The sequence below is a fragment of the Cavia porcellus genome, unplaced genomic scaffold (genome assembly GCF_034190915.1).
Source record: "Cavia porcellus strain 051 isolate PalLab524CR breed Dunkin Hartley unplaced genomic scaffold, mCavPor4.1 scaffold_7, whole genome shotgun sequence".
NCBI lineage: Eukaryota > Metazoa > Chordata > Mammalia > Rodentia > Caviidae > Cavia > Cavia porcellus.
This window is the reverse complement of record NW_026947490.1, coordinates 83,472,939-83,545,027: the sequence shown is the minus strand read 5'-3', so window position 1 is coordinate 83,545,027 and position 72,089 is coordinate 83,472,939. Positions and strand designations below refer to the sequence as shown.

General features: G+C 36.2%; 1 long non-coding RNA gene across 1 annotated transcript; it reads right to left on the bottom strand.

Moving 5' to 3' along the window:
• Window positions 1-28,690: 28,690 nt before the first annotated feature.
• Window positions 28,691-45,953, bottom strand: LOC134476749 (uncharacterized). Its single transcript, XR_010048554.1, has 3 exons — window positions 45,821-45,953; window positions 29,740-29,866; window positions 28,691-29,547 (listed from the first exon to the last, which is right to left on the bottom strand). It is a non-coding gene; the product is annotated as an uncharacterized LOC134476749 (long non-coding RNA).
• Between the last annotated feature and the right edge of the window lie 26,136 nt (window positions 45,954-72,089).

The following is a 72,089-nucleotide window of genomic DNA, read 5'->3' as shown; positions in this document are numbered from 1 at the left end:
TTACTTAAGAGACAGTGACTTTTGAGGATGTAGCTGTGATTTTCACCCAGAAGAGTGAGATTTGCTGAATGCATCATAAAAGAAGCTCTACAGAGATGTGATGTGGGAAATATCTATGAATATTAATGCTGCAGGTAAGGATGATATATTTTATTTATACAAACAGCATTAATTATTTCTCAGTGATATAGTGTAACATAATTGATAATTATAACATTTGCTTCTATATCTCAGGACCAATTATATTATACCATGAGTATGATTTGAATCAGTGATGTTTTATCATAAAGTTACAGTGAGTATTTTAAATTTCTATGTCTGTAGTACAGGAAGAATATTGCATAACCAACAAAGGAGAGAAGAGGACAAAAATGGCTCAAAAAGTCTAAGGTGATTAACATAAGAGAAACGGAACACCCCTTAAGTATCAGTGTGTGAGCATAAATATTACAATAAATGAACTTGAAGAAATGAGATCATGTTACACTTAATCCTCAGGAAAATATCAAGAGATGCATATTATTTTATTTTTGTTATCTCAGAATCCATAGAAAAATATTTGAATGTAGAAATCAGAGGTGGTACTGATACTATGTAACAAATAATAGTATCTAATTTATCAGTTTGAAAGTTGCCTTCAAGATCAACATCATGGAAATGTATGAGTAAACTGAAATATTGTTTATATTGTTATTGTTCTGATATGCAGGAAGTGAACAAATAGTGAATTTTGATTGAAACTCATCTTCAAACTATCCATATATATATATAAATCATCTTCAAACTATATATATATATATATATATATATATATATATATATATATTGAGACTTTCCACAGATGAGAACGTGATGAGGCTAAATAGATAAGGGGGAGAATGAAGACCTAAAGTGTTAAAAAATTAATCAATATTTGATAGCCATTTGTACCAATCCCCTAAAATGAGATGATGTATTAGGATTGTATACCAATTTAAAATTCCCAAATGAAAACCATCCTCTTTAGAATGAACAGTACTTTGAAAGAAGTCCTGCAGGACAATGAGTCAGTTAACAATCAGAATTACTTAGCAGGCATCAAACAAAATTTCTCATCATAAATCCCAAGTGTTAATGTGAAGCACTTTCCATTGTGATTGATGTCCTTCTTTGTTTCTTTACAGATATGATGAAGACAAATATTTGGGAATTGAAGAGCAGCAATATGAATGTAATAAAGATGAAGACACTTGCAGTGATTTTCAGTCCTTTCAGAAGCACGAAGTAAGAAAGACTGGAGAGAGACCTTGTCAATATGGGCAATATGGGGAGAACAGTTCTGACTTTAGTGAACGAAGTCCCCATGGGCAGAAAATTTTGTAGGTAAGAAAAGTGTGAAAGCCTACCCAACAACTAACAATGTTCAAATGCATGAGAAAAATCACACATTGGGCAACTCCTATGTACAATAGCACAATGAGAATAGTTCTATTTCTTCATACCATATTGAAAAAAGATGTGAGGAATGATTGTGGAGAGAAACACTATGTAACTGAGAAATGTGCAAAAGCATCATGTCATGGGAATTCCTTTTAAAAACATAAAAACCTTCACACTGGAAAGCAACCATATAAATGCAAGCAATGTGGGAAAGCATTCAGTATACACAGTAGCTGTCAAAGACATAAAAGTTTCACACTGGGGAGAAACCCTATTTATGCAACAAATGTGGGACACCATTCAGTACAGCCTCTGGATGTAAAGTACATGATGGAATTCACACTGGAGAGAAACCATATCTATGTAAGCATTGTGGGAAATCTTTCAGTCAAAATCGTACCCTCATTAGACATCAAAGAATCCATATTAGAGAGAAACACTATGTGTGAAACAAATGTAAGAAAGCATTCAGTACAGCCTCTAGTTGTAAAGCACATGATGAAATTAACTCTGGGGAGAAAACTTACATATGTAAGCAACATGAGAAATCTTTCAGTCAAAATGGTAACCTTATTATACATAAAACAATTCATACTGGGAGAAACCCTGTGTATGTATGCAATGTGGGAAATCTTACAGTCAAAATGGTAACCTTATTATAATGAAAGAGCTCACACTGGGTAGAACCACTATGGGTACAGCCAGTATGACAAAGCATTCAGTATGCAGAAGTGCTGAAAATAAACTTTATCTATATATGTAAGCAATGTGCAATCATTTTCAGCTATAGTAGAACATTTTGTGTATATAAGAGAATTTACACTGCAGAAAAACCCTCCATATATGCGAAATGAATAAGTGGATTTGTTGCTAAATTCTTACTTTCTAAACATAAAATATCCACCCCAGGATAAAAAAAGCCATGAACATGAGGAATGTAGAAAAACTTCCCACAATCAGAGAGATTGTCACTACATGAATGAACTCCCTGTGTGTAGTAATTCTATGCATTTGAACAATGGTTCTTTGAAAGAATAAATAAAATCGATAAGCCCCTAGCCAACCTTATTAAAAAAAGGAAAGAAAAAGCTCAAATTCATGCAATAAGAAATGAAAAAGGAGAAATCACTACAGACCCAATAGAAATACAGAGGATCATCAACACCTATTTTGAAAACCTCTACTCTCAAAAGTTTGATAACACAGAAGAAATAGATAGATTCTTAGAAGCATATGAAGTACCAAAGCTAGATCAAGAGGATATAAAACTGTTGAATAACCCAATCTCTGCTAATGAAATTGAGAATGAAATTGGGTCCTTGCCCACCAAGAAGAGCCCAGGCCCAGATGGATTCACTGCAGAATTCTACAAGAAATATAAAGAAGACCTAATGCCGACACTCCTCAAACTATTCAATGAAATTGAAAGGGAAGCAATCCTTCCTAAGTCATTCCTGGAAGCAAATATTACTCTAGTACCAAAACCTGAGAAAGACCCAACTATAAAAGAGAACTATAGACCGATCTCCCTAATGAACACAGATGCAAAAATCCTCAATAAAATATTGGCAAATAGGATCCAGCAAATCATCAAGAAGATTATACACCATGACCAGGTGGGATTCATCCCAGGAATGCAAGGATGGTTCAACATACGCAAATCAATAAATGTAATCCACCATATCAATAAAGCCAAAAATAAGAATCACATGATCATCTCTATAGATGCAGAAAAAGCCTTCGATAAGGTCCAACACTTATTCATGATAAGAACTTTACAGAAAATTGGAATAAATGGTCTTTACCTCAATATAATAAAGGCCATTTATGACAAACCAACAGCCAGCATCATACTAAATGGCCAAAAATTGAAAGCCTTTACTTTAAAATCGGGTACAAGACAAGGATGTCCTTTATCACCACTCCTATTTAATATAGTACTGGAAGTACTAGCCAGAGCAATTAGGCAAAAAAGAGAAATAAAAGGGGTAAAGATAGGAAAAGAAGAAGTTAAATTATCATTGTTTGCAGATGACATGATACTCTACATAGAAGACCCCCTAAACTCCATTGAAATACTCTTAGATACAATAAATAAATTCAGTAATGTGGCTGGATACAAAATCAATACTCAGAAATCAATAGCATTCCTATACACGAACAACAAAATTACACAGAGGGAAATAAGAGAAACTGGACTATTCACATTAGCAAGCAAAAAAATGAAATATTTAGGAATTACTCTTACGAAAGAAGTGAAAGACTTATACAGTGAAAATTATAATACACTGAAAAAGGAAATTGAAGATGATCTCAGAAAATGGAAAGACATCCCTTGCTCATGGATAGGAAGAACAAACATTGTGAAAATGGCCATTCTCCCAAAACTGTTATACAGATTCAATGCAATCCCAATAGAAATACCATCAACATACCTTATAGATCTAGAGAAATCACTCCTAAATTTCATCTGGAACCAGAAGAGACCTAGAATCGCAAAGGCAATTCTAAGCAGCAAAGACAAAGCAGGAGGCATCACAATCTCTGACTTGAAGTTATACTACAAAGCAACAGTAGTAAAATCAACATGGTATTGGAATCAAAACACAGCTGAAGATCAGTGGAATAGATTAGAAGATACAACCACAACTACGAACACACTCAACCACCTTATTTTTGATAAAGGAGCCAAGCAGGTTCACTGGAAGAACGACAGTCTCTTTAATAAATGGTGCTGGAAAAACTGGCTCTCCATTTGCCGAAAACTAAAGCTAGACCCATGTCTATCACCATGTATTAAATTAAAATCTAAATGGGTCAAAGATCTGAATATTAAAACAGAAACACTAAATCTATTGGAAGACAAAATAGGTAGAAACCTTGGAGACATAGGAGTAGGTAAAGAATTCATGAACAGGACTCAAACCGCACGGGAAATACTTCCCAGAATCAATAACTGGGACCACTTCTTATTAAAAAGTTACTGCATGTCAAAAGAAATCTCCAGCATAGTGAAAAGAAAACCCACAAACTGGGAAAAGATTTTAGTGAACTCTCTCTCAGACAAGGGCCTCTTGTCTAAAACATACAAAGAATTAAAGAAACTCAGACCTCCGAAATTCAAAGATCCAATCCAAAAATGGGCATCTGAGATGAATATGCAATTCTCAGATGAAGAAATGCAAATGGCAAATAAATACATGAAAAAATGCTCATCATCATTGGTCATTAGAGAAATGCAAATTAAAACCACACTGAGATACCATCTCACCCCTGAAAGAATGGCCAGGATCAAGAAAACCGACAACAAATGCTGGAGAGGCTGTGGGGAAAAAGGAACTCTCCTGCACTGCTGGTGGGAGTGTAGACTGGTACAGCCTTTGTGGAGATCTGTCTGGAGATTTCTCAAAAAGTTGGGACTGGAAATCCCATTTATTCCAGCTATTCCACTTCTAGGCATATTCCCAGAAGAACTGAAAGCATCATACCACAGTGATATATGTGCACCTATGTTTATAGCAGCACAATTTGTAATCGCCAGATCTTGGAAACAACCCAAGTGCCCATCAACTGAGGAATGGATAAAAAAGTTGTGGTATTTCTATACAATGGAGTATTATTCAGCTATAAAGAAGGATCACATTGAGATATTTATCAATAAATGGGCACAGCTTGAGACCATACTCATAAGTGAAATAAATCAATCTCGCATGTGTGAATACCGAATAGTTTCCCTAATGTAAGTAATGATTCAAATATATAAAAATATGTGGTAATCATGATTCCCCATTAGGTGGCCTTGAAGCCTTATAAAGTTTTCACTCATTAATTAGAAAGGCTTTATTCTTGGCTTCTTGATATGAAAATATTTGAAGCTAGAGTATATGAAGTTTTACCCAAATATTTCAAGGAAAAAGACACTATGGTAACTACTATTAAGTCAGGTTATAAGGTGGTGAAGTACTAGGTTGTTGAAACAGTCATGCTGTGACCTCTATTGTTATATTGTTATGTCCTGTTTTATCTCAATCTCCCCCTTATTGTTTCAAAAAAAATTATTTAGTCATTTCTTATGTTTGTCTTAATTAAAGAAAAAAATCTAAAAATTAGGATATATAAATAGTAACTCTTTTCGATTTCCTATTAACTTGTTTTGAAGTCCTGTAGTACTCCCACAATCTTGTTTTGACTGATTAGACTCTGTTCCATTCTATATGATAGTATCAAGTTTGAAGACATAGGCAACTACTTTGAAGATAATAAGATTCACTAAGATACCCATTCTGGTTTGACTATTGTCTTCTTTGGAAGTCCTGTAATGTTTACAATGCCTAAGTTTTATTGGTCTTGTTCTCTACTGTTTTGTCCAACTTTATAATATCTAATAAGATAGACAATTGTTTTTAAGGAAACAAGGGACAACGTTGATAACCATTGTTGATAAACTTGTACTCTGTTCTACACCATGTGCTACGTCTATCCTTGGTATTGACTGACAGCTTTGTTTTGCCATATTTGACTGTATTCTCCCCCCCCCCAAAGAAAGTAATAAGCACTAAGGAGTAATAAAATCCAAGATGTGTAAATTTTGTTGTAAAAAAGAGAGGGAAAAAAAAAAAAGAAAAGGAGCTCTAACGGATATAACAGCAAGTGTGTTTGGGGGTGTTAAATAGCTGACTTTATCAATGTTTTTGGAACATTGAACACAGCTGTTTGCAGTCTCCCTGTTTGAATGTCCACCTTGTGTTCTTTGATACTGTGATTTGAGGAACTATTTTCAAGAAAATAGTGTGTAATCTACTAGCAGGTAATTTCTTACTGTTATGGTTTTTTGTTTTGTTTTGTTTTGTTTTGTTTTGTAGTTCTGTATTGCGTGTACCCTTACGCCGCTTTGGTTTGTTTTGTGTTTTTCTCTTTTTCCTCTTAAATAAAAAAAAAAAAAACAATGGTGGATAGCATTTAGGGCACAAAAATCCATTCAAATAGTGGAAACATGCACAGAAAGAAGAAACCCCATGTGTGCAGACTGTGTGTAAAATATTTTCTGTAGTGTTTCCCTTTTGCAACCTAAGATTCCCCTCACACCTGGGAGTAAATGCACATAAGAAATATTTGGCAAATTGGACCCGACAGAGGTGCTAACCTGAGTGATGTTATATTGTTTCACAAGCCTATACATGCTATGTGGGAAAGCATTTGGTATTCATGGTTGTTGTCCAATGTGTGAAAATAATCGTAATTTAGTAAAATCATACATATAAAAGTGACTTTTGGTAATACTTTGAAAATTACTCATGCCGAGGGGACTTATAAAAATAATATAAAATTATTGCTCTAAATATATGTTCATAGATATTTTTTGTAAACTCCCTCAAACATAGTTATCCTAAAACGTTTTTGTTCCTTTTTTAATAAATCACACATAAATGTCTGATCTCTTTTTGTTGTCTTAACAAAAAATACGGTGTTTAAAGAAATTTTAAGTATGCTGAATCCTTTTTTCCTATGTTTTTGATCCACCAATATCTCGCCTTGATGGATGACACCCAATTATCTCATGACCATTTTTCCCACCATAATCTGTAACTCTTGTGTCAGTTTAGAGAAGGATCTATACATTTATAAAAAAAGTGTTCTTGTATTGATGGCCTGTGTCTATTTATGTAGTCATGCTTATGGTAATATAAACCATCACAAAAGCAAAGGCAGATCTAGTCACTTAAATCTTATGTATGCAACAAATGTGGAAATATGTTCAGTACACAAACAGATTCTAAAATACCTGATAGAACTACACTAGGGAAAAACCCTACGTGCATAAACTGGAAAATCTTTCAGTCAAGACTGAAACATTGTCCATAAAATTTACACTTGGGAGAAATCTTTTGTAAGAAATATTAAGAAGGCTCTGCTGATAATCCATATTTCCTAGACTTAGAAGATCCCACACAGAGAGAAACCATAGTATGTAAGCAATATGGAAATCTAGCAGCCAAACTCATAGCTTGTAGATGCATAAAAGAATTCACAAAGAGAAGAAGCTGTGTGGATAAGCAATTTGGGAAAGGATTCAGTTCACATAGTCACTGAAAAACACATGAAAGAACCCACAATAGCTAAAATTTGTATGCATGTAAGCAATGCAGCAAATGTTTCCACCAACAGTGATTGTAATGACATGAAAGAATTCACACAGGGAAGTAACCCTATGCTTTGCAACAATGGAGAAAAGCATTCAGTGCAAAATAATGCCATCAATTAAGGAAATAATGCATGCAAGGGAAAAACCCATGTACGTAGTCAATGTGAGGATTTCTTGCAAACTTTTCATTTTATAAATGCTAAATTTTCCACAAATTGGGGAATAACTATGTCAAAAATATGTATTGAAGAAAAGTTTCCATTGACAGAGATGCTAACCTTCAAAATAATGTCACATTGTGGCCAAAGCCTCTGTATGCGATGTGAGGAAGCTCTCAGTGTACATGAGTATGGTCAAATATGTGTAAGTCAGCACTATGAATTGAGATTTTACATATGTAAGTGATAATTTGGAAAATACTTTGCAAATTACTCCTGTGGTTGAGGCCTGTAAAAATACGATAAAAACTGAGGTCAATATATATTCATAGATTTTCCAGAGATCATCCTTAAAGATGGAGATATCCCAAATATATTCATTTTGTGTTTCAGTATCACACATAACTACTGGTTTCTCCATAGTCTTACTATTAAAAAATCATAATCTTTAAAGGTAATTCAAGGGTTCTGAAGAATTTTCACCTTGTTTTTCATTCACCAATATCGTCTTTATAAAAGACACCTATTTTCCTCACAAACATTATTTTCCACTTCAGGTTATTTTTCCAATTATTCTGAATTATTTTTCTAGAAACATATACACAAATGTATTCAAAGGTGTCCTTCACCATGTTTTTTATCATGTATCTATGTATGTATGCTTATGATAAGACATTCACAAAAGCGAAAGCAAATTTATAATATGTATAATTGCATTAGTGCCTATTTCTAGTACATAATGGAAGTGTTCATCTTTGGAAGGCATCAATGTGTGTAGTAGGTCTGAGTTCTTTATTGCCTTAACATCCTCTATTTATGTTTTTCCTCTGTTTCTTGCTACTCTCCATTTTGAAACACATATGCTCCTGCAGTTAATAAAACAGAATTATACATACTTAAACTACTTCCCTCTTATATTAAGTCCATTTTCCATAAATAGCAGAATCCTGAATATGCAAGTGAATTTTGATTTCACACTAGTGAAAATCCTGCTGTTCAAAGGAAAAATGCATGGAGTATAATTCCCAGAATAGAAATGGTGAGTGATGGAAATGATGTCATATTGTGACACAAGAAAGACGGAATCACCAGTGTGCAATAAGTAAGGTGATAAACACAAGTGTGTGAATCAAGCATGAGAATTATAGAATTAGATATTTTTTGTCTGAAATGGTCTTTTTCTGAAGTTATGCTGGTTTTGGGCTCATTTTTTGATCTATATTGACCTTGGGTTCACTTTGTAGTCCATGCTCTTCTTGGGTTCATTGTGTAGTCTAGGGTGATCTTATGCTCACTTTGTGGTTCAGGCCGATTTTGAACATGCATCAATGCTCCTGCTTTAGTCTTCTGAGTTCTGGGTTTACAGTCATGCCCCACCATGCCTAGGTTGTAGCATTATGTTTACCTAAAATTTCATGTAGAGATGTTAGTATACCACTTTTGCCCCTTGCATTCCAGTCTTTGGGGAATGGCACTTCTAAAATCTCATAGTCTCATTATAGGCATATGTTCCACAGTGGTATTTTAGCAGCATTCTATGATATTAAAATAAAATTCAGAAATGAAAGGTGAAAATGTCTGAATCTTGTTCCATTCTCCAGTAGGATAAATAGATCTTATGTCACTCTTAACTTTCATGGATCTCAGTTTCCCTCATCAGAGAGCTATCACATGATGTCACAACCTGACAAGAAGGTTAAGTGCCAGGCAGGACAAGATCTGGAGAGAAAGACAACACATTAACTGGATGATGATTACACCATGGTTATACCAACTTCTGTATTTATTAACATTTGTTTATTCATATATTTTTTCAATATATTCCAAAATTATAAATATATAAAAAGTATTCATTTCTATAATATATTGCTCTCCAATATTGGCAATACATTTTGAGGCAGCTGGCATTTCTGCACACTATTTTGAGGTTGAATATTGCTGACAAGTTAGTACAATGTAGTTCCTATGTTTATTCCCTTATTTTAGTGTTTTATTTTTTAAAAATGCAATGTTTCAGACATAGATAAAGTGGGGATTTCATAAGATTTAACCAAACTGGGAACCTGAGGCAAGAGGATTTCAACTTTGCAATTAAGCCCAAGTTTGGCAACATAGAGACATAATGAAAACTTGTCTGCAAATAAAAAATAGTTCTGGGGAGATAGACCTGTATAAATGTCCTGGATTCCAATATCAGCCCTGAAATGTTAAAATAAATCTTGTTTCCTGATAAAGAAGTAAAGCCACTGGCATCATCTCACACTCTGAGTAGACTGGCCTGTTCTCACCATCTCCCTCTGAGTTTAGGAGTCATTTCCGGAACACATAGTCTCAAATCACTGGAGTACAGTTTCCATCCTACTTACTACATGTAGGAATAAACTTGCAAAAAATATAGTTATTCAATTTCTGCTCTGAAAGACAAGAGCAACCTCATTTTAAGGGCAGTGATGCTCTTGTAGAGCATTTCATTAGCCCATCTCAATTCCAGGAATGGTAATTGTCACTTTGCTTATCTGTTCACATTTTGGTTCACTTTCCCTGTCCCTTAAGTCTCAAATATTTGGTCTTTCATCACTAGCTATTTGGTGATGCAGGAAGGCTGTGTGCTTTGTGAACTGGAAAGAGGCACAGGAAAATCAGGACAATTGATTATGTGGAATCTTCTTTTATATTTTTTCCACCATGTTTTGAATGCAGGGTCACCTGCTAATGAAGGGTCCTAGAATTTGAGCCTGGTTGGTGGATGACTTCCTCAGATATCAGGAATCAAATTCAGAAGGAAATATCCTAAAGGCTGTAAATGTAACTGGCTGTAAAAGGAGAGCCAGTTTTTCCAGTACCATTTATTAAAGAGACTGTCGTTATTCTAGTGAGCCTGCTTGGCTCCTTTATCAAAGATAAGATGGTTGAGAGTGTTTGTAGTTATAGTAGTATCTTCTAATCTATTCCATTCACCTTCGTCTCTGTTTTGATTCCAGTACATTGTTGATCTTACTATTGTTGCTTTATAGTATAACTTCAAGTCAGGGATTGTGATGCCTCCTGCCTTGCCTTTGCTGCTTAGAATTGCCTTTGTTATTCTAGGTCTCTTCTGGTTCCAGATGAATATTAGGAGTGATCTCTCTAGATTTATAAGGTATGTTGATGGTATTTTTATTGGGATTGCATTGAATCTGTATAACAATTTTGGGAGAATGGCCATTTTCATAATGTGTATTCTTCCTATCCATGAGCAAGGGATGTCTTTCCATTTTCTGAGATCATCTTCAATTTCTTTTTACAGTGTATTATAAATTTTCCTGTATAGGGCTTTCACTTCTTTCATAAGAGTAATTCCAAAATATTTCATTTTTTTGCTTGCTAGTGTGAAGAGTGTGGTTTCTCTTACTTACCTCCTTGTGACTTTTTTGTTAGTGTATATGAATGCTATTTATTTCTGAGTATTGATTTTGTATCCACCTATATTACTGAGTTTATTTATTATATATAACAGTCTTTCAATGGAGTTTAGGGGGTCTTCTATGTAGAGCATCATGTCATTTGCAAACAATGATAATTTAAATTCTTCTTTTCCTATCTTTACCCCTTTTATTTCTCTCTCTTGTCTAATTGCTCTGGCAAGTACTTCCAGTACTATATTAAATAGGAGTGGTGATAAAGAACATCCTTGTCTTGTGCCTGATTTTAAAGTAAAGGCTTTCAATTTTTGGCCATTTAGTACGATATTGGTTGTTGGTTTGTCATAAATGGCCTTTATTATATTGAGGTAAAGACCATCTATTCCAATTTTCTGTAAAGTTCTTATCATGAATGAATGTTGGACTTTATTGAAGGCTTTTACTGCATCTATAGAAATGATAATGTAATTCTTACTTTTGGCTTTATTGGTATGGTGGGTTACATTTATTGATTTACATATGTTGAAACATCCCTGCATGCCTGGAGTGAATCACACTTGGTCATGGTTTATAATCTTGACAATTTGCTGCATCCTATTTGACAATATTTTATTGAGGATTTTTGCATCTGTGTTCATTAGGAATATCGGTCTACAGTTCTGTTTTTTAGTTGGGTCTTTCTCAGGTTTTGGTACTACAGTAATATTTGCTTCCAGGAATGACTTAGGAAGGATTGCTTCCCTTTCAATTTCATTGAATAGTTTTAGGAGTGTCAGCATTAGGTCTTTTTGTATTTCTTGTAGAATTCTTCAGTGAATCCATCTGGGCCTGAGGTCTTCTTTGTAGGTAAGGATTTTTAATTTCATTAACAGAGATTGGGTTATTGAGCAGTTTTACATCCTCTTGATCTAACTTTGGTACTTCATATGTTTATAAGAATCTGTCTATTTCTTCTCTGTTATCAAACCTTTGAGAGTAGAGGTTTTCAAATTAGTTGTTGATGATCTTCTGTATTTCTATTGGGTCTGTAGTGATTTTACCTTTTTCATTACTTGTTGCATGAATTTGAGCTTTTTCTTCCCTTTTTTCAATAAGGTTGACTAGCAGCTTATTGATTTCATTTATTCTTTCAAAGAACCAACTTTTTGATTCGTTGATTCTTTGGATTGTTTTCTTAGTCTCTATTGCATTGATTTCTGCTCTGATGTTTATAATTTCCTCTCTTCTTTTGGATTTGGGCTTGACTTGCTCTTCTTTTTCTATCTGTTTGAGGTGTAGCATCAGGTTATTTATTTGTGTTTGTTCTGTTTTCCTGATGTAGGAACTCAGTGCAATAAATTTTCCTCTGAGGATGGTTTTCCTTGCCTCCCACAGATTCTGGTAAGTTGTTTCTGCATTTTCATTTTCTTGTAGGTATTGATTAATTACTTCTTTAATTTCTTCTGTGATCCACTGATTACTCAAGTGTGTGTTATTCAGTTTCCATGTGTTTGTGGGATTTTTGCAGTATCTTTTATCATTAATTTCTAATTTCAGAGCGCTATGATCCATTAAAATGCAAGGGATGATTTCAACTATTTTGCAGTTGTTTAAATATGTTCAGTAAGCTAATATATGGTCTATTTTAGAGAATGATCTATGTACTGCTGAGAAGAACGTGCATTCTGATGTTGTTGGGTGGAACATTCTGTATATGTCTATCAAATCCATTTGTTCGCAGGTGTGATTCAGTTCTGTTATTTCTATGCTTATTTTCTGTCTGGTTGATCTGTCCCTTGGTGTCAATGGCATATTAAGGTCTCCTGTTACAATTGTGTTACTGATAATTTGAGTTTTCATTTCTGTTTATAATTATTTTATATAACTTGGTGCTCTGGAGTTTGGTTCATACATGTTGAAGATAATTATCTCTTCCTCTTGGAGTTTTTCCCTAATGAATATGTAGTGACTTTCTTTGTCCTTTATGGTCATTGTTTGTTTAAAGTTCACGTTGTCTGCAAACAGAATGGCTACTCCTGCTTTTTTTTTTTTTTTTTTTTTTTTTTTGGATTCCTGCTTCATGAAGTATTGTTTTCCATCCTTTGACTTTCAGTCTGTGTGTATCTTTCCAGGTTAGATGGGTTTGCTGTAAACAGCATATGGTTGGATTTTGTTTCTTGATCCATTCTGCTAGTCTATTTCTTTTGATTGGTGCATTGAGACCATGTACTTTAAAGGCTATAACTGTGAAATGCTGGTTTATTGTTCACATGTTATCTCTCTGCTGTTGCATCTTTATCTTTCTGTTCTGTTTAATTATCTGCTTTGTTTAGTGGTTTTTTCCTTTGTGTATCTAAACTGTCTTTCAATATTTTTTGCAGGGTTGGCTTGGTTTTCATGAAATTCTTCTGCTGTCCTTTGTAGTGGAAGTATCGTGTTTCACCATCAATTTTGAATGATAATTTTTCAGGTTACATCAGTCTAGGTTGGAAATCATTTTGCTTTAGGATCTGGAGTACTTCACTCCATGATCTTCTTGACTTTATAGTTTGTAATGAGAAGTCTGCTGTGATTCTGATAGGTTTTCCTTTCTAAGTGATCTGTCTTTTCTCTCTGACAGCTTTTAATAATCTATTCTTGTGTTGGATTTCTGGGATGGTGATTATTATATGTCTCGGTGTAGTTTTATTTTGGTTTTGACTATATGGGGTTCTATATGCTTCACTGATCCTGATGTGGGTTTCTGACCTCATGCTTGCTAAATTTTCAGCTAATACTTCTCTAAATGTCCTCTTGACATCTTTTATGTTGTCTCCTTCTATTTCATTAATCCCTGTCAATCTTATGTTATTGCTCTTTGCATCATCATTCAGTTGTTGAATTGTTATTTGCTGATTCCTTGTTATTTTCAAAAGATCTTTCCTTTCCTGTTCACTAGCTGGTCTCCTGTCTTCAATGTCTGAAATTCTATCTTCACTTTCATTGAAGCGATTTTTACATCTTTCAGTGGAGATTTTTATTTCCTGTATCTCTCTGTGCATCTTCATTATGTATTCTGTTTGTTTCTTGTGTTGCTCATCTCGGGATTCTACCTTTTTGTTTAGTGCCTGCAATTTTTTAACTGTGTTTTCTTTAGATATATTCAGAATCTCTTTCATTTCTTTTATCATTTCTTTTTTTACCTGGAAGATTATTTCGAGTTTGAATTCCTTTAAAGCTTCGTGGAGTTGCTTGTTGATTTCAGTAGCTATTATGTCCAATATTTGAGGTGAATGGCATATATTTTCTTCTATATACATCCATCCTAGGGTTTATTGAGATGGGCTGGAGGTTTGAGGTTGCAATTTGGTCTTTTGCTTTGTCATTTTCCTATATTTCTGTGTTTCAAGTGTTATTTGAAAGCTTCCTCAGGGTCTGTTGGAAATCCACTTCTATGTTTGCAGCTCCTCGGACTCTGGCACCCAGTTCCCCCAAGCCACTGGGCTTTTAGAACCAATGGCCCTCTTCTGCCTGTTAAGAACTCAGTAGTTCCAGATAAGCTGGGCTCCATGGATAGTACACCCACCTGCTTGCTGGAAGCTCCACAATTCTACAAGCGCAGCCAGAATGAGGAGGCAGATGTAGGTGCCTCAAACCCACTTATGCACTTCAGTGCACCTGGAAGCCTGGAGGGTCCCGAACAATCTGGGCTTGGGGCAGAGTGCACTTAGCACTTACCGCAGGCTGTGGGTCCTCTGGAACTGGTGATGCTCACCTGCTTGCTTTGGTATTCACAGTCCTCCAGACACATGGGAGGTGGATTCAGGTGCCCCATGTCTGCCCAGCCCTTCCTCTGCACCCATAAGGTGCAGGAGTCCCAAATATGCTGGGCTCCAGGGATAGTATGCACCTGCCTGTTTGCTGGAAATTCCACAGTTCTCCAAGTGCAGCCGGAATGGGGATGCGGATGTAGATGCCTCAAACCCACTTATCTACTTCCCTGGGTGAGATTTTTGATCACTTGCTAGGGCAAATAAGTCACTGTCCTCACACTGAAGCAGTTACAGAAGATGGACCATGTAGCCTTTTCAGAATTTAATGAGAAGAAACATTTGATAGATGAGATATAATGCAACAAATAAAATATATAAAAAGAGACAAGTAGCCAGGAGAACATGGCAGACAAATAACAGCAGCCACGGAGGCTCTCTGATATTACCAGTTTAGAATACAGGAGCGGCACCATGTGAGGAGTCCTATGTGAGGGGAGATGTACCCTGCTGACCCAGGAACAAACTAAGCTGAGAGAAACCAACTGGAAATGCAATCCTGATGCTACAACAGGAACAGATAAAATCTCAGTGTGGAAGCTGGACCCCGCACCATTGGAAGCCACGATTTGAATTTCCTGCTGCCAATACTGTGTCCCAAACCACACAGCAGGGAGAGAGACATGCAAAAGCTCTGAAGGCTGGAATCAGTGAACCAAATGGCATTGAGAGCAGGACTGGCAGGGAGCCTTGCATTGACCTGCAGTGAGTGAGAGAAATGGGGATCGTTTCATAGACTGGGAGGCTCCAACAGAGGACATTCAGGGAATGAGCAGACTAGCCAGAACAATCCCTGCAGTGACTTTAGTCACATATTCCCCTCTCAAGCAGGATTGGTGGGGAGCACTTGGCATGGTGATGCTGCGGACTAAGATCCAGTAGGCAAGACAAAATCAGGTCCCTGCACCTAGCAGTACACCCTAACAGTGAAGCATTCAGTAAGTTGACCTGGATTGGCGGTCCCAGCAGAGGCTGCCCAGGTCTGTGTCTCCATATTACACTTCAGTGGGTGGGAACACCTAGCCAGAGCAATTCAAACAAACTGTAACTGACAAAGAAAGAAACTGGGCCTCCTACAAATGCTTTTATGGAAGGAACAAAAGTATGGGAAAGGGAGCAACAAGAAAGGGTCCTCAGCCCTCAATCCTGAGAATACTGATCCAGGAAAGGTAAATGCAAAAGAGAATGAAGACAGAAAACATGCAATGTCAGACACAGCACCTATACACATACAGCAGTATTTCCGGAGCCTCATAGACGAGTGCAAAAATGAAGTATTTAATGAAATAAAGCAAGAAATAAGCAGAATAGTTAGAGAAATTCTGAGCACTGCCCAAGAAAAAACAGATGGTGGAATGGAAGAACAGAAAAGAAGAGGAGAATTGTTTGATGGAGAAAATAGAGAAAACATAGAATATGTGAAGCAGGTTCAAAGAGATTACCAGGAAACTAAAAACTCTATTGAAAGCTGTCATAACAGCTTGAAAGAAACTAAGGATAGATTATCAGAACTGGAGGACAGATTTGTAAGGTGGGAGTATGAAATGAAAAACTTCTTAAAAATAACAAGAAAACAAACAGCAATAATACAAAGACTAGAAGATGATAAGAGGATCTATAACTTAAGAATTAAGAACATAAATGAAGAAGTACAGACTCAAACAAATGAACTACAAAAGCTTTTCACAGAAATAATCCAGGAGAATTTCCCTAATTTAGCAAAAGCTAAAGATACTCAGATTTATGAGGCATACAGGACCCCAGCCACCTACAACCCAAACAGAGCTACACCCAAGCATATAATAGTCAAAATTCCAGAAATCCAATAATAAGAACAGAATATTAAAAGCCATCAAAGACAAGAAACAGATCACTTACAAGGGAACACCCATCAGAATTACAGCAGACTTCTGTGAACAAACCATCAAATCACGAAGAGCATGGGAGGAAATAACTCAAGCTTTGAAAGATAATAACCTGCAGCCAAGATTGATATATCCTGCACAAATTTCCCTAGAAATTGATGGAAAAACAAGGTACTTTCAAGATAAAGAGGAACTAGAGGAATTTGCAACCACCAGTTCAATTCTACAGAGATCACTGGAGGATATTCTAAAAATGAAAAATACCAAGATTCCAGAAAGAGTGGAAGAGTGGCCACAATGAATGGAGCAGAAAGCAAAATGAAGAGGACAAACTGACAACTAATGACAGAAAAAGAGCTCAACAGAAATGAGGCAGAGAAATTTAAATGGTAGGAACAGCAATTTTAGAGATAACAAGACATCTTAATAGGTAGTGCTGATGTAATATCCTCTTGTTTTTAAGTCCCATCAAGCTTTTGTTCTTCTGTCTCCATTGGTTTTAATGTGTTGTATCTTATTGGATTTTATTATATGTGATAATATAAACAAAAACTTTTATAGACAAGGAGATAATACAGAAACCATTGTTTATTTTCTGTTAGTTGATTCTAAATACCCTGTAATACTGTCATTCTCTTGAATGGTTTTTCATTGTCTTGATATGTTTGATGCTACAGTATACGAAGTTATACCCAAAAATTTTAAGGGAAGAGACACTATGGTAATTACTATTATGTCAAGATTATCTTGTGGTGAAACACTATTTTGCTTAAATGGCTATGTTTTGACATGCACAGTTTTATAGTTATGCCCTCTTTTTTTATCTCAATATCCTTTTTATTATCTACTTTTTCATTTTTATCCTTTTAATTAAGGGAAAAGTAAATAAAAATAGCAGGACATATTATAGTAACCCACTTTGCTTTGCTATTAACTTGATTTGAAACTCTGTATTGCTCTCACCATCTTGTTTTGACTGATTTTCCTCTATTCTGTTATGCTTGATAGTACCAAGTCTGAAAGTATAGGTAACAACTATGAAGACAATAAGATGTATTGTGACACCCATTCTTGTTGACTATTATCTTCTTTTGAAGACCTCTAATGTCTCCAATGTTTTGGTTTTATTGGTGTTATTCTTTACTGTTTTGTTCAATTTTATTATAACTGATGATATAAGCAATTCTTTTTAAGATAACAAGAGGCATTATGGTAACCATTGTTGATCACCTTGTAATTTGTTTTTACATTGTGTATTATGTCCATCTTTTTGATTTGACTGACTCGGTCCTGATATGTCACAATTGGTTTTACTTTCTTCAAAAAACAAAGTTATAAGAACGGTGGGTGCAATAAAACCCAAAATGTGTACTTGTCATTGTACAAAAAAAAAGAAAAGAAAGTTCTCTAAAAGATATAACTGCATATATATTTAAGAGTATACGATAGATAACCATATTACTGAGTTTTGTTGGGTCATTGAACAAAATTGTTTGCAGTCTCACTGTTTGAAAGCCCCCTCTAGATGAGTTAATTTTGTAACTTCAACAACTATTTCTAAGATGACAATATGTAATTAACTAGTGATTTCCTACTGTTTATTTTTTCTGAAATTCTGTGTAACTTGTAACCTTTTTCTGTTTTTTTCTTTTTTCTCCTTAAATAAAATTAAAAAAAAAGAGACAAGCAAAATTATTCTTTTGTAAATTAAAATTATACTTTCAAAACACGATCCCATTTTAATGTTTTTTTTTCTATTCACAGAACAGCATAAACAGGGAAAATACCCATTTACATAGACAATTGTTTAGCGTTCCATTTCTTAGCAGCAAACGTACTTTTCATGTGTAGAGAGATCACTGCTTACATATGGAATAGGTTTTATTCATTGAATCCTTCATTATGATACTATACATGGGCAATTCTACTCACCTACCCAAATGAAGAAGACTGTAAACAGTCAAATTTCAGATTCACATTACCTAAAACACATAATGTTCTCCAGATCCTAACTACAGTGCAGCTCACACTCTTGATGATCCACCATCAACTCTTCAATATGTAAATAAAATTACTCTGATTAACACTTTCTGTACCTTCTTTTTTTATATTCTCAAAATTCTCCTTCTGTGAAAAGACTCAGTGAACCTCCATCCGTCTGGGTGTATTGCATGTGAAGTTCTTCTAAGACCAAGTTCAGCAAAAAGACAATTGGAGATGAAAATGAACACCAGGGAAGAAGAGAGTGTAAATGAGGGGCAATAGCAGAATCAAAATAATCACAGTATATTTTATGTAATATATATCAATGGAAAGTTAGAAAAAGATCACACATTCATCTCAAAAGATGCACAAAAATTATTTCACAAAGAATACACATTTATAATAATTTTCTTACAAAATTTAAAGATAGTTTTCAATCTTAATCTGATAATCCAACTGTGACACCAACAGCAAACATCAGTCTAAGTGGCCCAAAACTGAAAATTTACTCGGAATTCTGAAATGAGCATGAGTTGAATGCACTCTGCTCAGATGATGAAGTACAAATGGCAAATTCATATATGGAGAAAACTTAAACATACTTGTCTTTTTAAAGATGCAAGTGAAAACAACTCAGATTTCATCTTACTACAGAAAATGGGAAATATTCAAGAAAACAAGCAATAAAAATTGCTAAGAATAATTTGGGAAATAAACTCTTCTTCACTGTTTATAGAAGTGTAAACCGATCCACACCTCTGGAAATCAATGCAGACATTCCTAAAATATCTAGTATTACAGGGCTCCTGTGTCACAACTGTTCTCCAACATAATATCTTCCCAAATTAATTTAATACATTTTACAAGAATGATGTATGTGTACCCATATTTATAAGAAAATATTTGGTAATGCTAAAATCTTGGGAACACCTCAAAATGTCCATCAACAGATGAAAATATAAAGAAGGCATGATGTTTTACACAGAGATGAAATACCCAGCCATTAATGATATACTTTACGATTAGTAGGTACACTGATGCACTTTCACAATCTTCTTCAGTGACATAAATTTTTAAAACTTGTGTAAATACTGCATGATCTCACTGGTGTGAAGATTTGAAAGTGGAAATAGAAAGCCAATGTAAAATAGATATAATGAAATAGTAAGCAGTTGTTCAAAAACAAAGGAGAAGTAGTGAAGGGGAGTATAAAAGGAAAGAAGGAGAAAAATGGAAAAACAAAAAATAGTTGAAAATGAGGAAAGGAGGGATTGTAGAGAGCAAAACAGAATTACAAAAAGAAGAATCAGAATATATAATGTACAGGTACCATTTACCTGTGATGAATGCGAATATTAGGAATATCATAATTGTAAAAATAAATAATAATAATAATAATAATAATATAATAACTAAGTGACTCCCATAAAAATCAATGTATATTATATGCAAGTTGCAATACACCAAAATGTAATCCACTATTCTGTGCAATATACATGAATTTTAAAATTATTTTCAGATTCTATATATGTGGAAAGATTTATTAACTACCTTAATGTTTTCATTCAGGTATCTATCTAGCAAAGATTAAAAACTCCAGTTGTTTTTGGTTACAAGAAACAGGCTAGTGAAAAAGAAATCTTTCTCCATCAGAATTAGATGAACACACAAACACACACACACACACACACACACACACACACACACACACACAGACTCACTCACACATATGTCCAGATTCACTACAGCCAGTTATTTCTTGCCAAAATTCCACTATTTGAATTCAGCATTTAAAATAATATATTTGGATGATTAATGTCAACAGATTGCTCCCTAAGTTTCCATTGATCTTCAGTTCTATGGATTTGATCTCCTCTCATCCTGGGTCAGATGAAGACACAGGTTTTATTTCCACCCTGAGACAAGCTGACCTCAGGAAGACCTTCCTTGGTCCAGGAGTTGATATTGCCATGCTCCATCATCCATTATGCCCTACACAATTGTGTTTCAATTTTCTACTTATTTTTGCCTATGACTGAGATGCTGGTACAGAACATATTCAATGTATCTCTAAATTTTGGTATTACGTTTACTGAATCATGTTCTACCTCAGTCAGTATTCATGTTTGTTAAACAAGGTTAAAAGGACTCTGTGGCACAGGCTATGTTAGAGATGGAAACAGCCTCCTTATTCTCTCAAAACACAGTCATGGGTATTATGTATGTCCATCTGCAGATGTTCTGGAAACTTGAAGTTTAATTGCTACCTTATAAATGCTTCTTTCTGTACTCAAATCATGAACTTCACACTTTGCTTCCAAAACATTCAGTAAATGTAGAGTAATCATGACTGTCTGAGTCAAAAGTAGAATGAAGATTCAGGAAAAAAATACCTTTCTATATAGAAACAGCAGATGGGCCTGTAGACTACACATGCACCAATGAAGTCACCATAAAGAGTGTCAAGACATGGAACTGTAGAATATTTGCTAAATGCGTGCCACTTTCCATGGAAATGATATTGCAGCTGGAACAGGACAGGGTACTGAGGCCTCAACTGCCAGTAAAGCCTCATGGCACACATCTGAAGGAATCAGGTGGAAGCCAGTACACAGATCAGGTCACAAACTTAACATATTTATAAGGAGACTCCAACTTCATCAGATAACATCTAGTCTGTCTGTCTCCATCTCAGAGCACCTTATCCCACACTTGCATTTCTAGCCTCTAGGTTGTTTCCTTGTGTATTTGATTCCTGCTCTCTGAGGAAATCATCCAGCAACCAGGCTCCAATTCTAGGGTCTTTTGTCAACAGGTGACCATGGGTCCAAAACATGGTAGCAAAAATATAAAGGAAGACTCCGTAAAATGAATTGTCCTCATCTCCCTGGCCCTCTTTCCAGTTGACAATGCACACAGCCTTCCTGCATCACCCAATAGCTGGGGATAAAAGACCAAATATTTGAGATTAAAGGGACAGATAAAGTGATCCAAAACCTACACTGATGAGCAATTTGACAGGTGCCATTCCTCGATTACATATGGGCTACTGCAGTGCTCCACAAGGGCATTAGTACACTTAAAATGAGGTTTCTCTGTTCTTTACAGAGCAGGTATTGACTAACTGTATTTTTTGCAAGTTTACCCCTACTTGCAGTAAATAGAATGGAAACTATACTCCAGTAAATTCAGATTATGTAGTATGGAAATGATTCCTAAACCGGGGGGGAGGAGGTGAGAACAGGCCGGATATACTCAGTGTGTGAGATGAGGCCCATCGTTTTACTGCCTTATGAGAAAACAACGCCTATTTCAACTTTTCAGGACAGATGTTGGAATCCAGGACATATATACAGACCTATCTCCTCAGCATTATTTTTCATTTGCAGACATGTTTTCACTATGATTCCAAGTTACCAAGCCTGGGTTAAAATTGCAAACTTGAAAACCACTTGCCTCAGGTTCCCAGATTGCTTAAATCAAATGAAATCACCTACTTTCCTATATCTGAAACATTTTATTAAAAAATAATAAAACATTAAAATTAGAGAATATAAATATGAACTACATTGTAGTAATTCATCAGCAATATTCTATATCAAGATCAAGTGTGCAGAAATGCCAACTGCCTCAATGTATATTACAATATAGGAGAGTAATATATTTCACACATGGAAACTTACACAAATAACATTTTATACATGTTTACAATTTTAGAGTATATTGAAAAATGTACACAAGTGAATAATTAAATAGTACTAAATACAGAAATTAGCATAATAACCACAATATAATCAGAATCTTGTGAATGTTTTATCTTTCTCTTCATATCTGATCCTGTCTTGCACTGAACCTTCTTGTCAGGTTGTGAAATCACGTGATGGCTCTCAAATGAAGCAACAACGTGATGGCATCTCAAATGAAGTCAAATAATGACTCCATGTGACATCAGATGTATTTACGCTACTGAGAATGAAACATGACTTAGACTTTCTCAACATTTATTTCTGAGTTTTATTTTAATATCATAAGATGCTGCTGAAATGCCACTGTGGAACATGTGCCTAAGTGGATATTATGAGGGTTTAGCAGTGCCAAGCCCCAAAGACTGTACAGAGAGCAGCAAAAACGGTGTACTATTATCCTGCATGAAATTTATTGCTAGAAATATAATGCTACAGCCTGGGCATGAAGGTGTATGCTTGTAATCTCAGGACTTGTAAGGCTAACACAAGAGGATTGCTGGAAGTTCAAGATCAGCCTGGACTACAAATGGAGCCCAAGGTTAGCCTGAACTACAAAGGGAGCTCATGACAAGCCTGGCCTACAAAGTGAGCCCAAAATCAGCCTGAACTTCATAGCAAGTTTGTTTGAGACAAAACAAAACTAATGGTACGACTCTCATGCATTGAATTCATGCACTTGTAGTTGTTACCTTATTTATTGCACACTGGTGATTCTTTCTTTCTGGTGTCATGATATAATATCATTTCAATCACTCACTGGTACTATTCTGGCAATCATATTCCATGCATTTTCTTTGAACCCTAGGAACTTATGTGAAATCATGATTCACTTGCATACTCAGGATATTACTATTTATAAATGACTGCCTTAATCTTAGAAGGATGGTGCTTACATTTGTAGAAAAGTACATGATGTGTAATAGGCAGTAGGAGCATACTTCTTTCAAAATAGAGATGATCAAAAAAGAGAAAAAACATAAATTGGGCATGTTAATGCAACAATAATGAACTCACACCTATTATACACACTGATGCCTTCCAAGGATGAACACTTACATTGTGAACTAAAAACAGGCACTAATGCATTTATACATATTTTAAATTTTCTTTTGCGATTATCTTATCATAAGCATACATGCATAGTTGCATTTCATGAGCTGTTGTGAAGGACACTGATGCTGTGTTTGTGAAGATCCTTTTACATGAAATAATTTATACACATCCAACTGGAAAAGAGTGTGAAAAAATAGGTGTCTTCTATGCAGATGTTGGTGGATCAAAAATGAGGGGGAAATTCTTCAGAATCCTTGAATTATCTTTAAAAACTATATTTTTAATAGTAAGCCTACAAATAGTTCAGCTAGTTATGTGTGATACTGAAGCATAAAGTGAATGGGACATCTCCATCTTCAACTGTGATCACTGGACATTCTATGAAAATATATTCACATGTTTTTTTTGGTATTTCTACAGATCTTGACTACAAGAGTAATTTGCAAAGTATTTTCAAAATAGTCACTTACATATGTCCAATTTGTTTTCATAGTGCTGACTTTCATGTATTTGACCATACGCAGGAATACTGAGCGCTTTCTCAGACAGCATACAGAGGCATAATTTTGGAGGTTAGCATCTCTGTCAATGGAAAATTTTGCTCAACACATTTTTTCACAACTGTAACCCAGTGTGTGAGAAATTTAGCATTTATACAATGCAAAAATTTGCAAGAAATCCTTCTCACATTAACTACTTACATGAAATGTTTCCCTGTTTGCATTATTTCCTTATTTGGTGGCATTATTTTGCACTGAATGCTTTTTTCCATTGTTGGAATGCATAGGGTTACTTCCTTATATGAACTCTTTCATGTCATTATAATCACTGGTGGTGGACAAATTTGCTGCATTGCTTACATGCATACAGATTCTCCCCATTGTGGTTTCTTTCATGTGTTCATCAAGTACAAAAGGAACTGAATGTTTTCCCAAGTTGCTTACCTACATAGGGTTTCTTCCCATTGTGAAATCTTTAATGCATTTACAAGGTATGGGCTTGGCTGGTAGATTTCCCACACAGCTTACATACTCAAGTTTTTTCTCTATGTGGGATCTTCTAGGTCTAGAAAATGTGGATTATCAGCAGAGATTTTAAGTTATGACTTATATAAGTTTTCTCCCATGTGAATTATTTTATGGACAACATTACAATATTGATTGAAAGATTTTCCACATTATGCACCTATATAGGTGTTCTCCCTACTGAGAGTTCTATCATGTTTTTATAACATGTTTGTGTACTGAACATGTTTCTAAATGTCTTGCATGATAAGATTTCTCCCTAATTTAATTTCATTCTTGTTTCTGACAGTGAATGTGTCTGCCTTTGCATTTGTGATGGTATATCTTAACATTAGGATGGCTACATGGATACAGGCCATGAATACAAGCTGAATACAAGCATAATTTGAATATGAATGTATAGACACTTCTTGGTAAACTGATATGAGTTACAGATTCTGATGGGAAAAATTGTCATGAGATAATTTGATGTCATCCATCAAAACAAGACATGGGCGGTTCAAAACATGGAAAAAATGATATAGCATACTTAAATTTTCATTAAAAAGTGCAATATCTTTATTAAGACTACAGACAGATAAAATATTTATGTGTAATTTGTAAAACAAGACAAAAATATTTTAGGATGATTCTGTTTCAGGTTGTCTTAAAAAATGTATGAATATATATTGACAGAAATTATTTTATAATATTTTGGCAGATCTCCTCTACATGACTAATTTTGAAATTATTTTCAGAATAGTCCCCTAAATATGTATGATTTCACTTAACTAGGATTACTTTCACACTTTTGACAATAGCCATGTATACTGAGTGCTTTCCCACATTGCATACATAACCTCGGGACATAGTATGACATCACTCAGAAGGTTAGCAGCTGTCAGCTGAACGTCTACCAAATCTTTCTTACATACAGTTACTCCCCAATGTGAGAGGAATCTTATGTTTGCCAAAGGGAAACACTGCAGCAAATCTTTGCCATACTGCCTACATATATAGGATATCTTCCTTGTGTGCAAAATTTCCCTATGGCATTTTTGTGTGCTACATATGATCTACCATTGTTCAAATGCATAGAATTACTACACCGAGGTAGTTCTTAAATGTAGTGGCAATCTCAATGGTATGGAAAGTCTTCCTATATTCCTTATGTTCATGGGATTTTTTTCCCAGTGTGGGATATTTGGTTTTGTATAGTGAGAATGTATAAACAAATCCATTTACTCATTTCTCATATAGATAGGGAATTTTTATAGAGAGAATTATTTTCTATACAAGAAAGCTACTATTATAGCTAAAATACATCACAAGTTGCTTACTTCAATGGAAAGGGTTTATTTTCAGCACTTCTGCATACTGTCTGTTTTGGCATAATTGTTGTTCTATCCAGTGTGAGTTCTTTCATGAATAATAAGGTGACTGCTTTGACAGAAAGATTTCCCCCATTGCTCACATACAAAGGGTTTCTCCCCAATGTGAGTTCTATCATGTGATTTACAAGCAGAGGATGTACTGAATGCTTTCCCACATTTGTTGCATACATAGGGTTTATCACCTGTGTGAATTCTTCCATGTCTAATAAGGTTAGACTTTTGATTGAAAGATTTCCCACATGGCTTACATACAAAGGGTTTCTCCCCAGAGTGAATTCTGTCATGTACTTTACAAGCAGAGGATGTACTGAATGCTTTCCCACATTTGTTGCATACATAGGGTTTATCCCCTGTGTGAATTCTTTCATGTTTAATAAGGTCACTATTTCGACTGAAAGATTTACCACATTGCTTACATACAAAGGGTGTCTCCCCAGAGTGAATACTGTCATGTGTTTTACAAGTAGAGGATGTACTGAATGCTTTCCCACATTTATTGCATACATAAGGCTTATCCCCTTTGTGAATTCTTTCATGTTTAATAAGGTTAGACTTTTGATTGAAAGATTTCCCACATGGCTTACATACAAAGGGTTTTTCCCCAGTGTGAATTCTATCATGTGCTTTACAAGCAGATGCGTGATTGAATGCTTTCCCACATTTGTTGCATACATAAGGTTTATCCCCTGTGTGAATTCTTTCATGTCTAATAAGGATAGACTTTTGATTGAATGCTTTCCCACATTTGTTGCATACATAAGGTTTATCACCTGTGTGAATTCTTTCATGTCTAATAAGGATAGACTTTTGATTGAATGCTTTCCCACATTTGTTGCATACATAAGGTTTATCCCCTGTGTGAATTCTTTCATGTCTAATAAGGATAGACTTTTGATTGAATGCTTTCCCACATTTGTTGCATGCAAAGCGTTTCTCCCCAGTGTGAATTATTTCATGTGTAATAAAGTCACGATTTTGACTGAAAGATTTCCCACATTGCTTGCATACAAAGCGTTTCTCCCCAGTGTGAATTCTATCATGTACTTCACAAGCAGAGGCTGTACTGAATGCTTTCCCACATTTGTTGCATGCAAAGGATTTCTCCCCAGTGTGAATGTTTTTATTACTTTGACAGCCACTGAGTTTACTGAATGCTGTCCCACATTGCTTGCATTCATATGGTTGCTTTCCAGTGTGAAGTTTCTTATGTTTTTTAAAGATATTACTGTGAGATAATGCTTTTGCACATTTTTCAGTTATATGATCTTTCTCTATACCATATTTTCTAACAGGTTTTTCAATATTGGATGAAGAAATAGAATTATTCTCATAGTGTTTTTGTACATACGAGTTACCTGAATCGTGGTTTGTCTTGGGGGTTTGAACACTGTTAGGTGATGTGTGGGCTTTGACACTTTTGTTACCTGCAAAAATTTTCTGCCCAGCGTGTGTTTGTTCACTAATATCAGATCTCTCCTCCTCATATTGCCCATATTCACAGGGTCTCTCTACAGTCTTCCTCATTTCATGCTTCCAAAAGGACTGGAAATCACTGCAGGTCTCTACATCTTCATTACATTTATATTGCTGCTCTTCAATTCTCAAATAATTGCTTTCATCACATCTGTGAAGAAATACAAAAAAAAATATCAATCACAATGGAAAAGGCTCCACATTAGCAACAATTTTTATGATGACAAATTTAGTTTTATTCCTGCTAAGTAATTCTGATTGGTTAACTGACTCACTGCCCCACAGGACTTCTTTCAAAATACTATTCATTCTAAAAATTTTTACTGTTTTTTTTTTTTTTTTTTTTTTGTACCAGGGATTGAACTCACAACTGCATGCTTACAAGGCAGGCACTTATGCCCCTGAGATAAAATCCCTAATCCATTTAGGCAATTTAAATTGTTATGTGATTCTAATGCTTAATATCATTTTAGGATACTGGTACAAATGAATAGCAAACATTGATCATTTTTTTTAGCTCTTCGTGTCTTAATCTCCCCTTTGTCTATTTAGCCTGATCCTCTTTCTCATCAACAGAACATAAGGATTTCTGGTCATATATTCTCCCTCTTTACTTTCACTTCTCAAATAAGTTTTTAATTTCTCACTTAAGAAAAAACCTGAGTTGTGGCCAGTGATTTAGCCCAGCAGCATAAGCACCAGCCTGGCAAGCATAAGATTATGGGTTCATTTCTCTGTACCAAACAGAGAGAGAGCGAGAGCGAGAGCGAGAGCGAGAGAGAGAGAGAGAGAGAGAGAGAGAGAGAGAACCTGTGATATTTTCATTTCTATGTCTGAATTACTTCACTTAAGGTCCAATACTTCTTGTTTCTTGGGAAATGGTATCATGGTTCCCTTTATAGCTTTTTTTTTTTACAACATGGAGTTAAACACAGGTCATAGAATGAACTACATTTGCTGATCTATTATTTGTTTTGTTGAGAAAGATTTTTATTGACCATCAACTTGTCCAAGCTGAACTTCAAGTTATCATCCTGCGATTCAGCTTCCCCAGCTGCTTGGATTGCAGGAATGCACCACCGTGATGAACTGACTTCATATTTTCTTTACCTTGGCATCCAGTGATGGGTATCTGGGCTCTTCTCAATGCTTAGCTACTGTGAGTTGATTCTTGTATTGGATATTGTAAATGCCCTTTCATGTGCTTTAACAAACAACACACTCTCATGCATCACTAACATTTGATGATTTTAATGTATTTGACAATATACTGAGAGAATCATTACACATAATGACACAGTACGACCCACTCAACAGTCAGGAGGTAGAGGCAGGAGGATTTCCCTGAGGTTCAGGCCATTATGGGCTTCACAGTAAGTTCAAAGTCAACCTGAACTACAGTATAAAATCATGGCTCAAAAGATTTAAAAAAAGGATATCACTGTGGATGTACATGTGAACCAATATGAAATATGTTGTTTTAATTTTCAGACCAGTGAATATTTATTACCATGCTTGTATTTTATGTGTCCATCAACAATGTATGAGGAATATTAAACATGAACAGCTCAATATTCTATAGGATATTTTCAGAGTACTTATTGTAACAGTAGAATTCATTTTCATTTTGAATGCTGATGCTATGTGAAAATAATTCTAGATCATGAAAGTCTCAGTATTCACATGTATACATAAATGGTATTTTGAAGATGGGTTTTTATCAACTTTCACAATTTGTTCATTTCCTACATATCAGAATACAATATTTAATTTATTATCATACATTTATATGATGTTGATCATGAAGGCAATTTTTGAACTGATACATTAGATAGTGTTATTTACTACATAGCATTAGAATTACCTCTGATTCTTATATTTCAATATGTTTCCATGGATTCCCAGATAATACAAAATAAAATCAAGTATATCTCTTGGTATTTTTCTGAGGTTAAATAAACTATAACATGATTTCATTTCTTCAATTCCTTTGTTGTAATGTTTATGCTCACACACTGACAATTAAGTAATGTCCCCTTTCTCTTATGTGTTTCAGTCACCTTATACTACTTGAGCAATTTTTGTCCTCTTCCTTAATTTGCTGATTATTCCATATTCTTCCTGTAATATGGACATAGAAATAAAATACAATTACTATAACTGTGCATTAAAATATCACTGATTTGATTTACACTCACAGTATAGTATAATCAGATGAGATACTCAAGCAAATGTTATTATTATCAAATATATTAAACTGTATCAATGAGCAATAATTAATGCTGTTGGTATAAACAAACATGTCATCCTTACTTGTTGCAGTAATATTCATATATGTTTCCCACATCACTCTTCTGTAGAGCTTCTTTTGGGATGGAGTCAGCAAGTCCCACTCTGCTGGGGTGAACTTCACAGCTACATCCTCAAAGGTCACTGTCTCCTAAATAATGACAAGGGTCCTGAAGTTCAGTCACACATGACCTGATATATCTCAGTTCCTGTCATAAGTAGTCTACCTGAAATTCATTCCTTCAAGTACTAACTGCATGTCATGGTCATCAAAACTTAAGTACATTCAAATATAGTCACCCAGTAACACTGTTGCTAGACTATGACACACTGCCAAAGCAATCACAGAACTGTAGCATGGCTTATCCTGCAGGGCCACCAATAGTGTAGTTTTTCACTTACTTTAAAGCAGAGCTCAAAGAGTGAGCATGCAAACCAACATTCACAAAATATTGGTTATTCATAACACTGAGTTTGTCTTTCTTATCAATAGCATTATGGTCTTGAATCTATATTTATAGATAAATATTTAGTTGAATATGAAAAGATATTTCTGAATGATTAAAATTTAATGACAGAAAAGTTTTATTTGACCATTCTATAGACAAGGAAATAAGGGAAAATATAGTTATAAATCTATAGCTCAGGGATACTAAATTATCTTCTTGTACTTATATACTGGAAATTCCACTAGGGTGCAAAGGAAGATAATGTGTGGAAAAACATATATGAAATGCTTGAAATAGAGTGAAAATTGAGAAACAGAAAAGTAACTGATCACTAAATACTGATGGAAGAGTTCAGTACAGTGGAGTAGTATATGCTTGTACTCTCAGAACTTGAAATCATGATGTATGAGAGTTACCAGAAATTTCATGTTTGCCATGCATACAGTGTCCAGCCTGGGCTATGTAATAAGGACAGTTCAGAATACAAAGTGAGGCCATTCATCAAACTCCTGTACCAAATGAAAATTAAAATTAATTCACAGTCATTGACAAATCACAACTTTGCACCCAGGATATATCTCAATGATAAAAGCACCTGTGTGACATTTGCAAGGGCCTGAGTATACTTTCCAGTACCAAAAAGAGAATTCAAATGCACCTTTGATTAGTTCCAACAACTGTAGATGTAAGTTAGAGAAAAAAAGCCCTACAAACATTGAATATTTGTGTGCAAGGAAACATTTTGCATAATAAACAGGAAAACATTTGACATTCAACATTCATATCAGTGGACAAAGGGATCTCAGAAAAGGAAAACAAACTTCAATTCATCCACATGGAAGTAGAATATTATGTCACAATTCAGCTGGCATTGTGCTCCTAGGCAAGAGAGCACAATATGTTTCATTTATATCCAGAAAGAAACAGATATGTCCCTAGAAATCTGGCCTGCACACTACTGTTGCCTATGTGCATTGGTGAATTATTGAAATGGAAAAGAGAAACATGAATTACTGTGCAATTTATACTGAAAAACACTCAGTGCAAAACTCTTCTGAAGAAAATCAAGCAGCCATGAAAATTAGAAGAATTTGAAATCTATGAAAATTGGAATTAAACAAGAAAACATTTATTGGGAACACAATACAAAGATTTTACATAGAGTTATGATCAATGAGTACAAATCTAAAAGTAAACAAAATTTATGTGACCCAGCAGAAATAATGAATAGAAAAGAAAGTCTAACTCACATTTGTGAAAATAACCAAACAATATTGAAGTGTGGAAGAAAAAAATATTTAGATTTATTCTTAAATTCCACAAACTCCTTTTCTATGGAGTTTATGAAAATCTACAAACAAGTGAATTCTTTCTAATGTATACAAAATATTTTGTTCTATGATTACTTGAAATACACGTGATTCTTTTCAAGTGAAATTACAGACTCAGAAACTGTGACAAGAGAATAAATGAGGGGGGCTGAGAAAATGGTGGCTTTCTAGGGGATTGGGCGGAGAGTCTCTCCAGAGAAATCATATTAGAAGCTAGAATATGACAATATGGAGAGGGCCAGACAAATGGGTAACGATTCTTATTAACCAAGACAGCACAGCTGGAGGATTTAAAGTCGTGCTGAGGCTGTGAAGGCTAATAACGGGAGGCTGCAAATCCTGCGCCTTTAAATCAGCGAACTGACCCGTGGACTCAAGAGGAAAAGCTGTGTTGGCTTTTGGTCACTGCTGGAAACTGAGACCTGGGACCCTGAGAAGCAGCCAGGATAGCCCCGCTGCACCAGAGGAGATTGTAAAAGGCCCTGGAGCTCCGAAGCCGAATGCTGTGCAGTTTTCTGATGGTTCCTCGCTGTGCTGGGAGCACGGGGAGGGCGGGCAGTGTGGTGTGCGGTGGACCCGGGAGGAGGACCTGCACTGAACCCTGGTGAGTACTGGGGACCCCGTGGCTGCTGGGGTTGGCCAGAGAACATCTTGGAACTGGGCAGTGCCCGCAACCACGGGGACATCATTAACACAGAGAGTCTGGCGGAAGACATCTTATAGTTGGGCAGAACCTACAGCTCGGAGACATAACCAAGTCCCCTGTAGGGAGGTCTGGTGGAAGACATATTGAAATTGGGCAGAGCCTGATGCCATGCTGGCTTCAGCATCATACAGAGAACTAGTGGTAGACATCTTGGATTTGGGCAGACCTGCTCTCCTGGCACTCCTGTCACAGAGAGGTCTGGAAGAGAACAGCTGGGATTTGGGCAGAAACCTGTGCCATAGTGACATTAGTCAGCTGCTTCTGGTACAGGGAAAACTGGCAGGAGCTACTGGTGCTAAACTAAGCCTCTGCTTGTGGCCCAATAAGCAGATACAAAATAGTCACAACTCAGTGACATCCAGAAAGTACAGCCTAATTTACGGATTGACTGGCACAGAGGCTGGAGGCTAGCCTGTACTGCCGCTGCATCCCAGTCTACCCCAGATAACAGCAAATTGGGGAGGACAGCAAAAACTCAAGCCAGCATGCTTCTGAAAGGCTCTAAGGAATACAGAGAGGGCCAGGGAGCCCAAGGACACTCCAGTCTGAAAGAAACCAGAAACATGACAAGAGATAAAAATTTAAAAGATCTCCAGCTGCCCAACATTAGAAAATAAGCCCAGGAGAAGTAAACACTGAAGAGAACAAGCACAGTAACCATCCAATACTTGACACAGCATCAGCCGGAATTAAAAAATACCTTCATGACCTCATAGATGAATTTAAAGCTGTACTTCTGATCCAAGTGAGGCAAGATATAAAGAGATTAATTAAAGAAATGACAACTCCCCCTAAGAGAACACAGATGGAAGAACTGAGGAAATCAGAAAAGAGAGAGAAACTTCTGAAGAAGAATTTAAACATAACTTAGAATACATGAAACAGATCCAAAGAAATTACCTTGAAACTAAAAACACCATTGAACACTGGCAAAATGCCTTGACAGAAACTAAAGGCAGCCTTCAGAAACTTGAAGAGAGATTTATGGCATATGATCATGAAAGAAAAAGCCTCTTAAAAATAACAAGGAGCCAGAAAGAAACAATTCAAAAACTAGAAGATGACAAAAAGATACATAACTTAAGAATAAAGAATGTGAATGAGGAAGCAGGAGAAACCAAAAATGAAATACAAAGAATATTCACAGATATATTAAAGCAAAAATTCCCATGTATAGCAAAAAGAAATGATATGCAGATAAAAGAGGCATACAAAACACCAGCTACCTACAACCAAAACAGATCTACGCCTAGACATATAATAATCAAGATTCCAGAAATCCACCAAAAGAACAGAACATTAAAAGCAGCCAGAGAAAAGATGCAGATTACCTACAATGGGAAAATTATCAAAATAACAGCAGACTTATCAACACAAACTCTTAAGTCAAGAAGGGAGTGGGGAGAAATATTCCAAGTCCTGAAAGAAAATAATATGCAATGAAAGCTCGTATGCCCATCAAAACTCTCTCTCAAAATTAATGGAGAAATAAGATGCTTCCAAGATAAGGAGGAACTTTGGAAATTTGTTGCCACCAATCCAACCCTACAGAGAGTGCTGAAGGACATTACAGAGAAAGAGAGGAAGGGATACCAGAATTCCAGCAACACCAGCAGAGTGGCCTCAATGAATGGGGCAGACAGTGGAATGAGGGAATAAAGTGGACAAATTATAGCAGAAAAGTGGAGTAGCAGATATAAGTAAGAGACGGTAAGCTATAGTATTTAGTACAGACAGCTCTGAAACACTATTTAAAAAAGGCAGAGGTCATTGTTAATGGTGTGTAAGGATTTAAAAGACACAGTAGTCTTATCGCCATATTTAGTTTGAATTTAATTTGTTCTGGTCTGTCCACTCATGTCAGATTTGAGGGCACAGACATCTTGACCTAAAAATAGCAGGTTATATTATGGTAACTATCCTTACTTTCCTATTAACTTAAACTGAAATCCTGTATTACTTACATTGTCTTACTATGACTGATCTTAATTGAATCCAATTCATAAGACCATGGGTTTGCCTTGGCTGATTTTATTTGAATTTGGTATGCTTGTTAGTATCAACCCTAAAAGTAGAGGCAACTACTCTGAAGAGGACAAGATGTAAAGGATATCCATACTGGTATTAACTATTAGCAGACCTCAAATCCTACAATGCTTTCAAAGTTAAGTTTTTATAAAAATAGGTAATACTACGTTTAACTATAATAAGCCAATGTTGTGGACAATTCTATTGAAAATAACAAGAGAAAACATAGCAACTACAGAAGATCATTTATATTGTGGTCTTATATGTCTTATCCATTGCATGTTTTTTCTAGGAAATTGTTTTGCTGTCTTGGTACAACTTGGTTTTCCCTATAATACAGAGAGGATAGATACATATGTAGAAATTCACACATGAATTTTTTAAATTATTTATGGGAACAGATTATATAATGCAAGATGTAACGAACAAATACTCTGAGGAAGAGACGCTAAGAAACCCAAGGCTAATCTTGTAGCATTATGATATAAATTCTAGCAATACTATTGTTCACTGATTAGAATGACATTGGACTGGTTTCTTGAGTTCAATTTCAGCATATGTAGAGATGGGGACAACTATCACAACAAGAATGAGAGATACGATGGTGGTTATTATTGTCTTCCCTAATGTTAGATCTTGAAGACCTAAAAAGCCTTCATCATCCTGTAATGATTTGATTAGTTCTATAATATGCAGTAAGTATATAAAGTGGGTGAAGATGGGGACAACGATTTGTAAGAAACTGGAGACAGTAAGATAGACAGCGAAGATCTCCAGTGGACTTGCTTTGAAATCTGTATTTCTTTAAATTGTTTTTTTAACTGTTTTGTTCTGTTTTGATATGTTTAATCTTACCCTCTTTGAGATGTAAAACAAATGTGTAGGACTAATAACCATATTACTGAGCTTTTGTTCGATCATTGAGCAGAACTGTTTGTAGTGTCACTTTTTGAATGTCATTCGAAATACTTTAATTCTGTAACCTGAGCAGCTATTTCTAAGATGACAATATGTAACTTATCAACCAGCAATTTCTTACCGTTTGTTTTTCTGTAATTTTGTATTATTTCTACCCTTTTTGTTATCTCTATGTATTTTTTTGTTTCCTTTTCTTTAAATAAAAAAAGAGAATAAATGAGAATATACTATGGCCTTGATTCACATATCAGCCCTTGTGAATGACAGTGAGAAATGACTGAATTGAGAAATACCACAAAATCTCACAATATATTTCTATGTGAATTAAATTGTAGTTTCTAAATCTTAAAGGGAATAAGCTAAAAGAATCATCTCCATAAAAGAACACAATGTACGCTTTGGAATATTTCCAAAGAATTGTCATGCAATTTGTATTGTAGTTTCTAAAAACTTAAAGGGAATAAGTTTAAAGAATCATTTCCATAAAAGAACACATTGTACACTTTGGAATATTTCCAAAGAATTGTCATCAATCATGCAATAATACTTTCTAATGTGAAGGTATTTTTCACATGGTTACCTTCATTTCTTGCTTAAGACACAGTGGTGAAACTTTCTGAATACACCTGTGACTCTTTCACTGTTCTCATTAAATCTATACACAAAATCTTTGAGAACAAGATTTTCTTTAAATGATTAAAACAATAAATTGCAATACAGGTACTAATTGATTTGTATCTGTTTATCTGTCTTGAGATATGAAATGATTGGACAGTTTACATATTAGATAGTGATAAACAAACTACAGTTACAAATATCAGTGTAACAAATACAGTACTAACAGTTGTGAAATTTGAAGTTCACCAAAAGGGAACAGGTCAACCTATCGGGAGAGGAGAAATTATCAGGAGAACAGGTCAGATTAAAAGAGACTGAGAGAACAGGTGTCAGAGCTGATTAATAGCTAGACAACTAGGTAATCCACAAATACTCTCATGATCCGGAGTGCAGTGTTTATTATGTGCACACTGATATGATAGGTTAAATAATAAGCTTTGCAAAAAGACATACGTCAGTGCAATTGATTCAACAAAACATACTGACACTACATTAGCTTGATTATATTCCACATGTACAATCAGCAGTTATTTAGAAACAAATATCATTCCTTATGACATGTACCATATAAAGAGCAATCAACTGCATAAACAGAAACAGAATTGAAAGAGAAAAATCAATCATTTACAAGTCTATATTTAAGAGTTCAAAACATCTTCATCAGTGACTGACAGCTCAAGAAGACAGAGCAATCTGTAAGGTCACACATAAATTCAACAAGATAACAATTCAAAGCAATATATCAGATGGGTTCTATTGAATGGTTTATCACAGAAAAACATACCACAATATTCTCACAGCAAGGCAATAAGTAGTCACACGTGTAAACCAGGTTCAACACAGCAATACAGAATGTAACATAGTCAGTGGAGTGGAAGTCATGCAAAGCAGGCTCTTACACAATACTGGAATAAAATTATAAATGAAAAGCAGAAAAAATGAAGAATATCCTTAGAATGAGAGGTCAAAACAAATTTTAAATAACGTTTCAATAAAAAGCTTAAATAATTAAGGATTTCACAATCCATGTCAATAAATGCACATTTAGAATTATTTCAGTTCCTAAAAATTGATGTCTCAAAACACATCAAAAACAGTAAAAAGAACATAGACTTCCATTGTAGAACATTAGAGAACACAGTGCAGAGGGAAGCTCAACAGAGCAGCTGTGAGCTGAGTGCATGGCATCACTCTGCATGGCAGTCTTTTGGAAATCTGAGACTAGGGCAGAGCACATAACAGGCCCATCCCTGAGCCTCAGGAAGCTAAGTTTCCAGAGAGAACTAGAGAAAATTGCGGCAATATAATAATGTTAATCACCCCACAGGAAATAGGATATTTCATTGCTCTATATTTGAGCAGATTCCAAGGAACAATAGAGAAGAAACTCTTAAAAATATTAGAGGCATTACTTAGTAATTAATGTAACTAAATACATAAATATCTGGGGAAAAAATCAGACATTGATGTCAGTGGACACAGACCAGACACAAGATGAAAAAATTAGCAGAGTAAGTTGGAATGCACACACATATATTCACTTTCAAATAAGAGTCTACATGGTGAAAAAATTAAAGTTTCAACAAAAATTTAATAGAATTTATAGGATAATATACCACAGACAATATCTCTGGATTGGAATAGGGATATGTGCCATGTAAATATGTATCAGGTATCAACAACTGATTTGGTTTGCAGCCACCATGAACCACAGCCCAGCCATGCGCGCTTTCCTTGGAGACAACTGAGTGTGGACTGAAACCTCCAAAAACTGGATTGAACTCACAACCTTGTGCTTGCCAGGAAGGCACTTATGCTGCTGAGCTAAATCCCTGGCCAGAAGAAACTTGAATGTACTCACCAAGAAAAAAATGTTGGACTTCCAGGAGAACATGGTGGATAGAGAGCAGCAGCTTCAGAGGCTCTCTGAGAAACCGCACTTAAAATCCAGGAAAGGTGCTGGGTAAGAAATCCTAATCAAGGAAAGATACACTTTGCCAACCCAGGAACAAACTAAACTAACAGAAACCAACTGGAAACACAATTCCGGTGATATAACAGGAACAGACAAGGTCTCAGCATGGAAGCTGGACCCCGCACCACTGGAAGCTGTGAATTGAATTTCCTGAAGCTGCTGCTGTGTCCCAATTTCACAGCAAGGAGAGAGCCACAAAAGCTCTGAGAGTGGGAAGCGATGAATGGAGTTGAGAGCAGGACTGGCTGGGGGCCCGGCATTGACTGCAGGGAGTGAGAGGAACGGGGAACCGTCCATAGAGGAGGAGGCTTCAGCAAAGGACATACTGGGACCAGGCAGACTAACCAGAACAGGTTGTTGCAGTGACTTCAGTCACATATTCCCCTCTCAAACGAGACTGGTGGGGAGTGCCTGGTCTGCGTGACACTGCTGACTAAGACCCGGTAGGCTAGCCCAAACCAGGTCCCAGTGCTGGGAGGTGCACCTTAGCAGTGAAGCCTTCAGTAGGTTGACCTGGAGGGGAGGGCCCAGCATAGGCTCCCCAGGTCTCTATCTCCCTAGTACACTGCAGTGGGCAGGAACATCTAGCTGTCGTAATTCAAACAAAAAAATTTTTTTATTGGTACCTGGGATCGAACTCATGATCGCCTGCTTACAAGGCAGGTGCTTATGCCACTGAGTTTAATCGCCAGCCCAACTATAACCAACAAAGAAAGAAACTGGGCAGCCTATATTTGCTTGTATAAAAGGAACAAAAAGTATGGGAAGAGGGAGCGACAAGAAAGGGTCCTCTGCACCCAGTCCTGAGAAACATGCAATATCAGACATGGCACCAATAGACACAACACGCTATCTCTGGAGCCTTATAGACGAGTTAAGGAATGAAGTTATTAATAACCTGAAGCAAGATATAAGTAAAATAGTTAGGGAAATGCTAAACATCACCCAAGAAAAAAATGGAAGAACAGATGGTGGAATGGAAGAACAGAAAAAAATGGGAGAATTGTTTGATAGAGAAAATAGAGAAAACAGAATACGTGAAGTAGGTTCAAAGAGATTACCAGGAAACAAAAAACTCTATCAAAAACTGGCATAACAGCTTGAAAGAAACTAAGGATAGATTATCTGAACTGAAGGACAGATTTGTAATATGGGAGCATGAAATGAAAGACTTCTTAAAAATAACAAATTACAAACAGCAACAATACAAAGGCTAGAAGATGATAAGAGGATCTATAACTTAAGAATTAAGAACATAAAAGAAGAAGTAGGGACACAAACAAATGGACTACAAAAGCTATTCACAGAAATAATCCAAGAGAATTTCCCTAAATTAGCAAATGGTAAATATACTCAGATGTATGTGACATGCAGGAACCCAGCCAACTAGAACCCAAACAGAGCTACACCCAGGCATATAATAATCAAAATTACAGAAATCCAATATAAGAACAGAATATTAAAAGCCGTCAGAGACTAGAAACAGATCACTTACAAGGGAACACCCATCAGAATTACAGCAGACTTCTGTGAACATCCATCAAATCATGAAGAGTATGGGGGGAAATAATTCAAGCTTTGAAAGATAATAACCTGCAGCCAAGATTGATATATCCTGAACAACTGTCGTTAGAAGGTGATGGAAAAATAAGGTGCTTCCAGGATAAAGAGGAACTAGGGCAATTTGTAACCATCAATTCAACTTTACAGAGAATATTGGAGGATATTCTAAAAAAGGAAAATACCCAGATTTCAGAAATATTGGCTGAGAGGAAACAATGAATGGAGCAGAAAGCAAAATGAAGAAGACAAGCTGACAACAAACCACAGAAAAAGAGTTCAACAAAAATGAGGCAGAGAAGATCGGATGGTAGGAACAGCTATTTTGCAGAAAACAAGACATCAACATAGCTAGTGTTGATTTAGTATCATCTTGTTTTGAAGTCCCATTAAACTTGTATTCTTCTGTCTCCATTGGTCTTAAAAGGTTGTATCTTATTGGATTTTATTATATATGATAATATAAGTAAAAACTTTTGTAGACAAGGAGATTATACAGAAACTATTGTTCTTTTTGTGTTAATTGGTTCTAAATATCTGGTAATAATGTCATTCTCTTGAATGGATTTATAGTGTCTTGATATGTTTGGTGCTACAGTATACGAAGTTATACTCAAAGATTTCAAGGAAAGAGACACTATGGTAACTATTTTTGGGTCAGCATATCTTGTGGTGAAACACTATTTTGCTTAAATGGTTATGTTTTGACCTGCGCTGTTTCTGTTGTTATGCTCTCCTTTATCTCAATCCCCTTTTTCAAAAAATTTATTTACTTTTTTCTTTTTAATTAAGGGAAAAATAAATAAAAAATAGCAGGATACATTATAGTAACCTACTTTGATTTCCTATTAACTTGATTTGAAATCCTGTATTGCAATCACCATCTTGTTTTGACTGATTTTTCTTTATTCTGCTTTGCTTGATAGTACCAGTTTCGAAAGTATAGGCAAAACTGTGAAGACAATAAGCTTCATTATGACACCCATTCCAGTTGACTATTATCTTCTTTTAAAGTCCTGTAATGTCCCCAATGCTTTGGTTTTATTCTTTTCTGTTTTGTTCAATTTTATTGTAACTGGCAATTCTTCTTAAAATAGCAAGAGACAGTATGCTAACCATTGTTGATCACCTTGTATTTTGTTTTTATATTACCTATTATTTCCATCATTTTGATTTGACTGACTCTGTTCTGATATATTGCATTTGGTTTTATTCTCTTCAGAAAAAGTAATAAGAACTGTGGGAGTAATAATACCCAAAATGTGTCAAAGAAAAGAAAAGAAAGTGCTCTAAGGGTTATAACTGCATATATGTTTAAGTGTATAAGATAGATAACCATATTACTGAGGTTTTTTGGATCACTGAACAAAACTGTTTGCACTCTCACTGTTTGAAAGTCCACTTTATATGCTTCAATTTTATAACTTGAACAACTATTTAAGAAGAGAATATATAATCTATTAACTAGTGATTTCTTACTGTTTATTTTTTAAATTTTGTATTACTTGTACCATTTTTTTCTGTTTTTTTTCCTCCATAAATAAAAAAGAAAAAAAAACAATTGATTGAAATTACGAGCATTATACCACATGCAATTCATACTGACATAATTTTAAAAATATGAATACCACATATGAAACATATAAAGAGCACAAGGTGCATCATTTAGCGTGTCCTTTTCAACAATATACAGTCACTATCAATGAAGTATAATAATTACAGGAGCAAATGGTGCTTCTTTCTCTGCATACAGAGAAAAAATTCTTGTACGAGATCAGGGATATAGCTGAGCAGCACATTGCTTACCTGGCAATGTGGCATTGTGAGTTTGATTCCCAGTTTTAAACAAATTGCATGTACATATGAATGCCCTACTTCAGAGATTAATTTGTGTTTTTAAGAAGCAGCCCCTTTGCAAGTTGTCCTTTATTGTATTATTTCACCTTCTATTATTTAAATCCCTATCATAACATCGAACTTTTCTCACTATAAGGTATAGAACCTAATGTATTCAACAGTTTATTCATTTATTGTATGATTCTAGATGTAAGACTGTAGTTTACACATGCCTGGAAGGCTCCTAGTAATTATTTTCATCATAGCCATAGTAATATGTATTTTAAAATTTATTGATGTTAAACTTTAAAAAAAATTCTCATGTGATTTTTTAAACATCCTAGAAGGACTTAGAATTCTGAGGGTGTGTTCATTGATTCTGGAATTCAACATCATTACAATGAAACTCAATGTGGAGGATACTATTTGTCTGCTTGAGGCCTCATATTAAACTCTCATTGTATTTATCATAGTTAGATGTCCCTGGCATTTCCTATGACTTGGTTAAAATATCCAACAGTGTCACTACAATGTATTCAAGACTTATGAAAGCTAAACCTAGCTGGAGAGCAGAAAGAAGGCTGTGTGCAGTGCCCACCCTCACTTCAGGCCCTGTAAGAAGATAAGGATTCAGCATGTAAATTTTCTGTAATAGTCCTTTCCATGCCAAGAGATGAATGCTAATCTCTTGTGACTTACTAATTTTTTCAAAGTAAATACTCAACTTGCATGTCTGATGCCTAGAATTCTACTGTCACATTCTGAGTGTTTAAAGGCATTGAGGTTACTAGGAAAGACATGTAAGCGTGTGGCTTCATGTTGCAAGGAAACATGACCCACAAGATTACATCTGGTGCATGAACGTGGCTCTCAGGCTCTCTCTCACGCCTGAAGAATCTCCACTGGAAGGTTGAAGATTGATTCTGAGAGAATGAGCAACCTGAAGCCAATATCATAAGGCAATGAAATACCTATGCCCATGCACAAAAAAGTAAGACACTTGTTTTCCCTTATTATTCAAACCAGGTCATATTGGTTGTTGTCAAGCACAGAAAAAGGAGTCATTTGCCATGTGCTATAAATCAGTAATTCACAAAGAAGTGCAGAACATTAAAATGGACTGGGACATTCATACTATCATGACACACACCACCCTTCACAGATATTCTTCATACATAGTAATTATTTCTGATTCTCTTAAATCTTTGCAGGAGATAAAGAAACATTTTTTCAGTAAAGCCCTATAACCACTGGAATCCCTTCTTCAGAAAGAAAAGATTCACAAAATTATCTGGGTAAGTGAGGCTCCTGTTCTACAGGAGACAATTTGAAGACTGGAAGGAATAACGCAAAAGAGATATTTGAGTTTCATAATTAAAATGACTTGATCAAACTAAAACTAAGGGACAACAAAATGAATTGAATATGCACAAAAAACAAATCTGTTATTGCAAACACTATCATTAAGCATTAGATTTTTTTCAACCTCCTGAATACAAATGCTTTAATATGTATTTCAGATGTAACAGAAAGAGAAATTCATAATACAACACTAAATGACATGTAGCTCACTGAATGCAGCACACTGTGAATCACTGTTTGTTCACCCATGGTGTCCTTTTTCAGAGACCAGAGACTCATCTCTGTATCCTCCAACATGAGCATATAAACTTCACATTGAGCCATGTATCGCTAGTATAAACTATGTGTCAACTTAAATATTCAATATAAGTTTACACTCAAACATTTTCTCTGCATTATCCAAGGGCCCCATGGACTTTAGAAAAGATAATTTGAGATGGGCATAAACTTTCAATATGCATCTCATATTGAAAAAGTTCAGTAATCCAGGGTGGCCTCGATTTTTAAGCACTCCTAACTTTCTGAGGAGGCTGGAATTAAATTTGTGCATCACCATGACTCAGTGTTGTTTATTTTACCCCAACAGTGAATTCTTGGTGAAATTGGGTGACATGAAAAAAAAAAACAAACCACAGATCCAGGCTTGGCACTGCATGCCTGAGTCCGTAGCATTACAATGGATGATGTATGAGGCTCTGAGCATTAAGGACCATGTGAACTAAAGAAGGAGACCTAATTCCCTCCAGCAAAGCAGAGGCATATCCATCACCATCAAAGTAAAATATTTCTGTCATCCCCTCACTGGCAGTTGAGCTAGTTAGAAATATTACATCCATCAGAAATGGCTAGGCTCTGGAAGGGCCCCCACAGAGGATGAGATATCTAGTGACTATGAAAGAGACACACACACCACATGCTGTGCACCAGATCTCAAGATAGATGACAATGAAATACAATCACACCCTTAAGTATAATTCTTAGGGGTTAGGGATGGATCACCTTGAGAAGACAGGAGTTGCCATTCTAACCACCTACAGAAAAAGAGACTGATCCATAAATAATGCTAGCTTGCTATGTGATTCAATTCCCCATTTGTCTCTGATATAGTCAATTTTACATGAGGAGGGAAACTGATTGTTTGACCATAGCTCTTTCCCACCTCATGCCTGCCTGTCTTGTGAGTTATTGATCTGCCTTTAGACTTCCCTCATCTCATTGTTTTACATTATAAAAATTCCTAGAAAATGCAGAGTCTTTGGCAACTCACATGGGACTCCTTCTGTCTCTCTCACAGAAGCATTCTTTCACTCAATAAATACTTCTTCTCTTAACCTTGATTGTACCTAAAATTCATTCTTAAATTTAAAAGAACATGAATTTCTGCTGGACATATAAGGGCAGACAATTTCATTCCCATATATCAAACTCAGAGGTCAAAGTGCTGGCAAAGACACACCTCTTCTTCTGACCATGTGCAAAGTAGTGGGACCTCATCTCTAAATGCCAAAAAACTTTTATTAATTAAATCTTTTTTCAAAATTTACAGGATGTCAATAAGGGCCAGATTTCTAAGGTCAGTCATTGGACAAGAAGAAACAATAAATGTATCTTAAAATTTTTGATGTCCAAAAGAAACTCCTTCCCATGTTATTTTAGTTGTGATGCCCAACATATATCAAAACCTTCAATACTAGGGTTCTAAGTACCTATCTTACCTCATACATGATTAGCAGAGCTGATCAGTACACATAGAAAAAGTTTTTATCCATGACTAAGTTTTCCTCCTTTCTATAGGCCTGTGAGCTTTTTCCTACTCTCAGACCTACCACGCAGACAATCCTCCAGTGCTGTCACAGTAGGTCAAGCTCACCTCAGAAGTCCTTTACAAAGCTGGCTGCTGATTGGGCCTCCCTCCTCATGCCCCTGCTCTCTCATTTCCTTTTCATCATGTCGGCACATGTTATTAAAACTTTTGTCCTTAATTCTTTAGTACTCATGAATATCCTGACCATGTGAAGATACCTCTACTTCAGTACAACAGTCCATCTCATCGTTCAAATTTCTTTTTGAGACAAGGACTCATGATGTAATTCAGGATGTCATGTCCTGTAACTCACTTCATCCCCCAGGCTTGTCTTAAACTTGCAAGGATCCTCCTGTATCAGCCTTCTGAGTGCTAGGATTAAAGCCATGTGCCACCACACCCCACTCACTGCTTCAAATTTCAGGTCAAACTAAAGCACAACCCAAATGTAACAAATTTTTGCAGTTATGAAACCTACTTCCATTTCCACTTTCATGTTATCAGATCTCTACATCCCTGTAGACACCAGTTTGCTGTTTTTCTCAGTGTGGGATTAGCACACAGCACCTACAGCAAGTTGTTCTCAGCAAGAAATTTCCACTTAGAAACTAATTCATCACCATCCCCAAATACCTCACAACATTCTAAACTTTAAGAAAACCCTCCCTTCAGTAATTCAATTGTAAAAAAGTATTTATCTACTTAGCTTATAAATAAGGCACTCCCTAAGGAAATGGCCTGAGGTAAAGTTGCAAAAGTAGTGGCTGGGATAAGAATTAAAATCAGAACAGACCATGAACTAGGACTTTGAACTTCACAATAAATTGCAGATTCTAGTCTACTAGAGTGAATTGCAGGTGCTAATTACTAAACTCTTGAGGTAACAGAAATGTAAACACAAACATCCAGTTTATCTCTAAAACCTGTTTCCTATAGACCCCACAGGCTAAACAAAACGGTTGGACAACCTCAGCTCAAAGTATTTCTTTTTCTGGGTGCAGTGACTCTGGACTGTAATATCCCCACACTGGAGACAGATGGAAGAGGATATCCTGGATCTCATGGGCTGGCCAGACTACAGAGATACACTCTGTATCCCAACAATAATAATAAAACGTAAAAGAAAAAAGAAAGGAAACAAAGATGTAGATCTATTTTAAATCCATAGAGCCAGGTGTACCCTCATGGCTATCCATGTACGAAACATTCCCAAAGTCAAGCAGCTTTCTCATTTTTATTTTGGTTCCATAACTCATAACACACAGTGCCATGAGTTTATGAGTTCTGTTCATGCCATAACATCACTTCGAGTAGAAGTCTCACATAAGGAATTCAAATGATAGTGTTTTGTCATTTTGAGGCCAGAATACATGTTTGTCTCCAAAGAACTGCACTCCTTAAACACAGCTGTGCCTGAGGCTGTGCAAAAGACACTCTGGGTATACAGGGGTTCTGCCCAATACCATCCAGACTGGCCAAAATTCCATCCCATTCCCAGCTGCAATACCATCAAGTTACCATTGTTATGCTTGAGGATTTCCAAGGATCCTTTCCAGTCTTCAGTAAGAAGAAGTCGCAGAAATTTGACATGAGCTCAGCTCCAGGCACTCAGCACTGAACTCCCAGTGAGCACTTCTACAAGAGGGATGGGAAGACCCTCCTCCCCTGGCCCACCTGATTGGCCCTCCTACCTTCACCCACCTTTATCAATAATTGGCTCCTGGGCCCATCTCTCTTCTATGATGGCACCCTCACCTGCCAGGATTCATAGTTTACTCTTGTGTTTTCAGTGCTGTCCTTGGTTTCCTTAAAGGTTTAGTGCCCTCTCTTGAAGCTGGGTCCCAAATATAACCAGGTGAATGTCCTGTGGAAGAACCAATCCCTTGAGGACAGAAAAGTTTATTTGTCAAGCTCAGGCTGGGACAACTTGGCACAGGTAGGGGCTGCTGTCAGGAATAAGGCCATAAGCTTTATTGCCCAGAAGTTCACAGGGTCTCTCTCAGTCTGCTCATTTGCATTAAACTAATTTTTAGGCCATCTACCAAGAGAAGTCCATTACAGCATGAATGAAGAAACTACACATTAACAGTAAGAGATTTCTGAGAAAAAGTAAAGATAAGGAAAATCAAACAGTCCAACTGCTTCAGAAAAGCTTTACACTCTATTCAGTGTCATAAATCATAACTAAGTTTTGAAGATAATCCTTGCCAAGCATAAGCTTCACTATTACTGCTGAAAAAGGGTACCGCACTTGATCCACTAAATCACTTCCTGGTATTGAGTGTGGGATAAAAAAAACCACTTTAGATTGTGTTATGGATTAAGAACTGGTGGTCAACTTAACACCAGATGGATTACATCAGCATGACATCGATTAAAGATGCTCCACCTGAGGAAAGTTGCAGGATAAATAAGTGGAGAAGAAGCTGTGCTGAAGCATTAGGGCGTTATTGCATTGAGGTATAGTGGGTTCTCCTACGAGTTGCTGTTTGAACTGTTGGTTCTCCTGGAGAAGCTTTGGTCCTCACACCCAGCATTGCTTCCTGGCTCCTAAGGGGAAGACATGTGATGCTTGGACTCCAGGATTAAATCATCATGCTCCTTCCTAGCACGTACCCAACTGTGCTTGTTTGGAGGAGCTCAGGGCCTCCGTGTCGCTGAGGATGGCTTTTGTGCCTTTCAAGACAGACCTGGTCTTTTTTGTGAGTGTGACTTCTTGGCTCCAGTGCAGAACCCTCATCCCACCAGCACAGCTCCTTCATTCTACTGGCATGGACATCCTGGCTTCCACCGCTGACCCTTGGGTTTTCCTGGCATTGATCCATAAAAGAGACTGCGGTGAGTCTTTCTTGTGGGCGCTGGACCTCCAGTTGGACTCGTCAGAGGCATTGTCCTGAGTTCGGGGTTTATATCTGGACTCGTGTAGGACATTACTTTGGGATTTAGGCCCTTGACTAAATATTCTATGTCTTTGGTGTTGTGGATAGGTTTCCTGCATTTTCCTGTGTTAACTCACCATGACCATTATAAAAATATTATAAACTCCATGTCCTGATTTTAATTGTTCTCAGTGTATAACCCCTAACTACAACAGACTGTAAGTGGAAAAATTTTGGCAAGTATGTATATATTTTACTCTAGAATCATTATATTTTTGTATTAACCTGTTGCCTAATTGTTGACTTCACTTCATGTGCAAGATTGCTTTTAGCCAATCTATATATTTAAGATCTAAAATATAGAAAGTATAAAAAAACCCTAATGAAGCTGAAGTAGGAATGTTCATGTAGGAAATGGTACCTGAGTTGGGATCATAGAGCCTGGCACAAGTTCCAGGGAAAGGTTTTTTTTTTTTTTTTTGTCTCTTTAATCAATGCTGCCAGGAACATAGGCCCTCAATTATGCAGCCACTACCTTCTCACTGGTAGCTGCCTGACTGTCCTTTCTCTTCCTTCTTCCAAATTAAGTTTTTTTTTATTTTCCATTTCAATCTTGCTGTCTTTAAGCCCTTATTTTTATGATTTTTACCTTCCCTTATTTACTATAGTGCAGTAGTAGGGTGTGCACACCCTTCTGTGGCTAGGTAAGATAGAAAACCAATTCTCTTCTTTTCCATGGATTCCACTTATTGAACAGCAAAAAATTATTTTCTTTTCTTGTTTACTTTTTAGTAAAAGAAGAAAATTATCTCTCCTAAGTTTCTGGTTTTGTCCACAGCTACATACCTTGTCATTGTGAATCCCTGAGCTCAGTTTGTACCAAATTAACAGTTTCAATAACTTTCTCCATAATGATTACTGTTTGGCTATTGCTAATAGCCTTGCTATCCACCTAATAACAATGCCTCTTGAATAATAGACTTTTCATAAGTGTGCTGATGGAGTTTTTAATTACCAATCATGTATCTTAACTAGATTTATTGCAACGCGTTTGTTAGGTCTGGGAGAAGGGAGAGGCGAGGAGAGAAGTCTGCAGGAGGAATGGAGCGGAGTGGACGACCGTAAAAGTAGTGGTCAGCGGTGGCTTTATTCCGGGAATGCGGGGAGGGGGCCCCCGTCGCCGGCCCCGGGCATCTCTGTACCCGGGGCCGGTGGTGTCTCCGGGAACACGGGGAGTGGAGACTGGCGCACTGGAGTCTGGCGAGCTCTCTCTCTCTGGCGAACTCTCTCTGGCAAACTCCCTGGCAAACTCTCTCTGGAACGTGGCATGGGAGATCTAAATAGCCTAAGCTTAGGGCAGCACCCTAATGCCATTAGAGATGCACAGATATCTCATTGGCGCACACGTCCTTAAGGATGGGGATATAGAATTAATATCAAGTCCATAGGGGGCAGGGTGGGGGAGGAGTTTAGCTGCAGCCTTTTCTGGTTACAGTGTTTCATCTGGGCCGGCAACTCTTTCAGCGTTTATCTGACATCTACTGTATAAAATTCTGTTTCTAAGCATCAAGCTTCTGATGTACTTAAGGCCCTAATTCACTCCTTAGAAAAACTGGAAACCTGACACTAGCAGGTTCCATATGAAATTCCTGCAGATGTCTGTGACAACCTTCACAGGGCACAGGTACTTTATTGGTCGTAATATTAAATAAACTGTTATTCATGAATTTTGGACTCCTGAGTGTTTTTGTACTTACAAGAAGAGATGGTAACTGAATTTTTATCATTCTGCATTCATGTTAATGAACTTTCTATCACTGTGATAAAGTGCCTGAAAAATCCAGATATTAGAATTGGAAATTTACTCAAGGTGTATTTTATCTCATACTTTCTGAAGATCAGCCCATGGGGCAAATGTGAGATAGAACACAGGAGCTAGGTCATGTTGGTAAACATGCAGAGTAAGAGATGATGTAGCTACATCAAAGTAGGCAGGGTCCAAGGGCACTATGTGCGTATGTGTGTGTGTGTGTGTGTGTGTGTGTGTGTGTGTCTATGTTTCTGTTTCTCTCTGTTTGTGTCTATGTCTGTGTCTCTGTCTATGTGTCTGTGAGCAGGGATTCAACAATCCCAATGGGAGTACCTGTTCTTTCTCTGCACAGCTATGACCTGTGTCACTATAAATCTCAGCCCCTCAGTACACTAAAGCTCAGTTTTCTGTCTCCACATGGCTGATATATCTTAGTGAACGCAGATCTCACTCCCTGTGTCTCTCACACAGTGAGGCTCATCAGCATCCTCATGGTCACTCAAGGAGACTGCTACATAACAGGCTTTTGGAATGGTCTCTGGAGTTGAATGCATTATACTGAATTAAATCCTGTAGTAAGCATAACATCCAGCATCAGTGTGAACAAATAATTTCAACCCTACAAATTGCTAAGGAGTAACAAATAGGAGACAACATACGGTGATAACTGACAATGTTATATAAAAATATAAAACAAAATTATTAACTAGAGACACTCTATACTGCTTCCTTCCATCCAAGTTGAGCACTCCAAGATGAGATAATTGACATGTCCTACATCCAGCTGAGTTAACAGTGTCCAGCTCCATCACGATATATCCTTTCACTGTCACCTAAGCACTCATATTCCCCAGACAATCATCCAGGATTGGCATTTTAGGATTTAGTAAAGGCCCTTAGTCCACTGGCAGTGTCTCCCTGTGAAGGAAGTGGCACCTGCAGGGGGCTTACACCTGTCTTTGCTGACATTTTCCCTGTGTTCATTGTCCCTGGACAGGAGTCTCTGATCTGGAACACAAGGCTGACAGAATCAAAAGGTACTTTTTCAGGTCCCTGATGCTTCTTTGGCTCTGAGCCCTCCTGTTTCACATCCAGTATTCTCAAGGCCTTCCTTCATGGTACTGCAGTCCCTTCAATGTGGGAATTTAAAATTGGTGTGTAAAGTTGTAAAGGCCTTTAAATTCCAACCCAGATTTCCTACAGTCTGCACTGGGGGCCTGAAGATGTATCATCCATCTATGCAGAAAATAACTCCTCTGGCCCAGATAACTGCTGGTGTTGGCAAGGAAAACAAGGATATCCGTGGATGAAGGAGTGCCTTATTCCTGCAGATTGTCATTACTGGGCTCCCTATAGTAGAAAGATAACTAAAAGATTGCAGTCTTTACAAACTTTTAATTTTAAATCATGCAAGGATCCAAGTCCTGTAGGAACGTGTCCCTTATTTGGAAAGTTTCCCTTTACTGAAGTGCAGGGAGGTCACCTGTTAAATTCCCTTCTGCTCTCCATGCCACAGGAAGGGACCTGTATTGATCTTATGCATGTATTAGCACTTCTGATACACGTTGAAAAAGGCGACTGAGTATCAACACATTTGTCCATTGACCCTGGTGGTGTGGTTTCAGGGTCAACAATTGGAAGCAACACTTGCCTCATCAGAAAGTTCATCTATGAGACATATTCTACAGGACACATTCTAGCCAGGAAGGACACAATGCTGGTGTGGTGGTTTCCAGATACTAAGCTTTTCCATTCATGACCTGAGAAACCAGGATAGACATGAACACAAACATCCTTGAGTCTGTGTTGTGTGACTACCTGGTTGAAGGAAAATGTCTGTCCGGTGTGTCCTTCTGGGTCTGTATCTTCAGCTGCATCTCATGGCACTCCTGGATGTCCCAGCTGCCCATGTGAGATAATCATTGCTGTGATGATCAAGGGGAGAGGGAAACATGCACTTGAGGTCTTGGGGGCTTTCAGCATTGTATGGAGTTTGTGGAGGCAGATGCTGTTCAAAGTTGCCCTTTTTTCTCTTCTGTCTCCTCTGCCTTCTGCAGCTTCACTGAGTTCTCTCAGGTGAACCTGGGTCCTGCAGCTCCCTCAGCTCCAGTTCTCTCTCATCACACTGTGTACCTGATACTGTGGGATTCTGTGATCCCTAAGATTTTCTATCATATGACATCCTAAATAAAAGTCTTGTGATATAGATCATTATCACCTGACAACTGTAACTTTTGGTGGGACTGCCCAATTTCTTTGGTTTATTTCACCTATGAATTGTATTAATTGTTCAGGATCATATTTGAATTCTGGCTGGTTGTTCTGTACTTGTAACATGTTATATCCACATAGCATCCATTTCTGAAAATGTCCTTTGAGAGTGCCTTCCATCTGCACCAAGTTCTATGTCCATTTCCCAAAAATCAGTCCTCTCGTCCCCATATCAGGGACCTGAGTGATTTTTGTTAATATTATGCTTGAGATTATGAGAGCTGCTACAGGTAACATTTGGTTTCTGTGACACCTAGTACCTTGATGTTAACTCCTCATGGTCCTCTCCTGTCCTCCAGTCATCCAGCATCTTGCCATCAGTGCTCTGTCCACTCTGCGCCTGAGGCACTTGCTGTACCAGGAAGCAGGTCTTGCCTGGGATCTGGATATTCTGTCTCTCTAAGTTTATTGGTGTTCATTTGGTTTGCAATTTTATTTCTTTCATTGGTGAATCAAAAGAGAGTGATGTTTATTTTATCCAGATCTTTGTAGATTTGAATATGTGAGAAATGATTTTCTGTTTCTTTACAAGTTGGAGCAAATCTAGGTACACCTTCAGTAGCAAAATTTGAACTCTTGTTTGAATCAGGGTTCTAAGATCAATAATTGAAAATGTCATTTGTACATCCATGACTGAAAATTCAATAACAGAGAAATAAAAAGAAGGAAATACATGAAAAGGTTTAGACATTTCAGGGATCTGTTGTTAGGTGGAATTAAGAAGATCCATCAGAGGGGATCTGGCTAAATCTCAGGTGATGATGTTACTGGAAATACAGGTATGTTTGAATATTTTAGGAAAAGTTAAATATGCATGACTTATAAATACAGAATTAATTGAGGCAACCTGACATAAAGTAAAGGAAATGCATGAAGACAGAACTATGGGAATATGTTTAAAAATGTTGAATATTATGGTACTAAAGTATTTAATATTATATATGAAAGACACAAAGAGAAACAGAGACAGGGAGAGACAGAGAGAGAGAGTGAGAAAGAGACAGAGAGAGAGAGAGAGAGAGAGAGAGAGAGAGAGAGAGAGAAACAATGGCTACATTGTATTGTGCTGTATTAATGAATTCCTAGTTTCTAATGTTTAAAAGGAAAAAAAAAAACATGCCAAAGTCCTGCTCAATGCACTGTCATAGGAAGAGAACTCTAAAGCCCCTGGATTGTACCCTGAGTCTAGCTAGACTGCCTTATTTCCTTCCTCCCTCAGGTCTTTGCTGCTGGGACTGAAGCTGGGGATGAGGAATTCTGAGAGGGCCAAGGAGAATAGAGGTCTGTGAATTCTCAGAACTTAGAAATAGAAAATTGATGCAATTAATTTACTAAAATGAAGCATTTATTCTTGAATGATAAAAGTGATTGTCATCCAGAAAATTTAGTACATTCATTTTAGATGATGATTAATTGCCATATTGAAGAAAGCAATTGTATGGATGAATCTAGAGTGAAGCTGCTAGGTTGGTGAGGATAAATTTGTTTGTCATCAAAATTAAAGAGACCACAGCAACAACTATTAAGACAATAAGATTCATGTGACGCCCATTCTGATTGATTATTATCTTCTTTGAAGTCCTCTAGTGTCTCCAAAGTTTTGGTTTTATTGGTCTTATTCTTTACTGTTTTGGTCAATTTTATTGTAACTAATAATACAGGCAATTCTTTTTAAGATAACCAGAGGCACTACGGTAACCATTGTTGATCACCTTGTATCTTGTTTTTACATTATGTATTATGTCAATCCTTTTGATTTGACTGACGCTGTCCTGGTATGTCACATTTGGTTTTACTTTCTTCAAAAAAAAGTATTAAGAACTGTGGGAGTAATAAAACCCAAAATGTGTAATTGTCATTGTACAAAAGAAAGGAAAAGAAAGTCCTCTAAAAGATATAACTGTATATATATTTAAATGTATAAGATAGATAACCATATTACTGAGTTTTGTTGGATCATTGAACAAAACTTTGCAGTTTCACTGTTTGAAAGTCCCCTCTATATGCTTTAATTTTGTAACTTCAACAACTATTTCTAAGGTGACAATATGTAATTAGTGATTTCCTACTGTTTATTTTTTCTGAAATTCTGTATAACTTGTACCCTTTTTCTGTTTTTTTTTCTTTTTTCTCCTTAAATAAAATTTTTAAAAAAAGAGACCATCATAGGAAACAAGAGTAGCAAAATCTGAGCAGTGATTCCTGTCAATATCTACATGGCAGACTTGGAAGGATGTAGAGACACAGAGCTGGAAATGCTTGAGTAGCAAGTGTCATGTCACACTTCATAAAGACATACTTAAAAACACTGCATATGTACATGAAACTTTTTTTTTAAATTTTGGTGATCAGGAGAAACTCCTGCCAGTTAAAAGCACCCCAGGTTTATGTCTGGGTTTACATTGAAATCTTCTGAGTGTCTTGCTCAGTAAAATGTGATCATGTCCTTGGAGGTCATGGAGTTCAGTTGCATGGTAAAATGGTTCTTATTTGTGTCACCAGTGAGGGAGATGAAGACTTGAAAATCCAGGTTGTAGATTGTGCTAACAAGTACCTCATCCATTGTAAATCTTTCCCAGGAGGCTGGTGGCTCCAGCTCAAGTAGTAACCAGAAACAGAGCTCCTTATGACAGGGCGGGTGTAGGACAGAAGCTCTTCTCATTCAATAGGCTTGATCCTGACTGCCCAAGTGTCAGATCTCGCAGCACACATGAGAACAAGGGGAGTCATGAAGAATCTTCCATTCCCACAGCCAGAACCCTTAAATATCTAGAGATCTCAGGACTAACCTAGGGTCCATATTGTTTGCATGTTGCCGGCAGGATGAGGACCTTCTCAATAGCCAAGCTGCTCACAGGAATTTAGTCTGCTATCCCCTAGCCTAATTTGCACATATGTGTTGAAGGACAATATATAGGATACTGAGCCAGCATGACTTTCAATGTATCCAAGATCAGGCATTATTGTGTATGAGAGCTGCCCAGCCTGGCATTGACCATGAGAGATTTATCCATGCCTAAGCTGTACAGCGTTCTGTGGCTTTTGTGTGTGGTTGATGCAGTTGTTGGGCCTGGAAAGGAAATGTTGAAGCTTTACCTGTTGTCTTCCATTTTTGAAGAAAATCCAATGTCAAACCAAGTAGAAGGCTCTTTGCACTGAGAAATGAAGCAGGCTACTTTAGTGATCTCAGCACCATTGGGCTGGGGGATGATAGCGTCTAAATCACCAATGAGAAACCCTAGTTTGAGTTCAGTTTAAATAGTTTTTGAGCAGAAATGCAAGGCAGATGGCAGGTTATTGGTTCCCTGAATCTAATTAAGTTACATATTGTCAGGCTACTTAAGTCTAAATAGAGTTACTTAAAAGCCATCATTTAACATCATGTAGGAACATGATGGGGACAAGGAGAGGGGACTTGAGTGGATAAAACAAAGTTAAAAGTATTCTTGATTGTATCACTTTGTTTAAATCAAAGACCTTGAAACAAGTTGGAAACAGGATATATGTTTTTTAAGTAAGAGAATTACAAGCTAGGAATAGTCTGCCTGATCAGTGTATGCTCAGAAGAAAGCACCTGAGCAGTCAAAGCTAATTGAATGTAGCAGGCTGCTTATATGAAAAGCACCAGGAGGTTAGGCTGAGGCCACTACTTGATTTTTCACTTGCTGTCATATCTTTCAGTTTGTTGTGCTAACTGTGCCTTTACTATTTTATAATAATGCCCTTACACCATGAAACCATCATGCTGTGCTCCAGAGAACACTCCATGCAGGTGCTTTACTTGAGGAGATGCACAATGTGCTTTTTCCATCCATCTGGGATTGTAATGGTCTAACTCCATCAGATATGAGTCTTTCAGAATTCACATTGGTTTCCTCTCCAACATCTCCCTCATTCATGTTACATCATTATCATGTGTGCTTCACATAATTCGATTAGCTTTTCTATATTTGTATTGCCTTGTTTAGAATTATTGATGACTAAATTTAACAGGTCCAATGTTTTATTTCTTATTCTGTGCCTATACCAGTTTTTAGATTGAAAGGTTTTGTGATCCCTCTCAAACCACATTGAATGATCCCCCCTGAGGTTTTTGGTTTCTTCACCATCAGTGCTACATGGATGAGTTTTGGGAGAGTTGGGATTCATGGGAAGATTTCTGTTGGATTGCCTTCTTGTGTTTTTGTTTGTTTTGTGTTGTGTTGAGAGTAGTTAGTTTATTGCAGTGCAGTTCTTATTTTAGAGATATCTCTGGTTAATTTCTGTTTTTCAGTGATGTTCCCTGGGAGTGGTTAACCAGCAACCTTTGCCTCTGTCCCAAGATTCAGTCACCTCTGTTTAATTGATATGTGATGTGGTAGCATGATGGGCCCATACATAGTTCTCCTGGAATAGTCCATAATATTTGTAATAACACCAAGTTAACATAGATGTTTGCATGTCAAAGAAAGTCAATTAATAGCAATATTATATTACTTTGGAAAAATAATTAAATCAGTATCCACTGTGTCATTAAATGCAAAATGAATATCAAACCTAAGGGCCATTAAAGTACTACACTTATTGACAGAAAAAAGATCTATTTTTATGGTATGAACACTAAGACAAACAAAATATTCACCTGCTATTAACCTAATGTAAATATCTACTAAATGGAACAGATTTGCCTCTAAAAAATAAAACACCATTCAATGGCAATACTGTAATGTACACTAGTTATGTAAAGATTAATAAAGTTTAATACCTACACTAGTCAAGACAGAGGTGCATGAGAGCAGAGAATTGAAAAAGCAATTAACAAATTTAAAAAATGGGATATGAGAAATAGTAGTATTTGAAAATGTAAATACAGGCAGGTGCTGGGGTCTTGAAAACCTGATCATGGCTTGATTCACCCTCTCATGGCAGAGTGGATTAGTGGCTTGTTGGTGAGGGGCTAATTACTTGGTCAATTACTGTCTCACACAGGATGTCACTGATTTGGGTAGACCCAGTGTGAAGTGCTCTCTTTAAACCACAGCAGAGGCTTGTGCCAAGCATTTGGGTCACTATAAAAAAGGTTGACAGTGAACCCTCATCGTTCAGAACTTATTCAATCTGCTCCATCCATTCTGTTCCAGCGATAGAAAATGGACTCAGATACCTATCCAGCTCCATGAGTTGGAGGACATTTTGCCCATAAAACTGAGAAGGTGATGACCCATACTTTTACTGCACCTCTTAGTGTGTACAAAAACAAATTGAGGGAAGGTAAAATTATTATCAACCATCATTTCCCCATAATTACAGCCACTGGTTACCAAATGAGTTTTGGATGAAGAAAAGTTATCAATGAGTTGGCCCACTGTGTCACAGGAAAAAGAATTTAGAGACATATCTTAGGAATGCTCTCAAAAGTTTTGTCCAAAACATATACTCTTTGCCGCATGAAGATAATTTTCCTTCTATGCACAATAGTTATTCAGGTATCATTTTCTCTAATCTTTTAGATTTTGTGAATAATTAATTATAATTATTTCAAATTACTTCTCTTTGTCACTATGATTATCATGTATCAGTTTTATGCACATCAGGAATGTGTCCTTATACTCTTGCAAATTTTATGTCACTAGCACTGCACTTACACATTTTCCCTTCCTGAACACTTTCCCCCTTGTAAGTGTTACAAGTAATTGTTTTCTGGCAAAATGGATCTTCTTAGGAAGTGTCCTGCTTACTTGAGGACACACGCTAAAGCACTGGGTGAATTGCTCCACATATTTCAACCAGCAAAGGATCCTGCAGTGAGCCCCACAGAGACATAATTGTTAAGAATATTTTTTTATTTAAGTAGAGAAGAAAAAAAAAGGACATAAAAATTTAGTAAAAGGGTACTAATAATACAGTATTTCAAGAAAAAATATATATACAGTATGAAATCACCAGGTAATAGATTACATATTATCTTCCCAGAAACAGTTGTTACTAAATTAAAGCATATGAAGTGGACAAATGTCCACTTGAAACAGTGAAATTGGAGACAGTTCTATTCAATGATCCAACAAAAGCTCAGTTATATGGTTTTCCATCCTACACACTCGAACATACCTGCAGTTATAACCCTTAGTCCACCTTACTTTCCTCTCTTTTTTACAATAACAATTAGACTTTTAGGGTTTTATTACCCTCACAGTTCTTATTACTTTTTTGAAGAGAATAACACCAAATGTGACTAAACAAAACAGAATCAGTTGGAACAGAAGGGTAGGCATAGCACATGATGCAAAAATAGAATACCAGGTGATCAAAAGTGGTTACCATTGTGCCTCTTGCTATTTTTAAACTGAGTTGTCTATGTCATCAGGTATAATAGAATTCATCAAAAGAGTACAGAAGAAAACCAATAAAACCTACACTGAGGACCTTATAGGACTTGAAAAAAAGGATAATAGACAATCCATATTGGGCATCATAGCATATCTTATTGCCTTCAAAGTGATTGCCTATACCCTCAAAATTGATACTATCGAACAAAATAGAATATATAATAATCAGACAGAACAAGATGGGGAGAGCAATACTGGGGTTCAAGTCAGGTTAATAGGAAAATAAAAATATTACTATAATATGTCACATTATTTTTAATTTAGTTTTCCTTCATTAAAAAATGAGAGAAAATAGATTAATTATAAAAGGGGGAGATCGAGATAAGAGAGGACATTGTAATAGAACAATGCAGGGCAGAACTGAACAATTCAAGCATCATTGTGTTTCACCACCAGATAATCTAACATAATAGTAGTCGCCATAGGGCCTCTTTCCATAAATTATTTGAGTGTAACTTCGCATACTATAGTATCAAGCATATTCAGACAGTGTGAAGCCTTTCAAGAGAATGCAAGAATTACAGGGTATTTAGAACCTGCTAATAGAAAACTAACAATGGTTTCTATATTATCTCTTTGCCTATAAAGAATTTTGTTTATACTATAGCATATAGTGAAATATAGTAAGATACAACATGTTAAACCAGTGGAAACAGATACTACAGCTTTATGGGACTTCAAAACAAGATGATATTAAATCCGCACTAGCTTTTATGATATGTTGCTTTCTTCAAAACAGCTATTCATGCTATCATAGATACTAAAATTGAACAACCCTGGTTAAAACCATTGCGGATAATGAGTGAAAACATTATATGGCTTCAAACCAATTTGATTGGGAATCATGATTACCACATACTTCTATGTATTCTTATAATTTCTTACACTAGGGAAACTATTCGGTATTTATACATGTGAGTTTGATTTATTTCACTTCTGAGTATGGTCTCAAGCTGCGTTCATTTATTTATAAATGTCTCAATGCCATCATTCTTTATAGCTGAGTAGTCCTCCATTGTATAAAAATCCCCCAACTTTTTTATCCATTCTTCAGTTGATGGACACTTAGGTTGTTTCCAAGATCTGGCTATTACAAATTGTGCTGCTATAAACATGGGTGCACATATATCACTGTGGTATGATGCTTTCAGTTCTTCTGGGAATATGCCTATAAGTGGTATAGCTGGGTCATATGGGGCTTCCAGTCCAAGTTTTCTGAGAAATCTCCAGACTGACCTACACCATCTACACTCCCACCAACAATGCAGGAGAGTTCCTTTTTCTCCACAGCCTGCCCAGCAATTGTTGTTGTGGGTTTTCTTGATCTTGGTCATTCTTTCAGGAGTGTGATAAAATCTCAGTGTGGTTTTGATTTGCATTTCTCTAATGACTAATGATGATGAACATTTTTTCATATATTTAATTGTCATTTGTATTTCTTCATCTGAGAATTGTTTATTCATCTCAGATGCCCATTTTTGGATTGGGTCTTTGAATTTTGCTTGTCTGATTTTTTTTTAATTCTTTATATGTTTTAGAAGGAAGTGCTTGAGGGGCAGTTCACTAAGATTTTTTCCCAGTTTGAGGGGTTCTTCTCTCCACACTAGAGACTTCTTTTGACATCCAGAAACTTTTTATAAGAAGTGATCCCAGTTATTGATTCTTGGAATTATTTCCCGGGTAGGTTTAAGTCCTGTTCATGAATTCTCTACCAACTCCTATATCTTCAAGATTTTTACCCAATTTGTCTTCCAAAATATTCAGTGTTTCTGTTTTAATATTTAGATCTTTGATGCATTTAGATTTTATTTTAGTACATGGTGATAGGCATGGGTCTAGTTTTAGTTTTTGACATATGGAGAGCCAGTTTTTCCAACACCATTTATTAAAGAGACTTGTTCTCCCAGTGAATATGTTTGACCCCTTTATCGAAGATAAGGTGGTTGAGTGTATTTGTAGCTGTGGTTGTATCTTCTAATCGATTCCACTGATCTTTGGCTCTGTTTTGTTTCCAGTACCATGTTGATTTTACTACTGTTGTTTTGTAGCATAATTTTAAGTCAGGAATTGTGATACCTCCTGCTTTCCCTTTGCTGCTTAGAACTGTCCTTGCTATTCTAGGTCTCTTCTCATGCCAGATGAATTTTAGGAGTGATTTGTCGAGTTCTATGAGGTATGTTGATGGTACTTTTATCAGGATTGCATTGAATCTGTATAAAAGTTTTAGGAGAACGATCATTTTCATATTTAGTCCTCTTATCCATGAGCAAGGGATGTTTTTCCATTTTCTTAAATCATCTTCAATTTCATTTTTCAGTGTATTATCACTTTTCCTGTACAGGTCTTTCACTTCTTTTGTGAGAGTAATTCTTAGATATTTCATTTTTTGGTTGCTAGTGTGAAGGATGTGGCTTTTCTTATTTGTCTTTCTGTGACTTTGTTGTTAGTGTATAGAAATGCTATTGATTTTTGAGCATTGATTTTATAGCCAGCTTCATTACTAAATTTATTTATTATATCTAGCAGTCTTTAAATGCAGTTTTGCAGATCTTCTATATAGAGTATGTCATCTACAAATAATGATAACTTAACTTCTTCTTTTCCTATTTTTACACCTTTATTTCTCTCTCTTGTCTAATTGCTCGGGCTAGCATTTGCAATACTATATTAAATAGGAGTGTGATAAGGGACATCGTTGTCTTGTGCCTGATTTTAAAATAAAGGCCTTCAATTTTTGGCCATTTAGTATGATATTGGCTGTTGGTTTGTCATAGATGGCCTTTATTATATTGAGGTAAAGATCATCTATTCCAATTTTCTTCAGGGTTCTTATCATGAATGAATGTTGGTCTTTATGAAAAGCTTTTTCTACATCTATAGAAATGATCATGTGGTACTTACTTTTGGCTCTATTGATATGGTGTATTACATTTATTGATTTACATATGTTGAACCATCCCTGCACACCTGGGATGAATCCTACTTGGTCATGGTGTATGACCTTCTGGATGATTTGCTGCATCCTATTTGCCAATATTTTATTGAGGATTTTTGCATCTGTGTTCATTAGGGATATTGGTCTGTAGATTTCGTTTTTAGTTGGGTCTTTCTCAGGTTTTGGTACGAGAGTAATATTTGCTTCCAGGAATGTCTTAGGAAGGATTGTTTCCTTTCCAATTTCATTGAAGAGTTTGAGGAGTGTTGGCCTTAGGTCTTCTTTGTATGTCTTGTAGAATTCTTCAGTGAATCCATCTGGGCCTGGGCTCTTCTTTGTAGTCAAGGATTTAATTATGTTTTTGATTTTATTAATAGAAATTGTGTTATTCAGTAGGTTTATCTCTCCATGACCTTGCTTTGGTACTTCCTATTCTTCTAGGAATTGGTCTTTTTCCTCTGTGTTATCAAACTTTTGAGAGTAGAGGTTTTTGAAATAGGTGTTGATGATTTTCTATATTTCTGTCGGGTCCATAATGATTTCTCCTCTTTCATTCCTTATTGCATGAGTTTGAGCTTTTTCTTCCCTTTTTAAAATAAGTTTGGATATGAGCTTATCAATTTGATTTATTCTTACAAAGAACCAACTCTTTGATTCCTTGATTTTTAGTCTCTATGGCATTGATTTCTGCTCTGATTTTTATAATTTCTTCTCTTCTTTTGGCTTTGGGCTCGACTTGCTCTTCTTTTTCTAGATGTTTGAAGTGTAAAATCAGGTTATTTATTTGTATTTGTTGTTTTCCTGATGTGTGAACTCAGTACAATAAATTTTCCTCTGAGGACAGCTTTCATTGCATCCCACAGATTCCGTTAAGTTGTATTTTTGCTTTCATTTTCTTGTAGGTAGTGTTTAATTTCTTCTTTGATATCCTCTGTAAGCCACTGAATACTCAAGAGTGTGTTATTCAGTTTCCATGTGTTTGTGGGAATTTTGTAGTATCTTTTATCATTAATTTCTAATTTCATAGCGCTATGGTCTGATAGCATGAAAGGGATGATTTCAACCCTTTTACATTTATTTAGATATCTTTTGTGAAATAATATATGGTCTATTTTATAAAATGGTCCATGCACTACTGAGAAGAATGAATATTCTGTTGTTGCTGGATGGAATATTCTGTATATGTCTATTAAGTCCATTTGGTCACAAGTGCGATTCAGTTCTTTTATTGCATTTTTGATTTTCTGTCTGGTTGATCTGTCCATTGGTGTCAATGGTGTTTTAAGATCTCCTGTTAGAATTGAGTCACTGTTAACTTGGCTTTTCATTTCTGTAAGTACATGTTTTATATTACTGGGTGCTCTGGAGTTTGGTGCATATATATTTAAGATAGTTATCTCTTCCTCTTGGAGTTTTCCCCTAACCAGTATGTAGTGACCTTCTTTATCCCTTCTAATTATCATTGGCTTGAAGTTCACATTGTCTGTAATCAGAATGGCCATCCCCACTTTTTTAGGGAGTTCCTGTTGCATGAAGTATTGTTTCCATCTTTTGACTTTAAGTCTGTGGATATCCTTTTGGGTTAGATGGGTTTTTTGTAGAAAACATATGGTTGCATTTTGTTTCTTGATCCATTCTGCCAGTCTGTTTCTTTTAATTGGTGCATTGAGACCATTTGCATTAATGGTTATAACTGTTATATATTGGTTTATTGTTGACATGTTATTTTTCTGTTGTTGCATCTTTGTCTTTTGGTTCTGTTTAATTGTCTTCTTTGTTTAGTGGATTTTTCCTAGATGCATCTAGGCTGTCTTTCAGTATTCTTTGAAGGGTTGGCTTGGTGGTCATGTAGTTTTTCAGCTGTTCTTTGTCACGGAAGTATAATATTTCTCCATCCATTTTGAAGGACAGTTTTGCAGGATACATCAGCCTAGGTTGGAATTCATTTTCCTTTAGGATCTGAAATACTTCTCTCCATGCTCTTCTTGACTGTATGCTTTGTGCTGAGAAGTCTGCTGTGATTCTGATAGGTTTTCCTTTATAGGTGATCTGTCTTTTCTCTCTTGCAGCTTTTAATATTCTATTCTTTTGTTCAATTTCTGGGATGGCCATTACTACGTATCTGGGTGTAGTATTATTTTGGTTATGGCTATTTGGAGTTCTATGTGGTTCATTGATCTTGATATTGGTTTTCAATTTCATGTTTGGGAAATTTTCAGCTGTAACTTCTCTAAATATCCTCTTGACATCCTTTATGTTATTCCCTTCTTTTTCATTTATCTCTATCAACCTTATGTTGTTCCTCTTTACGTCATCTTGCAGGTATTGAATTATTTCCTGATTTTTTGTTATTTTTAAAAGATCTTTCCTTTCCTGTTCACTGGCTACAATCTTGTCTTCAATGTCTGAAATTCTATATTCACATTCTTTGATGCGGTTTTTACAACTTTCAGTGGAGTTTTTGATTTCCTGTATATCTCTTTGCATCTGCTTTATATATTGTTTGTTTCTTATATTGTTCATCCAGGAATTCTATCTTTTTGTTTATCTCCTCAATTTTTTTACTGTGTCTTCTTTAGATATGTTCAGCATCTCCTTCTTTTCTTTTGTCATTTCTTCTTTTACCAGGGATATTATTTCTCTTTTGAATTCCTTTAAGGCTTCCCAGAGTTGCTTCTTTATTTCAGTTACTATTATTTCAGGTATGTGGCATATATTTTCTTTTATGCACATGGCACCTAGGCTTTCATGGGATGGGCTGGATGTTTGAGAATGCATTTTGGTCCTTCATTTTGTCCTTTTCCTATATTTTTGAGCTTCAAGTTTTTTCCAAGTGAGGTAGAGAGGTCAACCACTTAGGACAGAATTCCCTGCCCCCTCCTTACTCAGTGATTTCGACAGGAAGCTGGATCCTGGGCCTGAGTGATGTGTTAAATTCTGTCTGCAATCATCATATTAAAGAGTTTTCCATGTTGATTCCTAAAGGAAATTTGTCTATAGTATTCTTTGTATGATAAATCTTTGTCCAATTTTTGTTATACTAAGCATGATAATAGAGTTTTAGATTTTCCCTTCCTTTTTGTTTTCCTACTTATCCCTGAGATATTTTGTTGCTTTTGAGCAAATTTCTATCCTTTCACTGTATTTATTGAGTATTTTGTATCTTATATACTGTCACCATTTCTTATATTAGGAAAGCAATACAGTGTTTACTCATGTGAATTTGATTTATTTCACTTATGAGTATGGTCTCAAGTTGTGTCATTTTATTTATAAATATCTCAATGTGATCATTTTGTGTATCTCTGTTGTACTCCATTGTATACAAATACCACAATTTTTTTATTCATTCCTCAGTTGATGGGCATTTAGGTTGTTTCCAAGATCTGGCTATTACAAATTGTGCTGATATAAACATGGGTGCCTATATATCACTGTAATATGATGTTTTCAGTTTTTCTGGGAATATTCCCAGAATTATAATACCTGGGTCAAAGGGGACTTCCAATCCCAGCTTTTTGAGGAACGTCCATACTGACTCCACATTGGTTGCACCAGTCTACACTCTCACCAACAGTGCAGAAGAGTTCCTTTTTCACCACAGGCTCTGTAGAATTTTTGTTGGTAGTTTTCTTGACCCTGTCCATTCTTTCTGGAGTGAGATGAAATCTCAGTGTGGTTTTAATCTGCATTTCACCAATGACCAATGATGATGAACAATTTACATGTGTTCACTTGCATTTTGTATGTCTTTTTCTGAGAACTGTGTATTCATTTCAGATGCCCATTTTTGGATCGCTTCTTTGAACTTTGTTGCTCTGACTTTAAATTTCTTATATATTCTAGACAGAAGTCCTTTGTCTGAGGGACAGTTGACTAAGATTTTTTTGCCACTATATGTGTTTTCTTTTTGCTATCTGGAGGTTTCCTTTGATATGCAAAAACTCTTTAGTAAGATTTGATCTCACTTTTTGATCATGGTATTTCCTAGGCAGTTTGATTTTTGTTCATGAATTCTTTATCTTCCATTATGTCTTCAAGATTTCTACCTACTTTGTCTTCCAAATGATTTAGAGTTTCTGTTTTAATATTTAGTACCTTGATCCACTTAGACTTTAGTACATGGTAATAAGCATTAGTCTAGTTTTAGTTTTCAGCATACAGAGAGCTAAGATTTACAGCACCATTTGTTAAAGAGACTATCTTTCTTTCAGTGAACATGTTTGGCTCTTTTATTGAAAGTAAGTTGGTTTAGTGTTTTTGTAGTTGTAGTTGTATCTTCTAATCCTTTTTAATGATCTTCAGGTCTGTTTTTTTTTTTTTCCAGCACCATGCAGGTTTTATTTCAGTAGCTTTGTATTTATGTCTTCAAGTTAGAAACTATGATGTCTCCTGCCTTACCTTTGTTGGTTACTATTTTCATTGCTACTTTAGGTATTTTATGATACCAAATGAATTTTAGGAATGATTTTTCTAGATTTTTGAGATATGCTAGTGCGATTTTGATTGGAATTGCATTAAATGTGTACATCAGTTTTTGGAGAATGGTCATTTTCACAATATTTGTTCTTTCTATCCATGAACAAGGAATGCTTTTCCATTTTCAGAGGTCCCCTTCAATTACTTTTTTCTGGATATATAATTTTTCCTGAATAGATCTTTTACCTCTTTTGTTAGATTGATTTATACATATTTTTTTTGGGTGCTATTGTGAAGGGTGTGGCCTTTCTTATTTTCCTCTCAGTGATTTTCTTGTTTGTGTATAGATATTGAAAACAAGTACTGATGATCTGTTGCATTTCCCACGGGGTCTGTAGTGATTTCACCGTTTTCATTACTTATTGCCTGAATTTGAGGGTTTTTTCCTTTGTAAAATAAGATTGGCTAGAAGTGTATCAATTGATTCATTAATTCTTTATATTGTTTTAGTAGTCTCTATTACATTGATTTCTGCTCTGAACTGTATAATTTTCACCCTTCTTTTGGCTTTGGATCTGACTTGTTCTTGTTTTTCTAGATGTTTGAGGTATAGTATCAGGTTGTTTATTTGTATTCTTTCTGTTTTCGTGATGTGGAAATTCACGACAGTAAATTGTCCTCTGAGAACTGCTTTTACTGCATATCACAGGTTTTGGTTTTGGTTAGTTGTATTTGTATTTTTTTTTGTCTTTTTCCTTTTTATCGGTACCAGGGATCGAACTCACGACTGCCTGCTTGCAAGGCAGGTGCTTACGCCACTGAGCTAAACCCCCAGCCCCTGTATTTGTATTTTCATTGCTTGTTTGTATCTCTTAATTGCTTCTTTAATTTTCTCTGTGACAAACTGATTGCTCCGGAATGTATTATTCAGTCATCAAATAAGAGAATTTAACAAAACACCCTTAACGGAAGAAATATTGATACCAGAGGTTCAAAAGGGCTGAGTATAGACAGTGTTGCATAAGAGAAGTTTAGAAGATGTTTATGAGCAAGTACAGGTACTCAGAAATGCAGAACGCAGAGGAACACAGCTAAAGTAAGGCAACCTGCAGTGATCACCCACCAAATCAAGCTGAGGATCAGGGGATTGCAGAAAGGCAAGCTGCTCCACTCTAGCACAGAGGACTCCTTACACACCAGACCCACTGGTGAACACATCACCCCTTGAAAGAATCTTATGCACTTGAAAGAGGAAGCATGTCTTCTGGGAATAGCTCCAGCATACGCACTCTCCTCACAGGGAGAGGGACTCAAGCAAGGGAGATATTCATGTACTCTGACTACAGAGTAACTGACAGCCAGAGAATCACTCAAAGGGTGACTAAGAAAGCACCATCAGGCCTGTGTAAATGTATAAAGCTAAGGCACAGTCCTGCTTAGGGACCCAGGCCAAAGCACTGAGACAGCCATGGTTCAGGGAGTTGCAGGTGCAAGCAGCATTCTCTGCTGATGTGACCCTGGTCAAAAAAGTGCCATGAGCAGCAGCACAAAAGGCTGATTTCCATTATGACACCTGTGCTTCCGTGTCTAAGAAATATCCTTGCCACTTACCATTATTCAGTGCCTGCCCTTGAGACCTTCTACACTCAAGCAAAATCCACTAAATCCCTAGAGTCCAAGACACCACAAAGTTCACTGGCAGGGTACTTCTGCATTGTGGAATGTGAAGAGAAAAATGTCCAGTGAAGGGCCTGGAAAAAGTGGCACATCCAGAGTGTGTGGCACACTATGCTCTTCTAGAGCCTCATGGAATGAGAAGATAGAAGTGGAGGTCAGGATTATCACCGAGTGAAAGGAGTGGTGATTCAGAATGCTGTAAAGCAGTCGGTGAAAACTGGATTCTAGACTAAATACAATGCACCTTCCACTCCTCTTACTTAGCTGTAGTATCTCATCACATGACAAAAGCACAAGCCTCCACCTATCCATGCCTGTGGGAGCATAACTAAAATCAGACAGAGCACTGACTAAAGAGTGAAGGAGGAAGGTTTTGTAGTCCATTCAGCTCTTAATTCAAGCCACTCACTGCAGGAAAGAAAGAAAATCATAGGTGAAGAGCCCACTTAGTTCATTGCAGAAAAAGACAAACCTGTGATGATAGAAAAAGCAAAAACAAAAAAAATTCCAAGCAGTATCCCACTCCAGCTAATTCAGTGTCCAGGACCTACTCTGCACAACAACCATCGTTTGGTGCTTGAAAACAGATTCTTCCACACTACAACCAAAATCCTGCTGAGTTCTATGAGGCCTGTGCACTGCAGAGTTTATGGACTGAATAGCAACTTTGGTGTCCAGAGGTGCTAGAGGAGAAGCAGAAAGAAGCTGCATAACCAGGGTTCGTTTTGCAGTATGGTACCTTAGAGTTATAAAAGGAACATATTGTTTTATTTTTTGTTGTGTTTTGTTCTTTGTTTTGTTATTGTTTTCTTTTTCTACTGCTTATCATCTTACTTTTATGTTCTTTTAAAATTTTGTATTTTTATTTCCACCTCCCAACCTATTCCATTATTAATATTGCTATTAAGCTTTGTTAATCTTTAGATATTTAACTGATTCTATTCTATCATTATCTACTTATTTTCTATTGTTAATGATAATGTAGTTGCTTCATTTAGTATATATTTATGGTATGTCAATAATTGGTATACAGTTCTGTATACATTATTATTATTATCCTATATTTATTTACATTTATGAATGGTATGTTATTTGTTCTTATATTACACACATATTCAGATTCTCTTTGAGTCTATTGTTACTGATTTCTTTCCTGTTTTTGGTGATATGATGGTTACTATTATTGGAGTTTTAGTATATTCCAATATCTGATTTGCCTTGAGCCACCAATACTACTGTGGTTTATTTATAAGAAAATGGTATTAAGCCAATTACACACACCCTTTCCTTCCCAAATGAACAGAGGTGGTCAAATGTTGAGGTAAGCGAGTCTAGCCATGCCAAGAGTGCATCACTGGAAAGATGAGGCTGACCAAAGAGATCTACATACTAACAAAACTCTCTTTCTACTCTTATCAACCCTCAACTCTTAATGTGCACACACACGTGCAGGTGTACACACACACACAGTCACACAGCGTATTAATTGAAGTAAACAATGCAACAAAATGTCTCCAAAACCCCAGTGCCCCAAAACACATCCACAGGAAATCTGTGAGGAGAAAACTTTAAAATCAAACAGATAAATTATACCCAAACATAAAAGAAACAAAAATAGATTGATAATGTGCTTGGTGAGCTCATGGACTAAATAAACAAATTGATCTTAAGAAGACATGACAAAAATCTTGCTGAATAACACAATATGTTACAATACATGAATGACTAATCTAGCATAAATGATGATCCATGGAAATGTACCAAACATACATCCAGGAGATTTTTTTGAAAATCTAGTGAAAGGATTGGCAGCAGAAGTCACAAATGTCAGAACAGGCTAGGGCTCATGCATGTGAATGTACACTTGGTAAATTCTTAAAAAAGAAGAGACCACAGAAAATGGAAGTTTATAACCATGAGTGTCAACACATGTTAGATAATGCAAAGAATACTAACCTATAATTAATTGAAATTAGTGAGAAATCAGAAGTCTGCATGAAGATTGTAACAGCAGTTTACAGAAATCATACAAGGAGAGTTTCCTTGTATGGAATTTAAAATACAGGTAAAGGGCCTGGGGTTTAGCTCAGAAGTGTAAGTGCTTGCTTGGCAAATGTAAGGTTGTGAATTTGACCTCCAGTATGAAAAAATAAATAGATAAATAAATCAATAAAATAATATACATGCAAATATGGCATATCAAGGCCCTAAATAGCTACAATAGGACAGGAACTTCTCCACAACATTTATGTTGAAATTCCACAAGTCTAACACAAGGGCCAAAACTTGCAAGCTGTTAGATAAAGCACAAGTCAAATGTAAAAGTAAATATATTACAATCAAACTCCTAATCAACATAAAATATAAAGTACAGGACAGCATGGAGCAAATAGTTACAAGCCCTAAAGGCAAACAATTTCCAATCCAGATTAATATGCCCACAAATTTATCTTTCACAGTTAATGGACAAATAGGGTATTTCCTTGACAATGACCACCTTAATAAATTCATGACCACCAACTGAATATGTCAAAGATGCTCAGGCTTTGCAGATAGCTTATATCTGGCTGTCCCCCAAAGCCCAAATGCCCTCATAGTTGGGGCTTTTCAAGGTGACTGCATCAGGATGTATGAATAAGAGTTAAGGGTGCATAATTACATGTTACTCCACTGATTGGCTTAGCACAGTTCTAGGTGTGGATAATAGGAAGGCCATCACTACCATAGCTGCTAACAATTAGTATGCTTGTAGTCTGAGAACAATAAAGGAAAAAGCAAAAGGAAAACTGACTGCTTTTTGCCTATCTAACCATGGACCAGTTCTCCTCTACAATGATGCAATGACAAGACTATCTCAAACTCTTTATGTAATGATTCTCAACTGAATGATGTCACCTCCCAAATGAAGGACACAAATTGCCAGATTGTATTAAGCAAAAGCAAAAATTAATCATACATGATGTACAAGAAACATATTTAATCCAAAATTTAAAAAAAATTATAGACTAAAAATTTTACAAATTGAAAGCAATATTCCATGCAACAGAGGCTGAAGAAGAGAGGAACAATTATCCTATTTTTAGTCTAATTGGACTCCAAGATAAAGTCGAGCACCAAAGAACAAAAAGGCACCGTATATTAGTTAATGTTGTGATTTAACAGGAAAATATATTATTTATAAATATTTATACACCAAACATTGATGTGCTGAACTCATAAAACAAATATCCCTGAACATCAAATTAGATAAACATCAACACAGTTTGGGGGAAAGTTCAATACTCTACTCTCATAAATAAGCAGATGAACTAGATAAGAAAAAACAAACATTTAACTATAATCTTCCTGTGAAAAAAAAAGAAATGAACAAACAAATATTGAAGTTGAAAAACACCTATAAACAAATAGATATAATAGAATATCTACAGAGCCTTACATCCAAAAATGAAAGACAGCTTCTTTCCATCAACATATGAAACTGTCTCAGAAAATAGACCTTATATTATCAAAAAATGTTTAAAATATTATAAAATAACAGAAAATTTTCTTTGCACATTATCAGATCACAGTACAATAAAAATAGAAATCAATGGCAAAAGAATCCAAAAATAATAAGCAAAGGCATAGAAATTACGTAGTGCTTTCTTGAATCTCTGAGCTACACAACAAATCAAGGAAGATATGACAGTTTATAGTATCAAATGATCTCATTACAACATACCAGAGCCTAAGGGACACAATAAATGTAATTTTAAGATGGAAGATTATATCCATGAGTGTTTACAAAAAATAGCATTATACTTTGTATTTAATACAAGGTTGGGAGATTCTGAGATGCCTAGATCTAGGACATGTGGCACTGCAATTAAGTCTGTGTATCACTAAGTTAGTCCACAGATAGGAATGTAGTTTTACATGTAACAATGGATTTATTGAAGACAGAAGCTTTCCTGAGTGTATGTGGGTCCAGTAAAACGCTTGTATCCTTGATGGAATAAAAGGGAAAGATAAACTGCTCCTTGATGTCTTCCTCCATGAACTGTTCTTCCTCTTTGATGTCCCTCAGCCATGCCACTCTGCTGTAGATCAGCTGACCACAGACTGAAACCTCTACAAACTGTGCACTGAAGTAAGTCTTTCCATTTTTAATTTTGGGTATCATGCATTTTGTCTCAGCAATAAGAAAAATAACAAGACTGTGGCCCTTCCAGGGGGAGAACCAGCAACAGCTCCTGAGGTCCACACCATGTTGGAACTTAGGACTCTGTGAAACCAAACAACCAGGCTGCCCGCCTGCTAAGCAATAGTGAACCTACTGATACTCGGCCTAGAGTCAAATATACCACTTCCCCTACATCCTTTCTCCCTCCCCCTCCCATTAGCAAATAGGAACCAGAAATCTGAGTTTCTCCTGGGAGGTTCACCATAACCAATAATGGGGAGGGACTTCCTTCTATCATCTCTTTGAAGGCAAATATTTTTATTACTGTTTTGCTCTTTTCTGATTAATGGTGCTGCTCTATTCAGTATTCTGTTTTGATAAGTTCTATACTGTTCTATATTTTATCTCAATTTGATATACATGATTGAAAGAACAATTATTTTAAAGATGATATAATATACTGTGATACCTATTACTGTTGTCCCGATAACCTGCTGTGAAGTTCTGTACCAATTTCACTGTACAATCTTAGTTGGCTTTATTCTGTCTTTTTCTGTTGTATATTTTCAAAATAAAAAGAAAAATAACAAAGACACATAGCAAGCACAAATATATGTGCACCTATGTTTATAGCGGCACAATTTGTAATCGCCAGATCTTGGAAACAACCCAAGTGTCCATCAACTGAGGAATGGATAAAAAAGTTGTGGTATTTCTATACAATGGAGTATTATGCAGTTATAAAGAAGGATCACATTGACATATTTATCAATAAATGGGCGCAGCTTGAGACCATACTCATAAGTGAAATAAATCAATCTCGCATGTGTGAATACCGAATAGTTTCCCTAATGTAAGTAATGATTCAAATATATAAAAATATGTGGTAATCATGATTCCCCATTAGGTGGCCTTGAAGCCTTATAAAGTTTTCACTCATTAATTAGAAAGGCTTTTTTCTGGGCTTCTTGATATGGGAATATTTGAAGCTAGAGTATGTGAAGTTTTATCCAAATATTTCAAGGAAAAAGACAGACACTATGGTAACTACTATTAAGTCAGGTTATATGGTGGTGAAGTACTAGGTTGCTGAAACAGTCATGCTTTGACCTCTATTGTTATATTCTTATGTCCTGTTTTATCTCAATCTCCCCCTTATTCTTTAAAAAAAAGTATTTAGTCATTTCTTATGTTTGTCTTACTTAAGGGAAAAATTTAAAAAATTAGGATATATAAATAGTAACTCTTTTGGATTTCCTATTAACTTGT